The 72089-nt window shown below is 39.7% G+C and overlaps 1 protein-coding gene across 3 annotated transcripts; it reads left to right on the plus strand.

Moving 5' to 3' along the window:
* Positions 1 to 410: 410 nt before the first annotated feature.
* On the plus strand, positions 411 to 50565 carry LOC126636619 (chromodomain-helicase-DNA-binding protein 1-like). 3 transcript variants are annotated; one of them, XM_050308988.1, is made up of 34 exons: positions 421 to 646; positions 1928 to 1995; positions 4265 to 4414; positions 4714 to 4967; positions 11175 to 11400; positions 12328 to 12428; positions 12684 to 12862; positions 13409 to 13536; positions 13616 to 13832; positions 14431 to 14520; positions 15362 to 15552; positions 16826 to 17014; positions 17173 to 17335; positions 18860 to 19012; positions 19306 to 19377; positions 23661 to 23810; positions 24473 to 24621; positions 24893 to 24989; positions 25069 to 25164; positions 27219 to 27395; positions 27598 to 27758; positions 29280 to 29321; positions 29736 to 29866; positions 30300 to 30438; positions 31103 to 31253; positions 35384 to 35506; positions 35874 to 36005; positions 37409 to 37666; positions 38092 to 38232; positions 40958 to 41136; positions 44794 to 44890; positions 45097 to 45151; positions 46119 to 46326; positions 46501 to 50565. In XM_050308988.1, the coding sequence occupies exons 3-34, from the start codon at positions 4278 to 4280 to the stop codon at positions 46862 to 46864; spliced, it is 4950 nt and encodes a 1649-aa protein (XP_050164945.1). In that variant the 5' UTR covers positions 421 to 646; positions 1928 to 1995; positions 4265 to 4277; the 3' UTR covers positions 46865 to 50565. The 3 variants fall into 3 exon arrangements, 1 of the variants encoding a protein (XP_050164945.1); XR_007628094.1 differs by lacking the exons at positions 40958 to 41136; positions 44794 to 44890; positions 45097 to 45151; positions 46119 to 46326; positions 46501 to 50565 and adding an exon at positions 37743 to 37942 and having other exon boundaries at positions 411 to 646; positions 38092 to 38222; XR_007628095.1 differs by lacking the exons at positions 40958 to 41136; positions 44794 to 44890; positions 45097 to 45151; positions 46119 to 46326; positions 46501 to 50565 and adding an exon at positions 37768 to 37942 and having other exon boundaries at positions 412 to 646; positions 38092 to 38222.
* Positions 50566 to 72089: the final 21524 nt, after the last annotated feature.

Here is a 72089-nt window from a genome sequence, read left to right on the forward strand (position 1 = left end):
TTCTTCACTGAGAGGGTGGTTGATCACTGGAACAGGCTCCCTGGGGAAGTGATCATGGCACCAAATCTGTCAGAGTTCAAGGAGCATCTGGACAGCACTCTTAGTCATATGACTCCTGCGAGGAGGAGGGAGTTGGACTCAATGCTCCTTATGGGTCCCTTCCAACTTGAGATATTCTATGATTGTGTGTACTTCAGTATTCCCATATGAAGCAAAAATATATCAGCAAAGTGGCCTGGAAGGACTTATCTAGATCAGTTTTTACTTAAAAAAAACCCAAAACTGTTTTAATAATAGAGACCTGCACAACTATTGTTATATTTACTGTAAAAATTGTGCTGACAATTCTTATATAACATTCCTTTCTACAGAAGTCTTACTATAAAATACCAATATTGTTAATGCATGTGGTATTTTGTAGTGAGTTTTTTATTAATGATAAAATTGAGATTTATCTTAGTAGTGATGCTGTTCAGGTAAGTATGTGGCAAACTTTAAAGTTTCAATAGGTTTAAATGACTCTTGTATCTGAATTCCAATTCAGTTTTGGAAGTCCAGTCCAAGTATCCTTGCTGTGCAGAGATCAACAGTGCTCAAGAAGCAACAACAGCAGAAGGCAGCCTCATCAGACAGTGGTTCAGAAGAGGTGAATAACATATAAGTTAGTAAATAAAATGTAAAAACGCATTTCTCATTACTCCATAGGTTAGAATAAAATTATGTAGAGCTAAGTTCTGTTCTCTCTGTGTTTAACAAGTCTGGTTTTAGTCTATAAAAGTAATGTTCAAATAACTGACATATTTATAAGGAAACATGGGGGGAATATTTAGTTGCATGTTTTCAGGTGAGTTGTGCCAAAATGGTAGCAGTTTGGATTGATATCTTAAGCTAGATATTTTGTGATGTATGGGCAAATTTTTCAAGTCACATTGTATTAACTTTCATTGTATTTCTTCCTTCTGAGTTCTATAAAGACAGTTAAAAATACTAAAAGTTTTTTTTCTACTATTGTTTCTATATAAAGGTAGCTACTGGAGTTTTCAAAAACACTATACAGAGTAGAAAGCTACATTTTTGCAACTTTTGTAACAACTATAAAAGAATTCTTGTCTTTTAAGAACCATACTCCAATTTTAGAGATTTTTAAAACCTAAACCCTAGCCTAAAGAAAAGTTGACTTTGTGCTGTATGAATATCTTTTAAGGACACTAGTGACTGTGAATTAGAAATAGTAAGCATTGTAATCGCAAGTCATCATTACTCTGTGTGTCTTTTTTTTTTAGGCAGATCTAGCTGCTCATCATTAAAACCAAACAAAACAATTATAGATAGTTAAAATATTAATTTATAACTGTTGCTAAGTACTCTTTTCCTGAAGACTCTTTTTCAGTGTTAAAATTATCTGAATTTAATCTCTATGAGTTTGGTTTTAGGAAAATAATTTTAAGAGGGTTCATCAATTTATTTATTAATTTTTGTTTAGAAGTGGAGAGAGAAGAATAATACATGCTATTCTAAAAATTTTCTTAGTGGTGTTTAAATGTCAGAGGATATGAAAGGTGAGACAGCTCTCCAAGGGCAAGAGGTTTTATTAAGCTTTTGATAGAACCTTCATCTTGATTTATTAACTCACAGCAGTCTAAACTATGATTATATGTAGGCACAATGGTTTTATTTTAAGACAGTTTTTTTGTAGTGTTTCCTAGAGTTCTGCTGACATGGTATGTTTGTAAGTGGAGAAATATGAAATCAATAGCAATCCTGATCTTATCTGATATCAGTGGGTACACTGAGGTGGGTTAAGAGGATGAGACATGAAGAATATGATTTCAGTTTGAAAGTGGAAGCTGAATTATCTTTTTAATACTAAAAATACTTCATTCTTCTTGTGTCAATGAATTGTATATATTCTTTTCTTCATCTGCAGGATTCATCAAACAGTGAAGACTCTGCAGATGACTCTTTCAGAGAAACCAAGAAGAAAAAACATAGAGAGTAAGATATTTTTCATAAATAATATAATTTTTTGTTATGGTGACATAATGCTTATAATTACCCAGGCTTTATTTCTCTGCACTTGAAATACATAATCTTGGGCTTCTCAATTTTGATTAACGTTTTGAAATATTTTAAAATAAATACTCTCAAAGGAACATATATAAGATCTTAGAGGTCTTTTCCAACATAAATTATTCTATGATTCTATGATATCACTATTCATTTCTGAGCAAAAGAGACTGTATTACCTACAGTGTTATTGGAAAACATTCATCAGCACATTTTATTTTTAAAGTAGTCTTATTTGTGGCATATTTTTGAGCTGAAGGTCCTCTCTGAAAATTATTGAAGAAATAGGAAATAACTTAATTAGGTTGTCTTAGATAAAATTTGAGTTGGAATCCCATAGTTAATGCCAAATTTTTAAACACTTAGGCAACCTTTCCCCCAAAATTATTACAGGTTTGACAGTAATAAATCATCTCAGCTAGTCAATAAAGCCAAGTTGAAATTGAGCTGGTTTTACGCTGTAGATGAAATAGTTTGTGAAAAAGGTTATACCTTCTCATCGGTAGTGACTTGTGGGGGGAGGGGGTGGTTTTGTTTGTGATTTTGTGGGGTTTGTTTGGTTGTTGTTGTGTTGCTTTGGATTTTTTTAATGAACAGTATATAGAAATGGAATTGTTTTCTTATTCCTCTTCTCCAGTTAATTGAATCTTCTCAATATTCAAAGTTACCAATATAATATTTTCAAGAAATTGGATGGGGGGGAGGAGGCAAAAAAGCCTGCTATGCAAAATAGTACTTCTTTAGTGATGAATTGTCATTCACAGTCTTTTGTTACTTAAGAATGTGATTAAACCTAGTAACATACTCTGTTACAGGAAAGATAGTTTAGAAAGTAGTAACCAAATAACCTCATGTATCCAGTGCTTCAATTTTGATTTATGCCTATTTTGAACAAGTATGTTTGAAGTTGTTATCTGACATGCAGAGCTGATTTCTATATATATACACTTAGTACAGGATCCAAGCCCTATAGAGTATGGTGTTTTATATGTTGTCTATATCTCCAAATAAATACAGGTAGTGGATTTGCATAGAGATGGTGGAGTTGGTTGGTTTGGGGTGGGGTTTTTTTGTTTTTATTGGAGGGAGGGGTTGTTGTTTGGGTGTTTTTTAATTTACAGCTTACAGAAAAAAATCGTTTAAGGAGACAGATGATTCTATAGTATTTCTACAACACACAGATGTATTGACCACAATGAAAACATAATTTCTAGGACCACTGCATATTTAATTGAAAGAAATGTCAAAGCCCTGATTCTTAGGTTTCCTGATCTGAAATGTAATGAAAAGGTCTTTGAGTAATATTTCACTTTTGAAGGACATTAGTACTGTTTGAGCATCTTGGTCAAAGACCCCTAAACCTGGTAATAGATAGTGGTATAAAGATTTAGCAACCTTTCAAGAATGCATGCCAGTATTTTCTTCCACCCCTACCCAAGCTTCTAAGATTAAATTTCTCTGTACAAACAGAGTCTGAGGTAAGATACTGTTGATCAGTGGGTACATCTTTCCTGTTGCAAAGTAGATCTCAGCTAAGCAGGAGAACAGAGATACGGCCACTGGGAGTCACAAGTGGTTTACTCATAGTATCTTGCATAGGTGTGAAGCACTGATTTGGAAGCTCTGTGGGGGCTTTTGGGAGCCAGTGCCTCTCAGATTGCCATGGTTGAAGTCTTTCTGTGTGTTTCTCTATCTGATTCTGTATTATTTTTTGTTCCTGTGCTGAAGTTGCTAATTATTCACATGAAGCACAGGGAACATAACTATTAGAGAATTTTGGATTTTGCAAAATATAATGTTATGGGGTTTATTACTTGAGCATAGGTAAGTTCCAGTAAACATTTATCTTTCCATCTAAAGTCTTGTTAAGGACGTTGGGTTTATTCATATCAAAATAACTCCATTATTAAAGCTGCAATTTATACAGAAATCCAGATTTTTGGTTTGATTTGTTTATTTCATCTGTCTCTTGATAACAGAAAACTTAATTAAATTCCCTTTGAAACCACTGGATATTTTTACCTGTTATCCATCCATGATAATTTTCTGTCATTCCAGCTGAAATGAATATTATATCAATTTTATTTCTGTGAGGAATATTGAAATTAAAGCGACAAACCTGTGGTGAATGCTTGATTTAAAAAAAAAAAACAACCTCCCCCAAAAACTAATGTGAGTTACTGTTTTGTTTGTACAGTGAAGACTGGCAAATGTCTGGGTCAGGGTCAGTGTCAGGAACTAGTTCTGATTCTGAATCAGATGAAGATAGAGAGAAAAACAGTTGTGAAGATAGTGAATCTGACTATGAACCAAAAAACAAGGTCAAAAGCCGGAAACCTCCAAGCAGGTAAGAAGTCTTGCATTTTAGATACTCTGGTACTATTTCTAATTCGTAATCAAGTACTGTACTACTATACAGCCAAATGAAAACATTAATATTTATTACAGAACTTGAAGACTCTTTTTAATCTACAAAAGATGTTATCATACCGGTGGTTTGTGCTGAATGCCTTTTTCCTGTCTGCTCCAACTGAAAGTGGTGTAACTGAGCAGTCATGAAATACATGTATTCAGAAACAAATACAGAAGGCTTTTAGTTGTCCATGTTGAAACCCCACTGTTGTGTTGTATCTTATTGTCTTCAAGAATTGAGCCAAAAAGCAGCAAAAAAATTGCAGGACAGAAAAAGAGGCAGCCTGATTCATCAGATGATGATGACTACGACAAGAGAGTATCTCGTCGCCAGGCAACAGTCAATGTTAGTTACAAAGAAACTGAAGAAACCAAGACAGATTCTGATGAGTTGTTGGAAGTTTGTGGAGAAGATGTCCCACAGACTGAAGAAGATGAATTTGAAACTATAGAGAAGTTTATGAATAGTCGAATTGGCCGAAAAGGAGGTAATTTTTTTCAGTGTTCTTAAGATGCTGCACTGAATTGTGGTGCAATGTAAACAGTAATTGTTCTCAGCTGTAGGTAACCCACGATGTTTGTAAAGAACATTTAAAATACTGGAAAGTAATCTTATTTTATTTTTCATATTCATAAGGATATTTCTTTTGTAAACCTTATAAAATAAAACATAGATAAACATAAGTAACTTAAGTTCTTAAGTAATGCAAAAAGAAAAAATGAAGTGGAATATAGCTCCATATCACATAAATGCATAACATACTGTACATCACTATTTGTACAGTTTATTGATAAGTTTAAACTGTATACAGGAGGGTGAAGAAAAAGTGGAATGAATAGGAGAGCTAACCAGTAGTCTGAATGATGAAGGATGATGTTGGGAAGGCTGAACCATTGAGGTTGTGATTTCAGTTATTTATTTCCAAATAGTCCCAATACATTACAATGGATGGTGGAATATAAAATTTCAGTGGCATGCTTGCATGTGCACTTCTAAAAGTAATTTTATGAATGATGGTAGGAGTGTCATATTTCCAGCAACTGATGGGATGTAGTGTCCTGCTTGTGCGTTACTTTCTTTTTTCCAGTGTATTCTTACTCTAACCCCTTACTCTAAGGCACAGTGTCACTGCTGTGTTAAAAGCCTTTTGGACTATGCTTCTTATATTTTGCATGCCCTTTACTATTGCCACGCTCTGTTGCTATATCTGTCCCCTGCATCTGGTTAGGTCTACTTCCTTATTTGGCTGTTCTCACGGAAGTGAGCCTGTTTCTTGCTGCTAGTGTGCTTCAGCTGTAATACTGACTATTTAATTAAAAGTTACCCCACATAAGATTCCAAAGATGGAGGGGTAGTAGTAAAATGAGTTTAGGGAGAAATAGTTCAAGAACAGCCCGTCCCAAAGAGCAAGAAGTCAGGCAAAATTGCCTGTAGGCCTGCATAGATAAACAAGGAGCTCTTGGCAAAACTCAAAACCAAAAAGGAGATATATGGAAGGTGGAAGCAGGGACCGGTAACCTGGGAGGAATACAGAGACTCTCTCCAAGCATGCAGAGACACAGTTAGGAAAGCCAAAGTCCACTTGGAATTGAATCTGGCTAGGGTTGTCAAGGGCAGCAAGAAAGGCCTCTATATAGGTGACAAAAGGAAGACTAGGGAAAATATGGGCATACTGCTGAATGGGGCAGGGTCCTGATAACACAGGACATGAAAAAGAATGAGGTACTGAATGCCTTCTTCATCTCAGTCTTTACTATCAAGACCGGTCTTCAGGAATCCTTGGTCTTTGAGATTGAGGGGAAAGTTTGGAGCAAGGAATACGTACCCTTGGTGGAAGAGGATCATGTCAGGGAATACTTAGGCAAACTGGACATACATAACTCCATGGGCCCTAATGGAATGCACCCACAAGTACTGAGTGAGCTGGCAGATGTCTCTGCAAGGCCAGTCTCAATAATCTTTGATTGATCATGGCAACTGGGAGAATTGCCTGAGAACTGGAGGAAAGCAAAATCATAGAATGGTTTTGGTCGGAAGGGACCTTTAAAGGATATCTACTCCAATCCCCCTGCAATGAGCAGTGACATCTTCAAGCAAAGTAAAACAAACAATTCATTCACTACTTTCCATTGACAGGCAGGTATTCAGCCATCTCCAGGAGAGCAGGGCCACATCATGCATAACAGTTACTTGGGAAGACAAGCCTCCTCTCCCAACTTCTTGTGCACCCTCAACCTACTCGCTGGTGGGGTGGTGTGAGAAGCAGAAAAGGCCTTGACTCTGTGTAAGCACTGCTCAGCAATAACTAAAACATCCATGAATTATCAACACTGTTTCCAGCACAAATTCAAAACATAGCCCCATACTAGCTACTATAAATAAAATTAATTCTATTCTAGCCAAAACCAGAACACCCTAATAAAAAGTTTGTCTCCATCTTTTTTATAAGCCCCCTTTAAGTATTGAAAGACTACAATAAGGTGGAGTCCACACTGAACAACCCCAACTCTCTCAACCTTTCCTCATAGGATAGGTGCTCCAGCCCTCTGATAATTTTCATGGCTCTCTTCTGGACATGCTCCAACAGGTCCATGTATTTCTTATATTGAGGACTCCAGAGCTGGATGCATTAATCCAGGTGGGGTCTCACCAGCACGGAGTAGAGGGGCAGAATCACCTCCCTTGACCTGTTGTCCACACTGGTCTCAATATGGACCCCTGAGGGACACCACACATCACTGATCTCCATTGGGACATTGAGCCAATTCCTTATCCACGAAATAGTCCATCAATTTAGAGAGAAGGATATTGTAGGGGACCATGTTAAAGGCTTTACAGAAGTCCAGACAGATGACATCTGTAGCCCTTCCCTTGTCCACTGATGGAGTCACTCCATTATAGAAGGCCACTAGATTTGTCAGGCAGGACTTGCCCTTGGTGAATGTCATGGGTTTGCTCTGGACCAATTTTCTCTCACCCCCCACACAATTGCTATAAGTTGAGAGAAGGTTTATGCAGACAAAAGAGATCTGATTGGGGAGAATAATATTAGGATTTATTACTAGTAAGATAAAAACTAAAGAACTCTCTATATATATCAATTCTAACTAGGCAAAAGTGCTATGTATTTATAGAAGTATCCCTCTCCCCTTGTATCAGTTTAGGAAGAGAAGCAGTCTCTGTTCCATTTCCAGAGCTACAGGTCTTCTAAATAATTTTGCAGCACTTGAAGGTTCTTCTTCTATTATCTCTAGGATGACAACTCTGATTCGTCCCAGCTGGAACACACTCTCTCTCTCTCTCTCTCTCTCTCTCTCTCTCTCTTCTACGTCGTCAGGGCTGGGCCTACCCCCTCCTGGGCTAAGACCAGAGGCTGGCAGTTACCCAGGCCCTATGGGGTCTTCCATGGTGTGATAGTTTGGACCTGGTTCCCTGCCAAATGCTCGAAAGTCACGACAGCAGTCCCCTTCTCCCCTCCCTTCTTCTCTTAGGGCAAAGGAAAAAAAACTATAAAAAAATTAAAGAACCCAAAGTCAAGCTGCTTATATAAAAATATATATATATTTACATAAATTACAGTTATATACAGTTAAGATGCTATATACACAGTAAAAGGGGATCCACCCCCTGAAGGGATAGGGAAAGGGGAAAAAAGGGACAAAAGGGAACAAAAGGGACACTGAACAGGTATACCCAATCAAACTCAAGAACTATATTAATAACTAACAAAACAGATCTCACCACTTCCCTTAGAAAAGCAGGATTGGCAGACACAACCAGCACTCTCCGAACCCCCACGTGGCAGGACAGCGGTCGCTGCAGGCCTCAGCTTTAGATAAGCGAGACCAACGCAAGGACCCACTGTTCCCAAACCTCGCCGGAAGAGAGTGAGGTCTCTAATCTCTAACTTATTTATACCCTGGTTTACGTAAAAATCGTATGGAATACTGGGTACTTGGCCACTTCCTTGGTTACAAACTGGTCACTAGGAAGGCCTAGATCAAAACCATCACACATGGACTGCAAGGGGACGCTTGCCTTACCATGACCTTCACCACAGATACAAGGGGTAATGGCTTTTGAGTCCACCCCTGTTTCTTGTGGGGTCCCTCCTCATGAGAGACAGTTCTTAATGGACCTCTCTAGTGTGAGTCCGCCTTCGGGCAACAGTTCTTCCATTCTCTGCTGTCCCTTAGGGTCACAAATTCAGCTGCACCAGCATGGATCCCTCACTGGGATCATAAGATCCTACCCGGGACAACTCCAGTGTAGGTTTGTCTCTCCATAGGCCACAGGTCTCCAGCAAGACTCTGTTTCATCTTAGACCTCCCACAGAGTCACATCTTCTTCATGCACTCCTCTACTTTGGCATGGGCTCCTTCATGAGCTGCAGAGGAGGGTCTCTGCTCCCCAACAATCTTCTACAGACGGCAGGGGTTTTTTAGTTTTCAGTCTTTTCCCTGCTGAAGGGAGAGAAAGAGAGAGAGGGGGGGGAAAAGGAGCTCCCCCTTTGAGCTTCTCTTCTCTCTTCTCCAGCTACCAGCTTTGACCTTGGAGGCTGCACTATCTCTGCCTGAAATTCCTTCTGCACTATTTCTCATCCAGGCAGTCTTCCTTTAGAGTTTTTCCTCCACTCTCTTACATGTCTCGGTCAGGGGGGTTTCAGTGCCACACCTGTCCCCAACCCAGGGCCGGGGGAGGAGGGAGGCCTGGCCCACCTGGGGCCTGCTGCCTTCCCCTACATGGTTTTTAATTTCATCTGTGCAACAACCTTCTCTTCCGTTTTCTTAAATATGTAATTGACAGAGGCGTTACTAAAACTTTTGATTGGCTTTGCTCTGGAAATCCACCTGGAAAAAACTATTTTCAGCCCCATGGGGGCCTGGTCAGTAGACCCATGACAGTGAAACCCTTCTGACTGTCTTGAATCACCGCCCTGTCCTCCATGTGCCTTAGCATGGCTTCTAGGAGGATCTGTTCCATGATCTTCCCAGGCACAGAGGTGAGGCTGACAGGTCGGTAGTTCCCAGGGTCCTCCTTCCTACCCTTTATAAAGACGGGTACAATGTTTCCTTTTTTCCAGTCACCTGTGACTTCTGACTGCCGTGACTTTACAAATATCACTTAAAGGGTCTTGGCAACTACATCAGCCAATTGCCTCAGGACTCTGGGATGCATCTCATCAGGTCCCATAGACTTATGTATGTTCAGATTCCTCAGGTGGTCTTGAACCTGGTCTTCACTTACAATGGTAGGGACTTTGCTTCCCCAGTTCCTGCCTTGAATGAGGCAAAAAAGTTGAGTACCTCATCCTTCTAATCATTTGTTGTTACCAGTTTGTATGTTGGAGTTATTCAGAGAGGTGGTGGAGTTTCCCTCTTTGGAGATATTCAGAAACCATCTGGACATGGTCTTGGGCAACTGACTCTAGGTGACCTTGTTTGAGCATAGAGGTTGGACTAGATGACCTCCAGAAGTCCCATCCAATCTCAACCATTCTTTGATTCTGTGAACTGCATTTATGGCATCCATAGTAATTGAATAGTAGGCTATTGAAGTCTCGAGGCTGATTAAGCATAATTTCAAATATCTGTTATATTCTCAGAGGTGAGAAGGATATAACAAAGATGACAGCAAGGAGTGTTAGTGGGGCATTCTCTGGGGATCACTAGAAAAACTAGGAATGCTAAGAAAATTCTCATGAAATGAGATACTATATGTAGTGGTTTTGAGACTAGGCCTTCCTTGGTGACCAGGTTGTAACCAAGGAACCAAGGCCATGTTCCCAGTATTCCATACGATTTTTACCTAAGCAAGAGTATAAATAAGAAGAGAGAGGAAGTTCTCTCTCTCTTTCTTCCAGCAGACCGAAGGTGAAGGTAGCTTTGCTGTCTATCCCCAGGCAGATGGAGCTCGTTAGCCCCGTAGGCTATCCATCTATGTCCCGAGGACCTCACTGCCACCGTCCAAACTTGCTTGACCCCGGCAGATGAACCTTAGGATTAAAGGGTGGGCTCAGTTCCGCGCACACTGTGTCTCACCTAAAAAATCCAATGCGCAGGCTGGAAGGATCCTTCCCCGGATCTTCACTCGCGAAGACTGGCCATTATTTATTACCCAGGCGAGGGAGTGAGGCCTAGTGCATCTGGTTGGCCTTGAGAGGCAGACAGTGCCAGCGGTTGTTTGGTGCAGTTCACTGTGTCTCTTGAGGGAAGTGTTTGCGTTGTATCCCTTTTTATCCCTTTTTCCCTTTTCCCTTTCCCTTCCCTTTTCCCTTTTGGGGGGTTCCCTGTGGGTATAATAGTGTATATAATTTTCTTTATATATATATAAATCTTCCACTTGAAATTTAGTTTGGTTTGGATTCTTTTAATTTTCTTTTTCATGATCTTTTCGATCAATTACATGAGAGCGAGAGGGAAAGTTTTGTCCCTGGGGTCTGGGCACTTGGCTGGGAGCCAAGTCCAACCTGAGACACTATAGGTTAGATGCAGTGTTTTTTGGTTGCTTTTCTGAATCTTGGAATCATTATAATTCTTCAAATAAGAAGAGTTACATAAGCATTGCAGATATAATTAATCAAGTTGCATCCTCATACAAGAGCATCACAAATTGCTTTCTGCAGTGTTTTTTTGCTAGTTAATTTATAGCAGTGCAAGTTTAATTGAGCCTTACAGTGTGGTTTCTTTACTAGCTACTGGTGCTGCAACCACCATCTATGCAGTTGAGGCAGATGGTGACCCAAATATGGGATTTGAAAAGACAAAAGAGCTAGGAGAAATACAGTATCTTATTAAATGGAAAGGCTGGTCGCACATCCATAATACATGGGAAACTGAGGAAACACTGAAGCAACAAAATGTTAAAGGAATGAAGAAACTGGACAACTATAAGAAAAAGGTTCAGGAAACAAAACGCTGGTGAGTATTTTTATAACTATTTCCATGTTGCATATTTTTTGTAACAATATAGACATTTTTAAGTGTCTGTACAACAGGAAGACAAAGCTTTAAAGTTGAAGCTTCCCTAACACCTTATGGTCCTGTAAGATTCTGAGCACACCAACTTTACTTGAGCAAGTGACAATACTCACACATCTTGTAAAATCAGGCCTGTTAAGGAAGCAGCTTCTGCACCCAGATTTTAATATGTCTGTTATAAATGAAATTTTAAGAAGATGGGTGGTGGATTTTCTGGTTTTGTTCTAAATCTTAACTTTTACTAATTTTCTCATTGATTGATTATTATTTTGATTAGAGTTCTTTGGTAATTGCTGCAGAGATGAAAAAAAAATCAGGAATGGCTGAAGAACTCAAAATATTACAGCATTTAGTTTTCTTGGCTCAAACTTTTGTCAAAGCCTCAGAACCAAGAAATTAAAAAAATCCTTATATTTAGAACAAAGAAATTAAAAAAATCCTTATATTTTAGTGATTTTGGTATTCCAGTTAATGAGTATGTTTAATATAATCTATGAATAGTGCTGGAATTTTAGTGACTCCTACTCATAAGATAGATTCTTATAGTGAGACATCAGTGCTGTTCTGTGAAAATACCATGTGAAGTACACTACTGTGTTGAGAACAGATATTGTAAATTATCTGCATGACTAGTACAAGCTATAGCTGATAGTAATTTCTCGATAAGCTTCCTCAGTCATCAGGGATGAACAACCTAGGCCAGATGCAACGCTTTTATAGCAGGAATTCCAGAGCTGTAACTTCTTCAAATAAACTCTCTAAGCAGCATTCCTATGGTGCTTACATTCAGAGCTTTAAAATTGCCAGATTTTCTTAGTTTCAGAACTATACAATGTAGTAAGTGCTGCAAATAAATTCCCGTTTCAGGCTGAAAAATGCTTCTCCAGAAGACGTGGAATATTATAACTGCCAGCAGGAACTTACAGATGATCTACATAAACAGTATCAAATAGTGGAGAGGATAATTGGTATGTGACAAACTTCCACATGGAAAACAGTGTTGAGAATATTACAGGTTTATTACTTGCATGTTGAATTTATATTTAAGAAATTTAGGTTATTAATATCCCTAGCAACTTAAGGCAAAACAAAATCTTTGACGAAAAGTTGTCATATTGTCCTTGCTGTGAAACTAGTTCATGTTGTCTTATCCCCTAAAATGAGTGTTTTCTTAAAATACAGAAAGAAAATATTGATCTGGTATCTCTGGTGTGTTTCTGCAGCTCATTCAAATCAGAAATCAGCAGCTGGTTATCCAGATTATTATTGCAAATGGCAAGGTCTGCCTTACTCAGAATGTAGCTGGGAAGACGGTGCTCTCATTGCCAAAAAATTTCAGGCATGTATTGATGAGTATTTTAGCAGAAACCAATCCAAGACCACTCCATTTAAGGACTTCAAGGTGAGTGTGTAGTTTCAATGGATTTATACAGTTACAATAATTTTAAAAAAGCTGTTATATTTTATACATCCAAAATGCATATTATAAAATATTTTTGAATGCTGTCCAAAGCAGTAATATTGATAGCTATATTTATATATGTAGGAAGTATTACTATTAAGAATAGCCTTTGGTGTCCTTGCCCATGGCAGAGGGATTGGAACTAGATGATCTTTAAGGTCCCTTCCAACCCAAACCATTCTATGATTCTGTATTTGTTTTCTACTTATTTTATTGCCATTCAAAGATGGAATTGTTTATTACTTTAATTTGTTTTAAAAGTAACCTTTGTGAATGAGTTCATGTCACTTCTGTTGTGGAATTTAAATTAGCAAACTAATTTTAGCTTGCAAATGGGTGGATATTGTTATATGGTTGAGATGTCTGTGATGAATAAAGACTAGACTTGGTGACCAAACAGAATCCTACTGCTACTTTTTTTCTATAAGAAGACATTTTGGTAACTTCACTTAGTAGTAGGACTGATGCTCAATTTGCTTTTGACAGATTTTAAAACAGAGACCGAGGTTTGTTGCGCTAAAGAAGCAACCATCTTATATTGGAGGACATGAAGGTTTAGAGTTAAGAGATTATCAGTTAAATGGACTGAACTGGCTTGCTCACTCGTGGTGCAAGTAAGTAGTCTTAAATTAGTCTTCCTGTTTATAACTTGAAAACATTTATAAATTTTGTTTGTTTGTTTGTTTTTTTTAGAGGAAATAGTTGTATTCTTGCAGATGAAATGGGTCTGGGTAAAACAATACAAACAATTTCTTTTCTGAACTACCTGTTTCACGAACATCAACTGTATGGACCTTTCTTGCTAGTCGTGCCACTTTCTACCTTGACATCTTGGCAAAGAGAAATTCAAACTTGGGCTCCTCAGATGAATGCTGTGGTTTACTTAGGAGATATAACTAGCAGAAATACGGTGAGTATTTCTTTGTATCATTGTTAAAAATTAGCAGTAAAGAAGACTCACTTCATGTTCCTGTCTTATGCTAATCTCCAATATTTTGATTAGGAATGAGCAAATAATTAACTGAATAATTGCATGTGGTTAAAATGCAAATGAAAAGCATAAATTTTAATCTGATATGAATGAATGTGAAAAATTTCATTCCTGCTTAGTAATAAAAAGGATTAAAAATGCAACCTTGCATTTGAAAATAAATTGTCCTTTGTCATGCGATTATTTAGGTGAGTAAAATAAACATTTAAGACAGACATAATTTGTTTCCTGAAAGGAGGAATATAAGTAACATTATCCATTAAAGTTTAAAAAACAACAACAAAAAAAACCAAAACACACATACAAAGAAATCCACAAAAAACCCCAACCAAACAAAACCCAACAAACATCCCCCCCCATTTAATAACTTAAAAAAAAAGCTACATGTGTTATGTTCCTTTTTCATGATCAGATTCTTGTATGTCACTTAACATCTATATTGCTATAGTACCTGAAGTCATCCTGATCAATAAGACCATTTTTCTCTAGCTTATAGTTTGCTTGATTCTTCTTGTAGATAAGAACTCATGAATGGATGCATCCACAGACCAAGCGATTAAAATTTAATATACTTCTAACAACTTATGAAATTTTGCTGAAGGATAAGGTAATCACACTTACTTCTTCAGGGAGATAATTATAATTTGTAGAATGTAAAATTCCTTTAGAGTTGACAGATATATTTGGGTTCTGGGTCGTTAAGTGGATGGGGAATATGACAACTTTCCTCTTGGAAGTATGAAGGTCAAGTTTTCTTTAAGCACTCTTTGATTTTATGTATGTGTGGTGAGACTTTCTGCCCCCTCCCTTCCCCCCCATATCAAGTGGGTAAAACTTGGTTTTCTTCAGTTTGTTTGTGCTTCACATTGCTGTAGTAATTTCTTTGCATCTCAAAATCTCTACTTTCCTGTTAGACAGTCATCCAGGAACTGAAGAAACAAACCAGTCCCTAGCCCCAAACACCTGTGATTCAGAACTCTGAAATCCCATGTTTTTTCTTTGTATTTGTGTGTGCATTATTACATATATCTATATTACTACTCTCTTTGTTATGGTAGTACATAGAGTTATTGTTAATCCTAACAGCATATGATAATTATAATAAAGTTCTGCTTGTTAACTTTCATTTGTTTGTACATGCTGAAGAGAGTCAATAGTGGATTTTTGTGGATTGGGGTTTTTTTTGTCAATTGAAAATTTATAGATCAGTTTTTTGCCTTCCTCCTCCTAAGTATAAACTTGGTTTATACTTTCTTTTTAGTCTTGGGATGTCTGCATAGCCTTTTGTTGAATCTAGCAAACATAAACCCCATAATTAATGCCAAGAACATGTAGGTGTCCTTTTTTATTAAAAGGAGTGATGTCATATATATAACCTCATGTAAAATATCAGAAATTGCATAACATATTAATTTGTATAATATCTTCCCCCCCCCAATTTCTTGAAGTCATTCCTTGGTGGTCTGAATTGGATATTTATAGGAGTTGACGAAGCTCATCGTTTAAAAAATGACGATTCCCTTCTGTACAAGACTTTAATAGACTTTAAGTCTAATCATCGTCTTCTTATTACCGGAACCCCTCTGCAAAACTCCCTTAAAGAGCTTTGGTCTTTGCTGCACTTCATCATGCCAGAAAAGTAAGGAATGTGATAGGGGTTTTTTTGTTGATGTTGGGTTTGGGTTTTTTTTTTTTTTTGTTGTTTGGTTTTGGTTGCTTGGTTGGTTGGGTTTTTTTTGGGTTTTTTTGTGGTCAAGTCTCTTATGGTCAAATATTATAGTGATTGGAGAATCAGTAGAGATATAAAGAATTGCATTGTGAAATAGTTTAAATATTTTTTATAAAATAGATGCACATATTTTTCATGCTGCTCTTGATAAACTGTTTTGGTAGCAACTGTCACTTTTTCTGTTTTAGCAGTCCAGAAAAAAGATGGATTGATGTATGGCTCAGAACCCTGAAAACATGTTTCATCTTAATTTAAAGAGAAAATCACATGGATTTACTGTAGGGAAATAGAATGGGGCTGAGAATGTAATCTTTTCTGTGTTAGTACTATGAATGAAAACAAGATTATACCACAATGCCCAATATCCAGTAGTTCATTCAAGCACGTGGTGTGATTCTTGGGGTGGTCCTGTTCAGGGCCGGGAGTTGGACTTCGATGATCTTTGTGGGTCTCTTCCAACTCAGGATATTCCGTGATTCTATGATTCAGGAAGCCAATTTGCCCTTATGATTTGCATAGAATAGGTTTACTGTATTGACATTATACTGACCTCTGTTTATATCTGGAATAAATAAGAGCACATGTTCCTTTCAGATATCTTGTAAATACAAAGCACTGTAACTCCAATTAGTTTCAGAGCTATGCATTGCATTGACTTCTTTAGAACCTTACAAACAAAACCACTAAGTTTGTTGCCTGGCACCTATTCTTCATTTGATCACAAAGTGCATTCTCTTAGTCTGTTAGAACATACCAGAGGATAATCACATTTCAGCTAGTCCATACAAGCTGTAAAAGGTATGTGGTCTGTTCTCTTGCACTTTCTCCAACTATACAACTATTTTTTCATGCTGCTCTTGAGAAATATAATGGAATTCTGCAATGTTCTACCTATGTTCCCATGCAGAAAAGCAAAATGTTGGGTTTTCACTGGAGAAATTAAAATTCAGTAGTTTGTTTTGAATTTTCATTCTGCAAAAGTTAGTTAATTTCCATTCTTCTATTTGCAGACAAAATTTTTGGAATTTCTTGTGAGATGCAAATTCAGAAACTTATTTAATAAAACAGAGGGGAGTGGTGAAGAAGTCCATATGTGTTTGTGCATGTCTGGTATATTTATGGTCTTTGTGTGTCTGTGTTCATGGTATGTCATTATTTTACCTTTATTCTTTCTGTGTTGAAGGTTTTCTTCCTGGGAAGTTTTTGAAGAGGAGCACGGCAAAGGGAGAGAGTTTGGTTATGCAAGTCTTCACAAAGAACTTGAACCATTTTTACTCAGAAGAGTTAAAAAAGATGTAGAAAAGTCTTTACCTGCTAAGGTTGAACAAATTTTGAGGATGGAAATGAGTGCATTGCAGAAACAATATTACAAGTAATGACACTTTTTAATTCCCGCTCTTTTAATGGCATATCTATATGAAAATTACTGGTGTAATAGTTCTCATAATGCAATTTTAACTGATATTTTGAGAGCTTACATCCTTCATATTTCCACAAATGGTTATAAATTGTGCACATTCTATATCATAGGTGGATTTTAACCAGGAATTATAAAGCCCTGAGTAAAGGTTCAAAAGGTAGTACCTCAGGCTTTTTGAACATTATGATGGAACTCAAGAAGTGTTGTAACCATTGCTACCTCATTAAACCACCGGATGATAATGAATTCTATAATAGACAGGAGGCCTTACAGGTAATACCTTTTTTTAAAAAAAAATTTTTAAGTGATTTTACATCTCTTATATGAATGCAATAATTTTATAGTTTTCTGGCAATTTATTTGTTCTTTATAAATTATGTTAAGAAAGACCAAGTTCTCTATCAAATGTGCATCCTGGGTTTTACAGGTAAGTGAAATGATTACCTTTTTGTTTGTTTCTTAACTGTAACTGAATAATAGAGAGATCAATACTAAATAAAATATCCTTGGCTTGAATTATGATAAAAATAAAAAGTACACCAACAATCCATGTGATAGCAGAAAGTAATCTGCAGAATCTCTTTAAGCTTTTTTGTAATCAAATACTGTTTTCTGCATGCCTTCAAACAACCAATTTGAAAGGAAATAAAAGTAATAAACATCCAAAGCTTTGCCTGGTTGTTTTGTTGTTATAAATGAAAGCAATTATAGCATCACTACTAAAGATGGTCTGTGATTGTGTTGTGGGTTTATAGTTTGAGTTTCTTTGGAAAGGTTAACTAATCGTTGTACTAAAGCTGTTGAGACCCACACCAACAAATAAAAGCACTGTTATAATTTATACAGTTTATAACACCATAAATGTTTCTAAAGATCAGGGTTTTTTTTCTGTAAACTTTAGGTTCATAATTTAAATACTTTCCCAAAACTACTAAATCATAAGCTGTCACTGCACAAACTGTTTTATATTATAAAATGCTTATCTAAGCTTGTTTCATTTGCAATTTAGCACACTCTACTTAAATTTATAATAATCTCATCAGAACTGTTCAGCCATTATTACTAATAATTGCATACTTGTAGCAATGATTTCCTTGGCTCATCTGAATAATCTTTGTTAGCTCTATTTATGAATGATACATCCTTCTCATTTCTGGCATAAAGAATGAAAGCACCTAATTCCTGGTTTTTTATTCTGAACCTCTTCAGCTAAAGAAACCTAATGTTTTCAACATTAAATTCAGTATGCACCTTAGTTTCTGTTCTAGTTGTTTCCACTGGAGCTGAGAAGGCTGAACATTGTAACCTAGCTAAAGCATGTTGACTTCTACTAACAGGATTCCTCTCACTTTTATATTGCCGGAAAAACTTGACTGATTAGGCATTGTTTAAAAATACTTAGAGGATCAAGTAGCAATGTTTAGGTCTGTTCAAAAGACAGAAAGTGAGGAGCAAGTAGTACTCAGGTACTCTCGTTGTTTATTTGGTAGAAGAGAATTTGAGTCTACACTGTAACTGCTATAACTCATAGCACAGTATATTTGCTTAACATTTTAATGAAATGTTAAGATGCTGTTTTATAAGCCAGAGCTGGGAAATGCATTTATTTGAAAAACATGCTAGTCCTGTTGATTTCAGTTAGAGAGCTTAATGCTTTTATAATGAGTTTTTACAAGATCAGGATTGACTAAATCCTTATAAAACTTTCATGTTCAGGTAATGAGTGTCTAACCATCTGCAGTGTATGTTAGGGTTGAGGTGAACTTATTTTGTGGTACACGTTTTCTTGTCTTGTAGCATTTAATACGTAGCAGTGGGAAACTAATCCTTCTTGACAAGCTACTAATTCGCCTACGAGAACGTGGCAACAGAGTACTGATTTTCTCTCAGATGGTGAGGATGCTAGACATCCTAGCAGAGTATTTGAAGTATCGTCAGTTTCCCTTTCAGGTAAGACTTTTGCTGGTAGTAGCCAAGAAGCCTTTATCTTTACCATTTTATCTTTTTAAAAGTGTCCTTTTTGTAGAAAGACTTATGGAAGTTTAATTTTTTTGTACAGTTAAAGACTAGCAATTACTATATGCTTAATAGTATTTTGAAATTAAACTGACTAGTTGGAAGTGTTACATTACTTTTATTCCCCTCCCCAATTATTTTGGCAATTGAAAATTCAAGTTGCTCTGAATAGAATATGGTAGGAGTTCTGTTTTAACTGTATTATTAACTGTATTATTACTCTTTAGAGACTTGATGGATCAATAAAAGGGGAATTGAGGAAACAAGCATTGGATCATTTTAATGCAGAAGGCTCAGAGGTATGGTATTAGTGGGTGGTTGTTTTTTTTTAATCTACTCAGCTTTATTTTTTTTCCCACAGGAAATATAACAAATATTGCACAAAAACTAAAGATAAAGTGAGGGATGTATTCTGTTGAAATTCCATTGCTTTTGCAGAGACTATAAGGTTTACAACTCTTAACAAACAAACAAAAAAAAGGCAACCAAAAAAATCCCTCGAAACAAGCAAAAAAAACTTAAAAGCTAAGAGCAGGTTCAACAAGAAACACAGAATTTATGAAAATGGTGTTTATAACTAACTACATAGTTATATTTTTAGATTTTTGTCAGTGCTCTTTATCAAAGTAATTTTAAGTGCTGTTTAGAAACTGAAAAATTTCTTTTTTTTTTGTTGTGTAGGACTTAATCCTTCAATTTTTACAGGAGCACTGAACTTTAACACAAGCTTTTAACTTCAAAAACCTACTTAGAAAATGGGCAGAATTGAGTTGTGTATATCCTTGCATAAAGAAAAACTATCTTGAATTGCTTTAAATCTGGCTTCTGTTATCTTCATTTTTTGCCTCTGATTTCCTTGCCCTGGAAGAAACTGAAGAACTGATTTCGAGCCATTGTTTGTGTACCACTTAAGCTTCCTAGTTTATTTAGGTTTCCTATTATGGAAGCCATACCATACTTTTAATAATCTTAGATCTTTTGTCCTACACTGACAGGGTTCTTCAGTAATAGAAGCATAGCATTTGTCAGTTGCTGCCGAGCTTATGTTTCTGCTATGGTTGAGGAGGAAGGACTTCATTTCATAACATAAACTTCAGATATTTCTTAAATACATAAGTTAGTTCTGTTTTAAATTTCTAGTACAGACATAATTGCCTTTTTATGGAATCCTTGTAGTTGTACTGTAAAGTTTTTAAGATGAAGGGGGATCCAAATTTCACATGGCATTCAAGAATGAAGGCAAACTATGAAGTTGTGCAGCAAAAAAATTGTTACCTGCTAAACTGAGCTAAGATATTCATGGAAATATCTACAACCCCAAAGACTCATTCCTGAGTAGTAATGGCTTCTATTACCTTTGACTGTACTTGAAACTCAAATTTATTTCCTATTTCACTTTAGTTTCATGTGCTTTTTTATTGCCTGTCTCATAAGATCCTTCTGTAGTCCCTTGCAGTTGTCCCTGAATAACTCCATATCATCTGCAAACTTTGTCACCTCATTACTCATCTCATCTTCCCATTGTTTACGAATATGTTGAAGAGCACTGACCCATGCAAAACACTTTAGTTTCCTTTACAAAAAAACAGAGGGACTTGGGCACACATGAGGCTTTAACAACAAGGGGGTTTGTATTTTTAGCCAGTGTTTTGCTTGTTTTTTTTCTCCCCAAGTGGCTTTTTTTCATCTTCCAGGATGCTGCTTCCTTTAAACCATGGAGAAGCCAATAACTTTGCAAGAGAAGTTGATATCACTTTGCTTTTGACTTATACAAGGTCTGGCTGGACTGGAGTTAATTGTCTGCATAGCAGCTCATATGGTGCTGTGTTTTAGATTTGTGATGAAACAATGCTAACAGTGTTAGCTGTTGCTGAACAGTGTTTACATAGTATCAAGGCCTTCTCTGTTTCTCACTCTGCCCCTCCAGTGAATAGATGGGATGGTGCACAAGAGGTTGGGAAGGGTCATAACCAGGCAGATGACCTGAACTAACTAAAGAGATATTCCATGCCGTATAACATCCTGCTCAGCAATAAAAAAGTAGAGAATGGGGTTTAGGGAGGTTAGCCATCTTTTGCTTGGGAATTGGCTGGGCATCAGTCCTGCCCATGGTAAGGTGGTGAGAGATTGTATTTGCATCACTTGTTCCATTTTCTTTCTCTTTTTCCACTTCTCCTTTACTTACTAAATGACGAACGTTGAGGGTAGATAGGGAGGGGAAACCCCAGGCAAGAGGCTTTTCTTTTTACCCCTTGCTCCGGGGGGGAGCGTGCCCTCCCCCTCCTTCACCCCACGAGGTCTCCAGGGCCCCCAGAGAGACCAGGAGACAAGCAGCTGGCAGGGTGAGCAGGTAGAGAGAGAGTTTATTGTTCTGGTAATTGCTTAAATACCTCTTGGGGGGATTACAGAGGGACCACTGGGAGTTCAGGAGGTCTTACAAACAATCAATGATAACAAAGGGTTAACAACCAATAGGGAGACTTTCAGGTATCTCTCAGGACATTCCAAAGTACAGTGAGGGATCTTGGGAAGGAGAAAGGTTTACACAAAGAGCCACAACACCATTTTGGAAGCATGTTCACTTTAACAACATTAAAACTTCTGCATTCTTTTATATACTGCAACAACTAAATAATTTTTATCTTGACCCCCAAGTTTCCCTGCTATTAGTCTTCCTTTCTCCTTCCTCTGTCCCACTGGGGTTGTGGGCGAGAAGTGATTGTGTGGCTGCATGGTGCTTAGCTACCTAAAGAAAATACTAGCTGGTCTAAAGAAAACATTGGACCAATACTTGTTGAAGATGAAGGTGATCACCTGACTAATAGGAATGAAGTAAAAGCAGAAGCATTCAATGTGTTTTTAGCCTCAGTCTTTAATAATAGTGATAGACCTTGGGCTGCCTGATCCAGTGTCAGAGAATCATGAGTGTGGGAACAGTGACTTTCCATTTGTGGACACTGAAATTGTAAGGGACCAGCTGTATCAGCTGAATGTTCATCAGTCCATGAGTCCTGGCAAGGTTCATCCCAGAGTATTGAAGGAGCTAGCAGCTGTTACAGCAAGACCTCTCTCGATCATTTACCAAAGGTCTTGGGAGTCTGGGGAAGTCCCTGCTGACTGTAAGTTAGCCAGTGTTATTCCAACCTACAAAAGGGCATGAGGGAAGACCCAGAGAACTACAGACCTGTTAGTTTAACCTCAGTTCCTGGAAAAATTATGAAGAAGATTATACTGAAAGGCATTTAAAGAGAAATGCAATCATCAGGCACAGTCAACATGGGTTTATAAAGTTTCCTGTCTAACTAATTTGATCTTCTACGATAATGTCACCCACCTAGTAGATGGAGGGGAGGCAGTAGATGTAGTTTTTCTAGATTTTAGTAAGGACTTTCATACTGTCCCTCACAGCATCTGCAGAAGTTGTCCAACTATGGGATGAGCAGGTTCACAGTGTGTTGGGTGAAGAAGTGACTGAAGGGCAGAGCTCAAAGGGTTGTAGTTTAATGGAGCTACATCTGGCTGGTGACTCTTGAAGGACAAGAGGCCTTGCAGAGGGAGGGTTCTAGATAGGTTGGAGCATTGGGCAATCATTAATGGCACGATATCTAACAAGAAGAAATACCAGATTCTGCACCCAGGACATTGTAATGCTAGACACAAATATAAATTGGGAGAGGAGTGGTTGGAGAGTAGCCCTGCAGAAAGGGATCCGGGGGTCCTGGTTGACAGCAGGCTCCGTATGAGTCAGCAGTGGAACCTGACAGCCAATAGGCCAAACTGCATTCTGGAGTGCAGCAAATGCAGCATATCCAGGCAGTCAAAAGAGGTGATTATCCTGCTGTATTCAGTGTTGGTGTGGCTTTACCTTGAGTACTGTGTGCAGTTCTGGGCCCCACAATTTAAGAAGGATGTGAAGTTCCTTGAATGCATCCAGAGGAGGGCAACAAAACTGGTGAAAGGGCTGGAAGGCATGTCCTGTGAGGAGCAGCTGAGGACTCCGGCTCTGTCTAGTTTGGGGAAAAGGAGGCTGAGGGGTGACCTCATTGCTCTCTGCAGCTTCCTGAGGAGGGGAAGTGGAGAGAGAGGTGCTGAACTCTTCTCCCTAGTATCCAGTGGCAGGACGCATGGGAATGATGCATGGGAATGGTTCAAAGCTGTCCCAGAGGAGGTCCAGACTTTACATTAGGAACAATTTTTTTATGGAGAGTGTGGTCAACCCTGAAACAGGCCTCCTAGAGAGGTTGTTGATGCTCCAAGCCTGTCAGTGTTTAAGAGGCATTTGGACAATGCCCTGAATTACATGCTTTAACTTTTGGTCAGTCCTGAAGGGGTCAGGCCATTGGACTAGACGATTGTTGTAGTTCCCTTCCAACTGAAATAGTTTATTCTATTCTAATAACAATCTACTCGCTCTAGCCATGACAAACAACTTTTTGTATTACAAGTCTAATATGTATTTATGATAAAGAAGTATATGAGTTCACAGTCTGCTCCACAGAGCATATAAAGAAGTGTCATATTGGTTCTTTGAGGGATATTATAGGTAATATTTATAAAGCTATTTATTTTTTTATCATTTCAGGACTTCTGCTTTTTGCTGTCTACCAGAGCTGGAGGATTAGGTATAAATTTGGCATCTGCTGACACTGTAGTTATATTTGATTCTGATTGGAATCCACAGAATGATCTGCAGGCACAGGCTAGAGCTCATAGGATTGGACAGAAGAAACAGGTGTGCACACTTGTCTTTTAAGCTTCAAACCTGAAGGAGGGTTTCATTATGTTAGCCATAAGCTGTCTGTTTGGGCCATCGCAGTCCTCATATATTTTGAGAATAACTAATACTTGCCAAAAATGTCTAAAAATGTTAATATTCCTGTTTTACCTTTTAATTTTTTTTTAAGTCTCCCTATACAGAGAGATTGCACAGTAGCTGTAGTATATGGGTAGGGAGAGGATTTGTGGACTTGTCCCATGTTGATTGGCATTGTGTCATTCTAGAAAGTAACTGCTGTACTTCAGGCCCATCCATTTTACTTCGTTTAATACTTTGTAGTTCTCTTTGGGTTTCTTTCTTGCAGAAGACTTCAAGTAGTGTTCAGTCATAACACATTTCCTTGTGGCCCTGCTTGTGCTTAATCATAGAAGTTTAAAGAGGAGAGGTCTAAGAATTTCTTTCTTTTATTTTTTAAAATGATTTCTGTAGAGACTGTGATAACATGATTGACTGGTTTCATATATGCAATACTAGTTCAATAAGATTTAGAAAATTTGTAATCATGGCTAATATTTCTCCCTGTTGTTGCTCAAGGTTTTTTTGTTAACTTCATCTGAATATTTTTTCATGTGTAATTTGGGAGCAGGTAAATAAACCCTTTTTTATAATATGCATAGGTTAATATTTATCGGCTAGTCACAAAAGGATCAGTAGAAGAAGATATTCTTGAAAGAGCCAAGAAAAAGATGGTGTTAGATCACTTAGTAATTCAGAGAATGGATACTACAGGGAAAACCATACTACATACAGGCTCTACTCCCTCCAGGTATATTTGTTTATTCTTTCATATTACCTTATGCTTAAGTATACCTGACTATTTGAATAAAAATACAAGTCATTTCACTTGGTTAATAAAAGGCAAAAAATATGTGGTAAGCAGTTATGTAAGTAAAGACTGAAAGTATATTGTCTTTGTAAATTTTTTTTTTACATATTAAATATAGGTTTTAAAACAAAAGGAAGTTTGACTCATGGTTATAGTAATTTGAAACAAATCACTAAGATAAAGTGTTTACCTGAAACTTTCTGTATTTCAGCTCAACACCTTTTAATAAGGAAGAGCTGTCAGCAATTTTGAAGTTCGGTGCTGAGGAACTTTTTAAAGAACCTGTAGGGGAAGAAGAGGAGCCTCAGGTAAGTGGAACAGTGCATCTACTCTTCATGGACAGAGAAACATGAATTCTTTTGTTGTAAAGAGAAACTTCTGTTTCAGGAAATGGATATAGATGAAATCCTGAAGAGGGCTGAAACTCGAGAAAATGAACCAGGCCCGCTGACTGTAGGAGATGAGTTGCTTTCACAGTTCAAGGTATTGCTCCGTTCCCTCTCTCTTTCCTTAATTATACTTTCCTTTATAAATGCTATTGTCTTTGTTCTTCTTTACCTATTCATCCTTTCTTCATTCTTATATCATTCACACATCATGCAATGGGTAACTGGCTCACTGGTCAGGTGCAAAGGGTTATAGTAAATGGGGTTACCATCAGGCTGGCGACTGGTCACTAGTGGGGTTCCTCAGGGCTCCATCTTAGGCCCAGTGCTCTTAACATGTTCATAAATTACTTGGATGCAGAACTTGAAGGGATACTAAGTAAGTTTGCAGACAATACAAAACTGGGAGGAGCTGTTGACTCCCTTGAGGGCAGAGAGACCTCGACAAATTAGAGGGCTGGGCAAGTATGAAGTTCAACAAGGGAAAGTGCTGGATTCTGCACCTGGGGCAACCTTGGATGTACAGACAGACTGGGGAGCAAGAGGATGGAGAACAGCACTACGGAAAGGGACCTGGGGGTCCTGGCTGATGGCAAGTTGAATATGAGTCAGCAGGGTGCCCTGGCAGCCAGGAGGGCCAACTGTGTCCTGGAGTGCATCAGGCAAAGCATCGCCAACTGGTCAAGAGAGGTGATTGTCTCACTCTGCAGCGGTGTGGCCTCACCTTGAATATTGTGTGCAGTTTTGGGCACCACAATATAAGAAAGATATAGCTATTAGAAAGCATCCAAAGGAGAGCTACGAAGATGATGAAGGGCCTTGAGGGGAAGCCATATGAGGAGCGGCTGAGGTCACTTGGTCTGTTCAGCCTGGAACAGAGGAGACTGAGGGGAGACCTCATCACAGTCTGCAACTTCCTCACAAGGGGAAGTGGAGGGGCAGGCACTGATCTCTTCTCTGTGGTGACCAGTGACAGGACCTGAGGGAATGGCATGAAGCTGTGTCAGGGGAGGGAGATTTACATTAGATATTAGGAAAAGGTTCTTCACCCAGAGGGTGGTTGGGTACTAAAACAGGCTCCCCAGGGAAGTGGTCACAGCACCAAGCCTGACAGAGTTCAAGAAGCATTTGGACAATGCTCTCAGGCACACAGTGTGATTCATGGGGATGTCCTATGCAGGGCTAGGAGTTGGACTTTGATGGTCCTTGTGGGTCCCTTCCAACTCAGCATATTCTGTGATTCTGTGAAATGGGTGAAACAATATCTATTCACCTATACAGGGTAATTAATGTCGGTGGAAACATGTAACAATACATAATATATTTTGCTAACAAAATAAGAAAGATATTTACAAATACATTAGTCCTCAATTTAATTGTTAGAATACTGAGGAGGGCTGTTTTTCATTAAATGCTTTATGCTGTTAAGCACCTGTGGTATTTCTGAAAACAAAGATTGAAATTTGATTTCTTAGTTGATGACTTTTAGAAATTCCTTTCAGCCCCCATGTAAACATGAATGCCAGATATGCTTAACTGGATAATACTTAAAATATTGAGTGAGTCCAATTGTGGGTGGTGAGGGTTTTTTATTTGGGGGGGGGGTTGTTTGTTTTTGTGGATCTTTTTGTGGTTGTTTAGGTTTGGTGTGGTTTTGCTTGGTTTTAAGTCAGGGCAGGACTTCTTTAGATCAATAGAGTACTAAATCATTTTCATGCTAATCATTCATTTACAGTAGATTGTGATTGCTACAGTTTATTATTGTTTGGTTAGTTCTACATTATTATACTTCCATATTAACTCCAACATATAGTTAGATTTGCTTTCTGCTTTGAAGGAAATTAAACAACAATCACAGCTATTGGGGATGCATTTCATAGTGTTTTTATATTACTCAACTTGTAAAAAAAGAAAAATATTCTCATTTTTATATTCAACCATGTTGCATGAGATGTGTGTGTTTCATATATGAAAATACTTTCATTAGAGACAGTGCTTCATGAAGCATTTTATATGTGTACATTTTGTGTATACACAAATAAATAAAATTTGCCATTCTGAACTAAGTTTTCCTATTATGTTAATTACTGACTCTGTTTAAATAAAATCATGTATTGACTTGGTGAAAATACTTATGTTCCAATATATAAGGTGGCTAATTTTTCCAATATGGATGAAGATGACATTGAGTTGGAACCAGAACAAAATTTAAGAAACTGGGAAGAAATCATTCCAGAAGTCCAGCGTCGACGAATAGAAGAGGAGGAAAGACAAAAAGAGCTTGAAGAAATATATATGCTCCCAAGGATGAGAAACTGTGCAAAACAGGTATCTCTGAGTTTTGATCAACTAACTTTGATTTTGTTGTTGTTGTTTTAGTGCTGTTGTTTTGGCTTGTACTTCTGAGTTGGGTGGTTTTCACAAGTGGCACCCACACACACATTCCTCCCCTCATTTTTGACAGGCTAGATAATATATTAATAAAATGTTTTAGTCATGTAACTTTGAACTACTTAATCTGAAATTCCAGATCAGCTTTAATGGAAGTGAAGGGAAACGCAGTAGGAGGAGAAGATATTCTGGATCTGATAGTGACTCAGTCTCAGAAAGAAAACGACCAAAAAAACGTGGAAGACCTCGAACTATTCCTCGAGAAAATATTAAAGGATTTAGTGATGCAGAGATTAGGCGGTAAGATGTGGGGGGACATGCAAAGGGACAAAACATATTTTTTTATCATTTTAGAGTTTGAAAATATGGAAAACAGTCTATTTTTCATGAATTTAGTTGAAAATTTTTATTCTAGGCATTTAAGGCTTTCCTCTGTGTAGTTTTGGTTGCTGACATAAGGAACTGTTATGTCCAGAATTTGAACCTATTTTGGTGAGGAATAATATGGGGTTCAATGTTTTGTTTTGTTAAATGTCTTGACATTGTAATTGTATTAATGTTATATGATACTTTTTAAAACTAAAAAGAAAAAATCCATTTTGATAAGTTTTTGTGGTTTAACCTCTTTAGGCAGCTAAGCACCACACAGCTGCTTGCTCAGTCTCCCCCCGAGACATCGGGTAGAGAATCAGAAGGATAAAAATGAGAAAACTTGTGGGTTGAGATAAAGACAGTTTAATAGGGAAAGCAAAAGCCACATGCACAAGCAAAGCAAAACAAGGAATTCATTTACCACTTCCCACTAGCAAGCATTTACCCATTTCCTGGAAAGCATGGCTTCATCATGTATGACAGTTACTTGGGAAGACAGATACCATAACACCGAACATCCCTTCTCCCTCCTTCTTCCACACATTTTTTATTGCTAAGCATGACATCATATGGTATGGAATATCCCTTTGGTCAGTTGGGGTCAGCTGTCCCAGCTGTGCCTCCTCCCAACTTCTTGTGCACCCCCAGCCTACTCACAGGCAGGGTGGTGTGAGAAGCAGAAAAGGCCTGTTTTGCTCACAAATCCAAAACGGACTAGCAGGTATGGTGCTCTGAAGAAAATTAACTTTTATCTCAGCGAAAACCAGTACATAAGTGAATCTGTACAGCTGGTCCCAGAATATTTGGTGCTAAAAATACTTTGGTGGTAGAAGGAGTAGAAATTGTTTTGCTTTACTTCGATTGGCTTGGGAAATGCTACATTGCTTCTGTATTCATGTTTCTCTAAAATACTGTAAAGCTTATAAAATATTTTTGATTATATAAATAGCCTTAAAGAGCCTTGTTTCCTTTTCATTTTATCTAATATATAATGGTTTACTGCTTTTGTCAGGGGTATTCTTGTGTTTGCATTCCTTTATCTTTCATGTTATGTTTTCCTGTCTTAAAATCACCATAAAATTGCAGCTAGATTCTCTTTATTGTGAGAGGCCTAACATATCTGAATTCTTGATTTACTATAAATCCACATTTAATTTCTATTAGACACATCACATTGCTGAATTCTTTGTCTTGTGAAACTAATTAGCAAAGAAATTTTTGAAATTAATTGCATCTTCTATTGTTTTATTTCTATCAGTTATTAAACCAAATAGAACTCTGGCTTTAAATGTGGGTTGTCTTCATATACTAAGCCGTCCTAGTCTCTCTAGTTCTTATTTTCTTTGCATTATCCACATAGCCTTGTACTGAGACTTTACAAATACATTTTTAACACCACCGTAGTTAAGCATACATTTTTTTAACTGCAAAATTATTTTACGTTACTAGGTTTATCAAGAGTTACAAGAAATTTGGTGGTCCACTTGAAAGGTAAACTAATTTGCTTATATTTGTATAACAACTTGGTACCTTCTTTCCATTAAAATTAGAACAGAACATCAAGAAACCTTAGGTTGAAGAGAAAATAATGTGCCTAATCTTTTGCCTGCACTATAACATGAATTTAAATTATTTTATTTTCCTTTCATCATATATGGTATGTGTGTAAACAACCAGTTTGACAAATCTTTAAATTTTGCAAGACTGCTTGTTTTTTCTTTACCTACTGTCCTGTTTAATCTGCATTAGTGACGATTATTTAGGTTTTTTGTTTGATAATTGTACACAGCATAGCAAGTGTGGGTGAATGATAACTTACATGATCACTTCTCTAGTTTCAAAATCTGAAGAAGTCATTCATAATACTAAAGTTTTATAGCTGTAAAAACATTTGTTTTCTTCCAGGTTAGATGCTATAGCTAGAGATGCTGAGCTAGTTGATAAATCTGAGATGGACCTTAGACGTCTGGGAGAACTTGTACATAATGGATGCATTAAGTCTTTAAAGGACAATTCCTTCGGACAAGAAAGAGCAGGTAAAGTGTGTTTGGGGGTGAGGGAGAGGAACAAAAAGTATCAAGAGATCTGAAAGATTCTTGCACTCTGATTATAACAAAACAATTGTGTTAGGGGAAAACATTAACAAAATGTTAGCATGCTAGGTGATTTAGGAAAAATGATTTTAGTAAGAAGACTTTTTGGTTTTGTTTTTCTTCCCCCTTCCCCTGAGTGAGTTGTCACAGTAGAATGCAGTATGTTTTTGCTTTGCCATGAAATTTAAAATTAATCTGCTACTATTAACTGGAAGACCTTAAGATTCTGGTTTAATTAAAGCATTTAGTTGAGAAAAATTCAATTTTATAATTGAATGTCTACTGCTATAGCATCAAACTTTCTTTTTTCTCTATGTTTGTCTATAAGATACACGTGAAGGCTAAATATTTTAATAATTTGGTCCTTTATTTTAAGGAGGTAGATTTGGGAAAGTTAAAGGCCCAACATTTCGAATATCAGGAGTGCAGGTGAATGCAAAGCTAGTCATTTCTCATGAAGAAGAGTTGGCACCATTGCACAAATCCATTCCTGCAGATCCAGAAGAAAGGAAAAGGTATTTTTTTTCTGCCTAAAGGAACCCATAATGTAGAAAGTTATTTAAGGCTTTTTTGCGTATATTTAAGCAATCTAGACTCAAAGTACACTGGGACACCCATGTTGCTCCATTACCTCTAAGAACTGGCAGCAGAAATCTGCTCCACATCCTTTCTTTATTCTTTCTTTCCTCTCCTTAGAAGCCAGTATTTGCTTTGGCTTCTGAACTGTATTCGTTGGGGACTGGGTTCAATTACTCTTAATTATTCCAGACTAGAAATTAGGCTTGTTGAGGTATGTCACCTCTACCTGAGAGAAAGCAATATTTGTCAAAATGGAGCAGATGGTAATTGTTGGTAGTTGTTTAACCTTGAGAACTTTTTAGCTTGCTACCTTGTGTATCGTATTCCCTAGACTATCTGCTTATTCATTTAGCAGTTAAGCTTATCTTCATGATTAGCCAGTTCTGAATCAGTCCATGGCCACAGATAGATGTCTGGTTTTTATATCTTGATCTGATTTAAAACATGTTTTTATAGAAATTTTTTATAGAAATTGTATGAAAGCCTGATAGTTATCTGGATTACCTACTAAATATACCAGGATCTTAGTGCTGTGTGGCATGTTCTCCTATCTAAGTATTAGAAGTTTGCTTATCTATATTTCTAATTTATTTCTACTAGATATGTCATCCCATGCCACACCAAGGCAGCTCATTTTGATATAGATTGGGGTAAGGAAGATGATTCCAATCTGTTAATAGGTATCTATGAATATGGCTATGGCAGCTGGGAAATGATAAAAATGGATCCTGATCTCAGTTTGACACAGAAGGTATGTCATCTACAAAATTTCATCAAGGACTTTTTTTGTTTAGGTGATAATGCTAATAAGAACAGTTACTGAAAGAGCTTATTTTATGATAATGGAAATTGCACAGAAGTTAGGTCAGCTGTACTCCTTTGTATACTTTTGGTAAATTATTAGATTTTAAGATTTTGTGTATTCAGTTGAAGTATACCTTCTTAGAGTCTGCTATGTTTCTGTATTTCTATGTATTTGTATCTCTGTCACTTGAATTCTCTCTTCCATCCTTTGCTTCCCTAGTTTAGATGCTCTAGTTGTATTAATTTTAATTAATTACAGAGCTTTGGAAAAAGAGGCAGGCAGCTCAGGAAGAGTACAAGGATGTTGTTAGGTCACGTAGAAAGAAAATTACAAAGGCTAAAACTTAACTAGAATTCGATCCAATCACTGCTGTGAAATATAATAAAAAATGTTTTTGTAAATAATAATGGCCAGTCTTCGCGAGCGAAGATCCGGGGAAGGTCTTTCCACCTTCCAGCCTGCGCACTGGATTTTTTAGGTGAGACACAGTGTGCGCGGAACTGAGCCCACCCTTTAATCCTAAGGTTCATCTGCCGGGACCAAGCGAGCTTGGACGGTGGCAGCGAGGTCCTCAGGATGTAGATGGTGTCCCAGTTTAAATGAGACAAGGGTCTTTTGCTGAGGATGAATTAGGAGGAAAAGACCCAAACTTCTCTTTCCAAGCAATTATAAATCCAAAATTAAGAGGCTCCGATTGAAGGAAAACAAATTATGGAAAAGGGAAAATAACAGCCCTTTATTAAAACGTATGTGTGTATTAACAGGAACACGAAAAAAACCCAAGTAAAATAACTAAGTAATACTCCTATACCCACCAATAATCCCCTTCAAGAACAAAACTGATAAACCGGCAAAAGGAAAATAGTTCAATTTCTTGCACCCTTTGGTGCAGTTCCAACCACAGTCATCAGGGGGCGCCGTCGGGTCACTGGAGATGCAAAATTTGTAATGTCCTGTACCATTCACCAGGTGGCGCTGTTGGGTCACTGAAGGTGTAAAAAACTTGTAGTGTCCTATTGTAGTCACCAGGTGGCGCTGTTGGATCACTGAAGGAGTAGAACTTGTAATATCCAGTGCCTGTCACCAGGCAGCGCTGTGAGATCCTTGGCTGCCGCCAGGTGGGGGGGGGGAGGGGGGAAAGAAGGGGAAGGAAAACAACAGCAATAAAACAGAAAGTTCTCCCAATGGAAGAAAACTCACAAACTTCAGCTGATTAGGGTCTGTTGTAAGCAGGGCTGCAGCCAGCCAGAGTTGAGCCAAGAGTAGCAACCAGAGTTCCCCTCCGACAGGAAAGAGACAAAGGAACCCGGCAGTGTCTGCAGCCCGCAGCAGCCTCTCACCCCGGCAGCGAGAGAGACTCTCCTCCCCCCCAGCCTCCACCCCCTTCCAGTCACACACCAGCCACCTCCCCCCTTTGTTTTCAAGGAAACAAATCTCGACCATTAGGGCTCGGGCCGATTCCTTTGTTCAACTAAATGGGCAATATACAGAGCGCACACACACGGCAGGAGGAAAGGAAAGAAAAATTCCTTGCTAAAAATACGAACTATGACAGATGGGTTGCCTTTTTACAGGGCTAATGAGCTCCATCTGCCCGGGGAGTGTCCCTGACCGGGAAATACATTAACAAAAAATGGAGGGCCAAGGAAAATCTCCATTCTTTATTGGACCCAGAGGGGAACATTGTCACCAAAGACAGGAAAAGGCTGAGGTACTTAACACCTTCTCTGCCTCAGTCTTTAACAGTAAGATCAATTATCCCCAGGGCAACCAACCCCCTCAGCTGGTAGACAGAGACAGGGAGCAGAATAGAATCCCTGCAATCCAAGAGGAAACAGTGCCACCTGCTGTGCCACTTAGACACTCACAAGTCTATGGGTCTGGATGGGATTCATCCAAGGGTACTGAGGGAGCTGGAAGAAGAATTCATCAGTCCTGACTAACCAGGGAGGTCCCATATGACTGGAGGTTGGTCAATGTGATGCTCATCCACAAGAAGAGCTAGAAGGAGCATCCAGGGAACTACAGGCCTGTCAACCTGACCTCAGTGCCCTGCAAGGTGATGGAGCAGATTATCTTGAGTGCAATCACACACCATCTATAGGACACATGGGGGATCAGACCCAGCCAGCAGGGATTTAGGAGGGGCAAGTCCTGCCTGACCAACTCGATCTCCTTTTAAGACCAGGTAACCCACCTAGTGGATGAGAGGAAGGCTGCGGATGTAGTCTATCTGGACTTCAGCAAAGCCTTTGACACTGTCTCCCATGACATACTCCTGGAAAAGCTGTCGACCCATGGCTTGGACAGGTGCAATCTTCACTGGGTTAAGAACTGGCTGGATGGCCAGGTCCAGAGAGTGGTGGTGAACGGTTCTGCATCCAGTTGGTGGATGGTCACTAGTGCTGTTCCCCAGGGATCAGTGTTGGGCCTGATCCTGTTTAATATCTTTATTGATGATGTGGACAAGGGAATCAAGCATATCCTCAGTAAATATGCTAATGACACTAAGTTGGGTGGGAGTTTTAATCTGCTGGAGGGTAGGAATGCTCTGCAGAGGGATCTGAACAGGCTGAATCAATGGGCCAAGACCAATTGTATGAGGTTCAACAAGGCCAGGTGCTGGGTTCTACACTTGAGTTACAACAACCCCATGCAACACTTCAAGCCTGATGAAGAGTGTCTGGAAAGAGGCCCAGCAGAAAAGGACCTGAGGGTCCTGGTCGATAGCCAACTAAACATGAGCCAGCAGTGTGCCCAGGTGGCCAAGAAGGCCAATGGCATCCTGGCTTGTATCAGAAATAGTGTGACCAGCAGGACCAGGGGAGTGATTGTCCCTCTGTACTCAGCACTGGTGAGGTCACACCTTGAGTACTGTGTCCAGTTCTGGGCCCCTCACTACAAGAAAGACATTGAGGGGCTGGAACATGTCCAGAGAAGGGCAATGAAGCTTGTGAAGTGTCAAGAGAGTAAGTCATATCAGGAGCAACTGAGAGAGTTGGGGTTGTTTAACCTGGAGAAAAGGAGTCTCAGGGGAAACCTCATTGCTCTCTACAACTACTTGAAAGGAGGTTGTAGCACAGTGGGCATCGACCTCTTTTCCCAGGCAACTAGAAACAGACCAAGCACCTCAAGCTGTGCCAGGGGAGGTTCAGGTTGGACATCAGGAGAAATTTCTTCATAGAAAGGATTGTTAAGCATTGGAATGTACTGCCCAGGAAGGTGGTGGAGTCACTATCCCTGGCAGTGTTCAAGAAATGACTGGACATGGCACTTAGTGTCATGGTCTAGTTGACAAGGTGATGATCGCTCAGTGGTTGAACTCGATGATCTCAGAGGTCTTTTCCAATCTAAATGATTCTGTGATTTTGTGATTTTATTCTTGGTCTTTTGGAGGGAAATTGGTTTGGTTTTCCTATCCCTGTTTCCTTTGCTTGAAACTGTCTTTCATTTACAACATGGGAATTGCTGTATTTATCAGATTAGAAGTAGTGCAATGGCTGCTTAGAATTAGTGAGAAACATTTAGGAAAAGACTGGAGTGAAGTAAACTCAGTGATACTGCCAACAACCTGTAGCTTTGAGATTTGAGTAGCCAGGGTTGTATATAAATCTGTTTAAGGATATCCTGCCCCTGCCTTCCATTAATTTGCTTGTTTTATGAAACCACTCATTTATATTTTTGGCTTCTGGTATATTCTGTGGTAATGAATTAATACATTTAGAATCACAAGGCAGAACTAGGAGATCTGTGTATGACAGTGGTACAGGAGCTCTGAATTTTTCAGATAAACTATGAGAGTGGAAACAGAAATCTGAGGCTAGTTTCTTGAGTTTACTGTAAACTTTGTGAGACTATTTTCAAGACTACATTAATTGTGTGTTTGAAGAAAAATTAAATGTTGAAGTTCTCCATTCCTTGAAGCATGCCTACATATTGGTCAGATATAGTTGGAGTGGATTTGTTTTTTTACCTATTTTTTTCATTCAGCTTTTTTTGTTCCCAGTGTTCCAGACTAGCAGCTTTCTAATTTGATAATGTGTACTTATAGTTGATGCTACCATTGCTCTCCTCAGATTTTACCTGATGATCCAGATAAGAAACCCCAGGCCAAGCAGTTGCAGACTCGTGCAGATTACCTCATTAAATTATTGAATAAAGACCTTGCAAGAAAAGAAGTGCAAAGACTTACTGGTGCAGTAAGTTAAGCTTAATATTCAGTAGTGAGATAACATAATATGCCTATGGGAATGTCAGCAAATACTTGTTTTATTCTTAGTTCCACTCTTCTTTGCTTTGTGTAATTTTTCTCTGTATTGGTAATAGTGTTATATGAGACTAACTCAAGGAATGTATTGCAAGTTTAATATTGCTTTTTTCTCCCTTATTTGTATATATTCTCTACTGTTGCATTAGGCTTGGTCTCTAGTCCTGAGAAAAGTGGTGGTCATTAGTGGTAATAAATAAAATGAACAATTTCTTTAACATAAAAACCAAAATCTTTTTCTGCAACTGTGATGCAGACACTTGTCAGTTGACATAATAAAAGTACTAATTTGCATTCAGGGCAATTCAAAGAGGAAGAAAACAAGAAGTAAGAATAGAGCATCAAAGGCTGCAAAAATTAAAGAAGAAATAAAAAGTGACTCCTCATCACCACCCTCAGAAAACTCTGATGAAGATGATGAGCATAATGAGGTAAACATCATTCATATAAAGATGAGCACTGTATCTTTTAGAAATGCAATTCTAATTTTAATATTTTAATATAACATCTGAATATAAAACTAGTGTTTCTAATTAACCCATTATTACTACTGATAATGATTCTTCAGATAACAACTTTTGTTCATGCTCCGGAAAAAATTAAGCTTGATTAGAAAGTACAGCATGAATAAACAATGTTTTGAGACATGCAAGTGAATGCTTCTGCTACTGATCACAACCCTCTGGGATCTGCCATTCAACCAGTTCTTTATCTACCTTACCATCCACTTGTCCAGTCCCCACTTTCTGAGTTTTCCTATGAGGATATCATAGGATACAGTGTTGAAAACCTTGCTGAAGTCAAGGTAGACAATATCCACTGCTCTCCCCTCATCTATCTAACCAGTTGTCCCATTGTAGAAGGCAATCAGGTTGGTCAAGTATGATTTCCCTTTGGTAAATCCATGCTGACTACTCCTGATCATCTTCTTGTCTTCCATGTGCATAGAAATGACCTCCAGGATGAGCTGTTCCATCACCTTTTCAAGGATGAAGGTGAGGCTGACTGGTCTTTACTTCCCTGGGTCCTCCTTTAAAGATGATTGAGGATGACCTAACATTGATGTCTGCCAGTTCCCTCAGCACTCATGGGTTCATCCCATCAGGGCCCATGGACTTGTGGATGTTGAGTTTGACTATTATTCAATAGATACTGTTCTAACAGGCTACTCAATTTTGTTGTGCTTTTATTACTTCTGATGTATTCCTTTAGGACTCTATTTTTGTTGGGTCATTTATTTAAATTTATCACACAGCAGAAACCACTAGAGAGAAGAAAAAAAAACAAACCAACATTAAGTTTAGGGACCATGTTACACCTAATTTTGTGACTTTGAAGGTAACTGAAAGAACACTAGATTCTTCGGAACATCTCTGAAAAAGAGAAAGTTGTTCCCTTCTCCTGTGACTGTTTAATTTGTGATCAGTCAAAAGTTACTGGAACAAAACTAACCAGAACAGAGGTCTTCTATCATCACAATGCCCTGAAAAATCAGCTCAGTCTTGTGATGCCTATTTCCTTATTGTTTTTAGCTCTTTGCAGCTTAACTACCTTTTACAGGGCAGATTTCTTTGGTAATACAAAAGTTAAATGGATTTAATCTCTCACACCCCCACATTACCCCTGCCCAATCAAGACGTTTTGTGACACATCAAGGAAATAAGTGAGTAGTCCTCATTTTGTTTTGCAACTGCATTCAGCTCCATTTGATAGGTGTTAAACCTATGTCTAAAGTAATCACACGCAGAAAAAAAGTGCATTTTAATCTGATGGTTACAAAATTTGTATAGTTAGGAACTCAATTTGATGTGACATATATGCTTGTGTATTGCAGGATAAGATTGTTTCAGTGAAACGTCCACATAAAAAAATAAAAGCAAAAGAAGAAATTGAAGAAAAACCTGAGTCAGATATTGGTATAAAGAAGGAAGATGAAGAAAAAAGAGAGACAAGAGAAAAAGAAAACAAGAGGAATCTGAAAAGGGAGAAAAAAGAAAAAGAGGATAAGAAAGAATTAAAAAATATTAAAGAAAAGAGAGAAAACAAAGTAAAAGAATCCATGCAGAAAGAAAAAGAAGTAAAGGAAGAAAAGGTAACTACGTTTATTTTTTCTTATATAACACTAGAAAAAGCCACCAGGATTTTGTGAATGACTTTGAGTTGAAAAGATATTTTGGATCATTCACTTTACAGTTGTCACTTCATTGAATTTTTTTGCATCATGAAGTTTTATTTTTACCACTTGTAACTACAAGGACAGGCAAATGAAATCTTTAAAGATCCATAGCTTAATGGGACTGAGAGTGCAAATGGTGCAAAGAAACTTGTCCATTCTCCTTCTCCATCCCTCAGAGAGAGAAAATAAAAGGTACTGTCACTGAATGTCAGATTTTTTTCTTTTTTTTTTTGTTCTTATTGAATAGAATGCAGTAAATACAGTGATTGCCTAATTACAGTATAATTCCAGGCCAAAAATAAGGTTTGCTTATCAGATAAATTTTCATCTTTTGTTCTTAGGCAAATGAAATCAAATCTGAAAATAAAGAAAAAAATAAAAAAGTTTCATTGTTGGATATTCCAGTTCATATTACTGCAACTAGTGAACCAGTTCCAATATCAGATGAATCTGAAGAACTGGATCAGAAAACATTCAGTGTGGTAAGTCCCTTGTTGATAACTTGCTGTTTACACGATATTCTAAATGAACACGATTTCTGATGTTTTTGATGCTATTAGGCATTATAATACAGATATCTATTGCCAGTAAAATCTACTAAATTCAGTTTTGTTTTCAGGTCAGCAGTTTTATTTTATTGCATTTATGCAGTATAGTGAAGAGTATTTGTCTAGTTGTCTGTGTGCTGGACAGTTTTAAAATACAGACTGTGAAGATCCATCCTCAAGAATAATTTGTGGATACTGCTTCTTAAAGGACAAAACTGAATGAGGAAGGAACAAATCCTAAAATCCTTAGAAATATCTTACCTGACTAATATATCTGATACCAAAACAATTTCAGTTATATTACTACTTTTGACCGCAACCGAATCAATATTGGAAGAAAAAAAGGGAGGTATGTAACATTTTATAGGTCGATTGGGGCCTTTGGAAAGATGCTAAGGAGTTATTTTGAGCAGCTAGTTTTCTGCTGTGAAAGTTCTATCATTCAGCTCTCAACAGTTGTTACTACTAGACAGGTTTACTGGGTCTACTGTGGTGCTCACTATGAGAAGTTATCTTGTTTTCTCATTGGTATGGTACTGACCAGTTTATCTTTGTGGGGGTTGTTGTTTTGTGTTTTTTTTATCTAAGTAACTCATCCATAATTTCCAGGATATCTTGTGAGTGGCTAGGTGACTGAAAATCACGCAACTCCCATGAACAATTCTGCTTCTCTGTTCATATCTACACTTAACTTAAGCAGTGTAGTTTGTAAACTGTCTTTTTAAAGCTTGCTTTAAGCTGTGGTTAGTGCAATAGGTAATGTAGCTGCTTAATTACTTAATGGCATGAACTGGTAATGGAACAGCTTAAATGATTTTTGAGTTGTCCCTAGATGTTGCCACAGTGATGGTGATGTTCTCCAAAATCCCTCACATTTTTGATTCTGGATAAACAGACTTGCCTCTCTTCCTAAGTGGGAGCAATTCTAGGTTGGGTTTGCATGTAGAACATTTTTTTAGCCAGGCCCTCTGTTCTGGAAGGTATATTCATCATTATGCCATAATCAGATGAAATCTAATTAGCATATTTATATTTTAAGATGGAAATTACTGCTATGGGTTGTTGAGGCTAACTCATTTGACTTCTTGTCTACCTTGTGACAGGTAAAAATATGCATTTCATCTGTCTACCAAGCAAGCATCTATAATTTAAAACATGCTAACTGGTTTATCTGTATTTACTATTAACACATTTGAATTAGTGTGAAAATTCAAGAATACACATAGGAAATATATCTATCAGTACATATGTGTTGTCATCACTGTTACTAATTTAGGCACACCTAAACTAGATTTATCCTAGTATCTGCATAGAACTCAGGCTTAAAAACTGTTCAAAGGAATGCTGATCCTCTGTTGAATGCCAAGTTTATTGTTGCAGAAAGTATCTATTTAAAATATACTCTCTTTCTTGACACTGAATTTGTATAGCTTTCAAGACTCTAAAAAATAAAATAAGTCTTATCCTTGTCTTCTTAGTTTAAAGACAAATATTGGGAGGTCGGAACTCCAATAAGATGAACTCTCCCTTTTTATAGTGGAACCCCCAAAAAAATGTGAGGAGGTTATAATTGAAAAAATAACAGTTTACTAAAAGGAAAAAGCAGTAACTACAAAGATACAGGGGAAACAGTTTACCCACAAAGAGGGGAATGCACCACCCATGTGGTCCCCTGGGAACAAAGGGGAAACAAAATGATGGAGGGTTTTTTCCCCCCCAACCCCCTCCTTCAGGTTAACTGCAGCAGTGGTACCAGTTCCCTGGTGGACGGGTTGTTGTCTCTTGTTCTGAGCAGCAAGGGGTGCAACTGTCCCACACTGGGTGAGCAGTGAGCAAAGTGGAGCGGCAATGGGGGTGAGGGTGGGGGTGCAGCCATCCCATGCCAGGTGAGCAGCAACAGCAGCAAGCGAAGCAGAGTGACTCCCAGCTGGCTCAGTCATACCTCGGAGCTGTCCACTTAAGCACCGAAACTTTGTACTAGCACTCTGGAGGAGAAATGGGAGGAGAATTGGCGGGTGGCAGAAGGGATCAAATTTCTCCATGGGTTTTTTGATGACAGTCCACACTGTTTCAGTGACCAAGGCAAGATGGCGTACTTCTGGTTCCCAGAGTGGTTTTTCTGTTGTCCCCGCCAGGCAGGGATGACTTCCAACCACAGCTGATGCCCTGGAAACAACTTTTACCCTCATTGAAAACTGCCCCCTTCCCTCCAACTCCCTGCATTGGGAGGGCAGGGTGGCCTCCTTCAGATGATGTAATGATATGAATATTGATTACTATAATTCTCTTCCCTGGCTTGTAACCATAACAGTCCTATATACTTGTGCTGAAAGTTAAACCCATAATTGGAAAACCTAGTTATAATAATTCCTTTCTCTCAGAAAATCTTTTATATTAACTTAATGCTTTCTTAAATCTTTAATATTTTTTACATACAATTTAATACTTTCATATAGGAGTAAATTTTCAACTGTATTTAAAAAACTACTTTTTCCAAATGAAACCTTGTAGTAAAACTAAAAGAACTGTGAGCAAAGATTTGTTTTTTCATTTGGCTTACAACAGTACTGTCTTTGCATATGTAAGGGTGAGTTATGTTTTACAATTTTTATTATGTTTTTATTTTTGAATTAATGTATTCCCTTTTTACATTTTATAGTGCAAAGAAAGAATGAGGCCTGTCAAAGCAGCATTGAAACAATTGGATAGACCAGAGAAAGGCCTTTCTGAAAGGGAACAGTTGGAGCATACTAGACAGTGCCTAATCAAAATTGGGGACCACATTACTGAATGTCTAAAGGAGTACACAAATCCTGAACAAATTAAACAGTGGAGAAAGTAAGTTATTATGCATGGTATTTCTTGAAAATGGGAAATCCATAATAGCTTCTATTAATCAGAATATTTTTTAATTATTTGTCTTGTTTCTTATTCTCCCTTTCTTTTATTTTTCTGCTGTATTAAATAAGGACTTTGTCTCAGTTTACCGAGACAGAAGTGTTTGCTAAGAAGGGTGAGATGAGGAAAACCAAGCTACTCCCTCTAAGCAATAGTAACTCTGAAATTAAGAGGGTCCAGTCAAGGAAATGTGGAGAAAGGAAAAGTAACAGCTCTTTATTAAAGAATATATGTGTATAGGTAAACACAACAAAAGAAAAAAGCCCCAACAATCTTGCACCCAAATTCCCACCAAAAAAAAACCCCAGTTAAGTACTTTTTGCCTTTTAGAGCAGTTCTAACCACGACCAGCAGGGGGCACTGTTGGATCTCTGGTGGAGCAAAGGCTGCAGTTGCCCTCTAGTGGTCAGCAGGGGACACTGTTGAGCTCTGGCTGCCTCCGGCCCCGCCGCGTGGGGCCCAGCGCACAGGAGGTGGCCAGATGGGACCCCCCACCGAAGGGGGGAAGGAAGAAGGGGGGAGGGTGATCCTCCCGTGGACTCATGCTGTCAAAAAGCTCTGTCTGGAACTTCCCTTCTCTCATAAATGGATGCAAGCTTCCACCAGAATGGAAAGAGGAGGAGAAGGAGGAGGGAAAAAAGAGCAGCCTTTTCCCTCAGAAACTCCTCTGCAGATTGGCACCAGCCTCTCAAATGAAATCCGAGGCAGGTCCAGGCGGTAGGCAGAACAGGGTGTGAGGGAATGGGGGCAAGCCGGGGCCAAAAGCAGCCAGGTGACTTGGCCAAAAGCAAGATGACCCCCGGAGCTCTCTCTCCTCACACACCCCCTCCCTGAGTCCAGTAAAGAAGTGAAGTCCCGTCCCCAGAGGGAGTGTGTGCTCACTTCAGCCATCTCCTCCCACGGGGCCGGCATGGCAGCCTCTCAAGCAGCCCCCTTGCTCTCACCTTTCTTTCACAGTCCTAAAGGGAAAAAAATTTCCAAGCAGGGTTCCCCTCCTTTTTTTTCTTTAAAACAAGAAAACCTATGACAGACATAAAAAGATGATTATAGATGGTTCAAACTTTTATTGGATTCACTTTTTTATGCTTGCATAGCAATGCATTTTGTCCCGTAGGTGGAGCGTACTTTTTAAAACCAAAAACAAACAAAATAACTGTATTTAGAGTATATTTATTATTTAGGGGAAAACAGTTCTTATCATTAAAGAATCTGTCCTTTTCAACTTTGTAGTTTGTTTTGGTTTTTTTATTCATGCTAAAAATAGGTCATTATAAATTTGTGTATTTAACTTTGATTTTGAGTTGCAGAATCCTTTATTCTTTTAAAAAATATACTCTAAATCAAATATGAACTGACTTGATAGAAAATATTTATCATAACATACTCAGAAATGTATTTCAAAATGAAAGAAGAGTTTTAAGTGTTCTTATGCATCTGTGAGGTGATAACATTGGAATAAATAAGAAAAATGTTGGTTTATAAAATTGCTATATTTTGTTGTTAAGTTCTTAATACAATTTGAGTTAGTTTTATCATAATGTATACTTAATTCCTTCATGGTTGTAAATATGGTTGCACTTCCATATACGACACTCCTCAGTCAAGTGTTTAATTTTCTTGCAGACTGTTGTTAACATAGAATATTTCTGCTGTTTGTACTTACTTTATTTTAAAATATTGGGCTGAACTGAAATACAAAAACAATCCATGTCTTAAAGACACTTTGATAAATGTTATGTTTCTTTAAGTGGAAATTCATCATAGGATCATAGAATCATAAAATCATTAGGTTAGAAAAAACCTCTAAAATCATCAACCATTAACCTAACACTGTTATGTTCACCACTAAACCATGTCACCAAGTACCACATCCACACATTTTTCGAACACTTCCAGGGATAGTGATTCCACCACTTTCCTGAGTAACCCATTCCAATTCATGAACACCCTTTCAGTGAAGAATGAGTATAGTAGAGATACTATAATGTTAATTCTTAATAACGCTACAGTACCATACATAGATTATTAAAATATGTATTTCATCAGTCTTTAATAAGACAGAATTTAGTAAAGGTATTCATGCTATATTTCTTATACAGATGTCATTGGGCACACCATTGGTTGTGTCTACTTTTGCAAACCTCTAGGCCAAAACTATAATGTTTAAATCATCACAGTGAAAGAGCAGATAGATGCTTCTTGAATGTACACACTTGAGATGTTTCTGAACTAAACACTAGTTTTCATGCACTTTGCATTCTGCAGTCATTGTGATAAATATTACAAAACAACAAATTCTTAAAGTAATTCATTTCTGTGAAGTTTGAAATAGAGCTAAGTAATTATTGCTGTGCATCTAGGTAATATTCTGTGTAACGGACTTTACTATGATTTCAGTTTACTGAAGTACTGTTGAAATAATTTCATTTAAGTCCATGTTCTGTTGTATGACTGTAGTTGGTTGACCCTGGCTAGATGCTAGGTATCCACCAAAGCCACTCTATCACTCCCCTTACCAGCTGGACAGGGGAGAGGGAATAATGAAGGGTTCATTAATTGAGATAAGGACTGGGAGAGATCACTCACTGATTACTGTCACAGGTAAAACAGACTCAAGGTGGGGATATTAATTAAATTTATTACTGACAAAATCAGAGCAGGATAATAAGAAGTAAATCTTAAAAACACCATCCCCTCCACCCCTCCCGTCTTACCAAGTTCTACTTCCTCCTCCCCCAGTGGCACAGGGAGATGGGGAATGGGGGTTATGGTCAGTCCATCACAAGTTGTTTTTGTCACTGCTCAGAGAGAGGAGTCTTTCCACTCCACTGTGGGGTTCCTCCCACGGGAGACAGTTCTTCATGAACTTCTCCAACTTGGGTCCATCCCAAGGGCAAGAATTCTTCGCAAACTGCTGCAACATGGGTCACTTTTCCATGAGGTGCAGTACTTCAGGCACAGGCTACACCACAGCATCACAAGTCCTACCAGGAAAACCTGCTCCAGCATGGGCTCCTCTCTCCATGGGTCAGCAGGTCCCTGCCAGGACCCTGCTCCAGCATGGGCCTCCCATGGGATCACAGCTTCCTTCAGGCATCCACCTGCTCTGGCATGGGTGTCCTCCACAGGCTGCAGGTGGATCTCTGCACCCCTGTGGTCCTCCATGGGCTGCAGGGAGACAGCTGCCTCACCATGGTCTGCACCACGGGCTGCAGGGGAACCTCAGCTCCGTCACCTGGAACACCTCCTCCCCTTCCTTCTCCACTGACCTTGGTGTCTGCAGAGTTGTTCACATTCTCACTCCGCTCTTCTCTGGCTACCATTTCATTTGTGCAACAACTTTTTCTCCTTCTTAAATATGTTATCACAGAGACATTACTATCATTCTTAATTGGCTCGGTCTTGGCCAGTGGCAGGTCTGTCCTGGAGCTGGCTGTCATTGGCTCTGTCAGACATGGGAGAAGCTTCTAGCAACTTCTCACAGAAGCCACCCCTGTAGCCCCTCTGTTCCCAAAACCTGACCATGCAAACCCAATGCAATGACACAATTAAAAAATTATATATGGAAAATTATAGCCTCTCTTTCTTTTTCCTCAGAAACTTGTGGATTTTTGTCTCTAAGTTTACAGAATTTGATGCCAGAAAGCTGCACAAGCTGTATAAACATGCAATCAAAAAACGCCAAGAATCTCAGGTAATACTTTCAGACTCTAAATATACAAATATATATTCTAAGTTTTATAATTGTTATTATTATGTATCAATTGTCTACACTCAATATACTTTAAATGTATTTTACTGTTCATAGTAAACTAGTCTGTTTTCTTAGGATATTTTCTGAAGAATTCAGATGCAACTCTGGGATTTATCAATGATTATTTTTATACTTGTCTCTTTTAGCACAGTGACCAGAATATTAGCAACAATGTGAATACACATGTAATTAGAAATCCAGGTAAGAAATCTAGAGCATATTATTGTGCTGTATATCTTAAATGATGGTATGTAAAGTGAAATAAATTTAAAACTGTCTCCTAGAACTCCCATACTGATGTATATCATAGGAATAGGATGACTTAGTATAACTTCACTAGTTTGCTGATGAAATTCAACTGAGCATGGACCAAATTTGGCACTTACTGATTTTAGTAGCAAGTTATTTAGCCATTATTTTAAAGGAAATAAATTAATTTTTAAAACCCACACTTTTTTGTATTTAATTTTGAGAAGGGACAGAGGCCAACTCAACACTTGTAAACTTCTTGGAAGCTCTATACTTGTTTGTAGCAGTTGTAATGTCACCATATCATAAGAAAGATATTCCCTGAAGTCATGGTTAGCAATCAGTTATATGGGATGTCTTTTATTATTGGCAATAATACTGGTTTTCTGTGCTCCCACTGTTACCTTCTTGTAATACTTGGTTTTATACTATGTTATATAAAACCTAGAGTATGTTATCATGGGTTTAAAATGAGTGTAATGTATTTTAGGAATACCACTAATAACCTATCATTAAGGTGTACCTCTAAAGCTGGTGTTCACACTAGGGCTGTCTCTCCTTTGAGAGGAACTTCCTACCATTTTGTTTCAAACTGCTCTGCTAAAGGTACCTGATCTCTACTCACTGCTCATTTGGACCACACTGATCTTCTCCATTCAGTCTGTAAGGCTGAAAAATTTTGTTTCTCAACCCTACATATTTACATTTCTATCTTGCTTGCTTCCTTACTTCTGAGGTTTCTCTCAGTTCACTCACATTACTGCATTTGTCTTTCAATTATTTAGATATTGTTTCTGGCAAACTATAAAGCCACTTTCACATCACTTTAAATCCTACAGATAGAAGTGCTGTTTGTATTGGTGAAGAAAAAAAATTATACTATATGAGACTTCCTTATAACCTCTGCTTTAATTAACAGATGTTGAAAGACTGAAGGAGAATACAAACCATGATGACAGTAGCAGGGACAGTTCTTCTGATAGATATTTGTCACAGTACCATGATCATCATAAGGACAGGTATCAGGGAGATGCTTATAAGAAAAGCGACTCAAGGAAAAGGTCCTATTCAGGCTTCAGCAATGGAAAAGACCACAGAGACTGGGATCACTATAAACAAGACAGCAGGTAAATTGCTCTGTTAAGAATTCCCTTCCTGGTTTTGCAGTATGCTTGTAGTAAGCACCAACGAATCTTTTCTAAGCAATGCAGAATTGCAAAGACATTTCTCTTATGCAGTTCTATTGAATTGACATAATTGTAGCTCTTACTATGTGTTCAGTAATAAGTAAATTTTTTCAGATACTATAGTGATAGTAAACATAGAAAGCTGGATGACCACAGGAGCAGAGATCACAGGTCAAATCTGGAAGGAAGTTTAAAAGACAGTCGGCCTCATTCAGATCACCGTTCCCATTCAGACCACAGGATACATTCAGATCACCGTTTCACTTCAGAGTACAGCCATCATAAATCTTCCAGAGATTATAGGTACCACTCAGACTGGCAAATGGACCACAGAGCTTCTGGTAGTGGCCCAAGGTCACCATTAGATCAGAGGTCTCCTTATGGTTCAAGATCTCCTATAGGACACAGATCTCCATTTGAACACTCATCAGATCACAAAAGTACACCTGAACATACATGGAGTAGCTGGAAAACATAACAAAGACTATTTTCCGGACCTTCTTTTAGCCATATACAGTAAACTAACACAGTAATTGCCTTATGTGACTTGAAAGATATGGACTGGATGTTCTGTCGCTAGCAGTATTGTTACTTCTTTCCAGGATGCAAGGTCTATTATCCCAACAATAGAAAAATATTTTTGTATTTAAAATTTATGCTGCACTGTGCTACAAATGTTGTGGCAGGTGGGGGGTTTTTTCCCCTCTTTAAGAAATGGAAAATGTTTACTTTTACAGGGACCTCAACACTGCCCCATTCAGACCGGATCTCATAAAACTGTTTTTAGGGTGAACACAGTTTAAATTATGTTTGCAAATGAATTTTTAAACACTGACTGATCATGTTTCAGGGAGAAATAAGGAGTTTGTTTTGTTTTCTTAATAAAGAATTCTCAAGGACATTTGTTCACTTTTCAAAGCTATTTATTTACATTGTACACTGCAACCACCTTGCTGCTTTTCATCACAAGTTTGAATATTTAAGTTCTGTACCTATAACTGTAAAATAGCCAGGATTTCTCCTGTTTGTGATCAGTTATAATAATGCCTTTTTTCAAAATAAAATAAATGGCTGAAAATTTTTGCAAACCAATTACATGAGATTTATTTTTTTTTTTGCTTGTTCCTTTCCCCACCTACTCAGTTCTTATCACAGAGTCAGTATACTAACACTTTTTAATAAAATATCTTTATGAAATCACTGTTCAGAATGCAAAAATGGGGACAGGAACTTTTTTATTCCATTCAGTGCCCCTTTTTTATCGGGTGCTTCAGATACATGTTTTGGATATGTTTTTCTATTAAACTGTCAATATTGTGATTTGTTGTAATGAAATGTTGGGAAATATTAAGTTAAACTGTGATCTGAAAAGGGTTTTTTTTCAGTCCATAGGTTTTAAAGAAGGAGTGTTCAATATATGAACACTTTTGAATCCAAATCAGACAAAATTTATTGGAAATTAATTGTTTTCCCTCATGAAATGGGCAATAATGTCAAATGCGCTATGCAACCAGTTAATATTTTAGATTTTAATGACTTTCTATTACTAGAATTATTACAGTACACACTGATTGTACTTCTGTCTGACAAATTAAATTTAAAATTAAATGTGAGTTCATGTTTTCTGCTGGTGTTTTTCTACAGTATACATCTTTCTCATTTAACCATAAAAATATTAAACTCTAAGTACTAAATACACAACATAATTAGGGAAGATAAATGTCTAATATCATGTGGTTGGAGCTAATATGTTACTCCAATTTTAATTCATCTTGTAATGTGTTGATCATTTTTTTCCAATTAGCCAGGGTTACATGAAAGCATTAAAATTGAACCAAAACCTGTTCAGAATACTTATCTGTTATGATCTCACTATGATACATTTAAGCTAATTTAATGTAGGTTGCAACTCAGATAATGAATGCTTCTTCATTTCTTAGCTGTCACCTTCCCAGGGTTGGGAGGTTTTTGAACTCTGCTTTTGAGCTTAATTACTGAAGCAATGTTTAGCTAGTGGTGGCTAGTAAGGTCGTGTGTTTGTGCTATGCATCTTCTTCTCGTGGTGAAAATCTAGAAGTTGGAGCATCCACATCCACTGCCTAGATCTTATAGTTTGGATAGTTAGCTGGAATCTTGGATCCACTATAATACATCAGTAGAGCAGTCCCACTAAGTCTGCTTTACTATCAGTATAGATAGACAGAACATAGTTGGTGGCTTTGGTTAGAATCTTTGCTAATTAGTATATTTAGGTTGTGTTAACTTTAATCATGTTATAACTGTTTAAAACTTTACTGAATGCAGAGGGGAATGAAGTTTGATGGTAGAGGTGTTCTTCGTGGCTTATGAGACTGACTGTTATGGGATTCTACTTAATAGTAGGATATGCACCATATCCTCTGCAAATAAACCATTTATAATTCATTTTTCTTGCAGATGTGGTGGTTAGACCTTGTCTGGATACCAGGTGCCCACCAAAGCTAGTCTATTGCTCCCCCTCCTCAACTGGACAGGGGAGAGAAAATACAACAAAAGACTCATGGGTTGAGATAAGGACAGGGAGAGATCAGTCACCAATTGCCATCATAGGCAAAACAGACTCGACTTGGGGAAATTAATTGAATTTATTACCAATCAAATCAGAATAGGATAATGAGTGTAAAGTAAGATATGCAGGTATCCCCAGAAATGCCAAGGTAGTGGAAAGAATTCAAAAGTTTATTTAGAAGACCAGAACACAGGAAACCTACAAATACCTGACAGTCCTGTTTAAGCACCAGGTCCCAGGGAGAAAAAGACAAACATCCTGTTCACTCATCATTGCTGACCCCCCGACTCTCCCCAGGCCACCATGGCCCTGTAGCATTTCTGCAAGCATTATCTCGCTCCTCTCACATATCAGAGAGGTAGGCTGAGAACTTCTCTTGCTATGCGGCAGGGGGGAAAAGCATTGAAACTGCCTTTGAGAAAGAGTTACCTTTTGAGCAGAAAGCCTTCCTAAGTGAAAACAGTTTCTAGCTTTCCTGTTACAAATTCTTCTGAAAGCACTACTCCTACATGAGAAGTAAAACCAAACCTTAAAAACACCTTCCTCCCACCCCTTAATTCTTCCTGGGCTTAGCTTTTGTCATGGTTTTGCCCACCAGCCCATGCCTGGGGCTGAGGATGGTTTTGTCCGGGTAATTTCCAGACAAAAAAACCAATCAAAAAGTTCAGTTCAGGCTAAACAACCCCAGCTCCCTCAACCAAGTGAAGAATTTTCTCCCTTCCCCCCTGGTTATCAAGATAAGCACTTCAGAATACAAAAGACCTAGCCTCATGGCTGATGGCCGGACATTAGTTTCCTAGGGAACAAGGCAGATAAGGACTTGCACTTTACTTTTTTCTCTTGTCTCCTGGGCAACGAGGTGGGAGGAGTTGGGGGGAGGCTACGGTGTGGCTGTGGTTGGGACGAAACACTTCATCGTCGGAGAAGCTCGCGGCTGTCTCTTTTTGCCCTGAACCCTTGCCAGTTGCAGGGTTTTTTTGCCTGAGGTGGATTCTAATTAGTCGGAGATTGTGAGTTTTCTTCCATTGGGAGAACTTTCTGTTTTATTACTGGGGTTTTTTTTCCTTCCCCCTTCCCCCCCCCCCCATTCCCTCTCTCCCAGTGTGAGAAGGGAAGGGGAACCGAGGGTTTTTTTGGGGTTTGGTTTGGTTTTTTTTTTTCCCTCCCTCTGACATACCTGGAGAGTATTGTTTGGTTTTTTTTCCCCCATCCCACGGGGCGGTGACTAGGGATCCCACAGCGCCACCTGGTGACGGGCACTGGACATTACAAGTTCTACTCCTCCAGTGATCCAACAGCGCCACCTGGTGACTACAATAGGACACTACAAGTCATGCACCTCCAGTGACCCAACAGCGCCACCTGGTGAATGATACAGGACATTACAAATTTTGCATCTCCAGTGACCCGACGGCGTCCCCTGTTGACTGTGGTTGGAACTGCATCAAAGGGTGAAAAAATTGAACTGTTTAATTTTCCTTTTGCCAGTTTATCAGTTTTGTTCTTGAAGGGGATTATTGGTGGGTATAGGAGTATTGCTTGGTTGTTTTATTTGTTTTTTCGTGTTCCTGCTAATACATACCTTTTAATAAAGGGTTGTTTTTTTCCCTTTTCCATAATTTGTTTTCCTTCAATCGGAGCCTCTTAATTTTGGATTTATAATTGCTTAGAAAGAGAAGTCTGGGTCTTTTCCTCCTAATCCATCCTCAGCAAAGGACCTTTGTCTCATTTAAACTGGGACACAGGACCAATCCATTCACCTGTTATAACATCTTTATAAATAACCCTGACATCGTTACTGACTTGAGTTCGGTATGCTTTAAAGTGTCTTTCTATGGGAGATGTGTCTTGTTCTAATCTATTCAAGAAATTGATAACATATTGTCATTTTAGAGGACGACCATAAAAATAAAAACTGGGCACCCTATGATGATGATTCCATATACAACATTTATTGCTCCTCTATACACCTTAAAAACTACTGTTTCTCACACACACGCATACACACTGAACACAGAGCCTTGCATGCCTTTCTATCTTTAGTTTCTTATCTCTAAGTTGTTAGCACTTCTCACATACAATTGGTTGTTTCCTTATTGTTTACATTCCTTCTCCCATGGTCAGGACTGGCACCTTTTTCCAAGATCTCCATGGCCCCTGCTTTTCTTCAGGGGAAAGGCCTTAGGGTGTCTAAATCAAAATCCTCTTCCTCTACATCCCTTAACAGGGGTACGGTAGACCCACCGCCTACCCTGACAATTCCCCCTTTTTGTATTTGTGCTAGGAAAATCGCCTGGGTCGTCCTTTGTAGGGCCCTTTGCAAACACAACACCAAACATGGCAACATTAGTAGCACAACTACAATAATAAACAACACAAGCAACCCTGTTTTGATAATAGACAAAAGCCATCCTGATAGTCCCCACCTAGTAAACAGATTATGCAGCCAGTCCCAACCATCATCAACCTGTAATTTTTTGATGCCTGCTTTTAATTTTTGAATGTTAGCATGAATTGACTCACTATGGTAGGACAAATTCATACAACACATTCCATCGAAATTTTGGCATCCGTGTCCTTGTGCTAACAATAGAAAGTCTATTGCGGCCCTGTTCTGCAGTGTGGCATGTCTAATACTATCAACATCATTTAATAAACCACTCAAAGAGATAGAAGTAGCGTTGGTTTGCTTGCTCAACCAACATCCTAAATCCGTCAGCTTTTTCAAAGCTACCACTGCAGCAACACCAGGTGCCAATGCTGATGTTGCAATGATTTCTCCAGGTCCCCAATAGGTTACCCGGTCATCACACTGGTTCCTAAATTGATGAATATTGCGTTTTTCTCTCCTTTTATTGTAAATCATGGTCAGATTAGGAATTAGCAGAGTAAGTTTCCCCAAGCTACATGGTCCACCATTAAGCTTCGATGGAAGGCCACCCCAAGCTCTGTCCCCACAAATAAAAAAAACCCCAGAAGGTAAAGCGACAGACACATTAAAAGATTGTGAAATATGACTAGAAGTGTAATTACACCAAGCAGTGGCATTTCTATATACAGGCAATGTGGCATTAACGTTCTGTCCTTTTCTAGTCATATTATAAGTATAATTAAACATATTGCAAGCATCCATCACTACTGATCCTAACAATTCTAGTTCTTGAGGTTCTTGTGTAACTTGTGTAAAGTGTGCATAGATTCTATCCCAGTGATCAACATTTTTCTTTGGTGCAGAACTGTTACAGGGTCCTGTGCCTCTCAGGCAAGGCCAGGTATCTAAAGGAAGTCCCACCAGGCAGGTAGAAAAAGGATTCTCAGGGTTTGCCACAGAAAGGTAGAGGGTGTCCTGGTGCATCATGTTCTCCAGCATCACCCACACGTTCTGTTTTGTCTGGGGGACAGTCCACCTAGTTACATTTAACAGTATCCAAGATAGGACATACACACCCCGCAGGAATCCATCGAGGGTCATGATCTGTAGAAACACAAGCATAACCCCTCCCCCAAGTTATTAACTCATGTGGACCAGACCACTGACCAGAAACAAGATCCCAAATCTGTACGGGGGCCTTACCAGTCACCGACTGCACTGAAAAAAGAGAGGAGAAATGCAAAAAGGCAGGTGAAGAAGAAGAGGAACCAGGGAAGGTTAAGAAGTTCAACACATACGTGGTTTTGTCTAAGCGTACCTGAGGGGGTTGACCCTGCATTACTCCTTTTTGTTTTTAAAGTAACTGCTTCAGAGTGCCATGCATGCATTCAACAATAGCTTGTCCTGTAGAGGAATGGGGTATTCCTGTTACGAGTGACACCCCATAGTATGAAAAAGGTGTGCACCGCTTTGCTCACATAAGAGGGGCAAGTCAGTCTTTACCTGGTTCGGCACCCCAAATGTAGCAAAGGCACGTTGGAAGTGTTTTACAACATCTCAACTTTTTTCACCAGTATGCACAGTAGCGACAACCACGTGAGAAAAGGTGTCAACTGAAACATGAACATATTTCAAATTACCAAATTCAGCCACATGTTTAACATCAGTTCACCAAATTTGCAGGACTTTAAGACCTCGGGGGTTAGTTCCGAAATACACAGGAGTATGAGCATGGTGACAATCTGGACAAGCGGAAACAATTGAGTGAGCTGCAGAATGGGTCAGTCCAAACTGACGGTGGAGTGTTTCTGCTCCTTGATGGAAAAACTGATGTGATAACACCGCTTGTTGATGAGTGTTAGGAAACGGTCCCAAGGCAACAGTAGAAACTAGGGCGTCCACCCTGGCATTACCTTCAGTGAAAAACCCAGGTAATGAGGTATGACTACATACATGCAAAATAAAGTAAGGAACAGTTCTTTGCAACAGAGTTCTCCAAAGTTCCAGTAACACCTGAAAAACTAAAGTAAAAGATTGAGAATACAACACAGTATGATCAAATTGTTGTAGCAAATTAACTATGTAAACAGAATCAGTAACAACATTCAACGGTTGGTCAGGAAACAATTGGAAAGTCAAGGTTACCGTTCAAAGTTCCACCACTTGAGGAGATCCCTCCTGAGAAGTAACCTTTTGTTGCCATCCATCTGTGGATTGCCACACGACTGCAACTTTCCCTGTTTTCCCAGAGCCATCAGTAAAGACAATAAGTCCATCTAAGGGTACAGAACTGCGCAGTAATTTGCGGCCCACTGGCACTTCTCTAAAAAATTTGAACAATGGATGGGAAGGTAAATGATAAGAAACTTGACCAGTTCATATTTGTTTGCCAGACACCATTCGAAATAATAGGATTGCACCGGAACAACCACACGAGCAGGTTCCGTACCCATACACTCTACACAGAGTTTTCTAGCTTTGATGACTAGGTCAGCTAACAACTCAAACAGTCCAGGGGAAGTCTTACGAGACTTATAGGGCAAAAACAGCCATTCCAAGATGTGCAAAGGATCAGACCATTCGTTACACCACTGGACTAAAACTCCAAAAGGAACAAGGTGGTCTATCAGAATAAAAAGTTGAACTTCTTGTCCGGGATCAATTTGAGAAATGAATTTAGAGTGTAGGGTTTGTTCTACCTGCTGGAGAGTTTGAGTTGCTGCTTTTGTCAAATGTCTAGGTTCGTGAGGATTAGTGGAATGCCTAAGCAACTCAAATAAAGGTGCCAATTGAGTGTTCGTTAACCCCAGATAGGGTCTGATCCAATTTATAGACCCCACTAATTTTTGTACATCCGTGAGAGTCTTAATTTCAACAGTCAATTGAATTGGTTGGGGAACCACAGTGTCCTGGGTAACTTGCGTCCCAAGATACTTCCAAGGGTGTTCGTGTTGTACCTTTTCAGGAGTAATTTGTAGGTCAAATGTCTGTAGCTGTTTCTTTGTCTCTTTTTCAAGCTCACTCAGTTGCTCAGTTGCTGCTGCAAGCAAAATGTCATCCATGTAATGATAACAATAACAGTTTAAAAATTTTTCACGAATTGGAGACAGTGCCAAAGCAACAAATCACTGACAAATGGTGGGGGAATTTTTCATTCCTTGGGGAAGAACTTTCCACTGGAATCGTTTGGTGGGTTCTGCATGGTTCACTGAGGGGACAGCAAATGCAAATTTTTCTTTATCTTTGGGATCTAATGAGATGGTAAAAAAACAATCTTTTAGATCAATAACAATAATGGACCAACCAACAGGCAACATCGAAGGAGATGGTAGACCTGGTTGCAACGTTTCCATAGGAGCCATGACCGCATTGACCTGTCTAAGGTCATGGAGTAGGGGCCATTTCCCTGACTTCTTTTTGATGACAAAGACAGGGGTATTCCACGGGCTTAAAGAGGGTTCAATGTGGTCAGCATCCAGTTGTTCTTTTACAAGGTGCTACAGGGTTAGCAACTTTTCTTTGGGAAGGGACCACTGGTCAACCCACGCAGGAGTGTCTGTGAGCCAAGATAAGGTAACAGTGGGTTGTGTAACACCCTGAAATGCAGTGGCCCCTGTTAAAAATCCATTGTGATTTTTACCCTCCATTGCGAAAGACAGTCCCGTCCCTATAGTGTCAAGGGAACCACAGTTATATATGGTCTAACGGTGGCTGATTGACCCTCAGGGTTCACAATAAGTATGGGATCACTTGAAATGTAACTCTGAGTAGTTCCACCCAATCCCACAACTCCAGTGGTTACCGGAGCTACCGACCATGAAGCAGGCCAGGCAGCGCATGCAGTGATGGTTACATCAGCCCTGGTGTCCAGCAGTCCAGTCAAGGAAATGCTGTGAGGTGATCCTTGAGTGTAATGAAGATGGCAGGTCATTTGTGGTCAGTGCGTGGAGATCGGTTGAGACCAAAAAACCTGCGGTGTACCAGTAGAACCGAAACTTCTTTCTCGTTGCTCACGTAGTTCTGTATTTGGAACACAACTCACAAAAGGTACAAGTTGAGCTATTCGAGTCCCTTTAAGTATTTGGACTGGAGGATACATAGTAGAAACCATGGTAGAAATCTGTCCTGTATAGTCAGCATCAATCACTCCCACGTTAACAATAAGTCCCATTAGAGTACTGCTTGAACGTCCCACTAATAAGGCACTCAACCCATTACCTATGGGTCCCCAAGCATCTAAGGGGACCTTAGTAACATCTTTGGTTATGATTGTGACTGTGTCAACTGTGGAAACATCCATGCCAGCAGACCCGGAAGTTTTACCTGTGATTTGGTCACACAAGGGAATCTTGCCAGTCTCCGAGGCAGGGACTGAGCTGGAGGCATTTGTATCTCCGCGCGCCTCATCGCACTCCACTTCCCGACAAGGGGTAACCTCCAGCATGGTACTGAGAGTGACACTGTTTTGCAAAATGGCCTTGTTTGCCACAGCGACCACATGTACATGTAATTTTGACTTTCCGCTGAGGGCAATGGGCTTTCACATGTCCCTCCTGATGACACAGGTGACATGTTTGTGGGGGACGTAAGATGGCTGCCAACACAGACATGGAATAGTCAATAGATCCATTTTTTGAACAAGCCTCTACCATGTCAGTTATATCAGGTGAACCAGGCAAGGAATCAATGATCTTCCGGCAATCAGTGTTAGTTTGATCTCTAGCTAACTGAACACAAAGCTGTTGCCCGTAACAAGAACACAAACCAACAGAGTGTCAGTTTATGTGGTGCTTTATTAAGGGCCCGGGAAACCTGAGGACTAACGTCCCAAGTCAGGATTCCAAAGACCCTCATGTCGACTACATCTTTTATACTCTTTAACAAACAAGGCTACGTGATTGGCTCATACATCAAAGTAAACACACCAGTTATACATAAACTTACATATATCACCCGATTACAATCAACCGTTAACCCCCTATCATAAATCTACCTCAACGGTCTAACTCTAAACTTTGTGTAACTGCCTCCCACCACCAGACCACATCCTATCTCTAGTTACAAATCATCTTGTACCGGTTCTGCATGCTTGACTTAATCCTTTGATTATTGTTTCTTCTCGATCAACACATTCTTAACTCTAACAAGTCCTAACTTGTGCCTGGCAGGGCCTCTTTCAGGCCTGCCCTACAAGGCAAGCCTTGACCACAGTACTACTAATGCTATAGTTACTGCAACAAAGCTTTTGCCGCAAGGTGTCATCCTCCACTTGTTTTTCTAGTGGTTGCACTAACCTTTCAACAAACTTTAAGAAAGTCTCTCTGTGTTCTTGTTTTATAGCTGTGTAGCGCTGTCGTGGAGCTGACATTTCCATAACTTGTAACAGGGCAGCCATTCCCAACTTTTGGGCTTCTTGTAACACAGTTGGGTGCCAGGTAGCCTGCAAGTCAGGACTGCTGAAAGGTCCTTGACCCATTAATGTTTGTGCCCCCATGGTTTTTAGAGGGTCACCATCTATTCGATTGAGATTTTCTCTCTCTGCCCGTGCTGCCATATGAACTCACTTTCACTCAAACAACTGAGTTTGTACAGGTTCAAGCAATATTTGAGCGAGATGTGTAATGTCATAGGGGGTTAATAAGTCAGCATTAATGACACGTATCAACCTCATCACTTGAGGGGAATTGAGACCATATTTTCCAACATTAAACTGCAAATCCTGTACAACCTTCCAGGCAAAAACATTGTGTTCATCAACTTTTCCTGATCCTACAACTGCTTTCATAACTGGAAATACCTGGGGACCCTCTTCCAATGTAGAACATTCACCTTGGTCTCGAAAAGAGGGATATCCAATATTTTCACAAAGGTCCCAATCACCTGTTCTTGCTGCTTCTCTGCTCAACCCCTCCCAAAATGAAGCAGGATCTCTGAGTAGTACGATAACCTTTGCTGGAGGTAAGCAAATAGGCTTGGATTTAGGGGTTTGTGAGGACTTCTTGTAGCGGGAAACTTTTTGGAAAAGCAGTTTGACCTCCTTAAGGGACTGTTCCCCATCAGAATTGTCAGAATCCTCTAAAGAAGAGGAGTTGCTATTGTGTGCCTTGGCAGTAGCAGGCAAAGCAGCAGTGGGAACGGAGTCAGCAGTGGGAACAGAGCCAGCAGCAGTGGGAATGGGGCCAGTAGACTCAGCAGAGGAAGGGGCGATGTGCCATTTCTCTTTTACTCATACTGTGCTGCAGGGGAAGGATAGTCCCGGGGTGGTGGAGGGACGGTAGTAGAGGTGTACGTGCGAACAGGGGGAGGCTTAACAGGAGAGATATTCTTCGCAGAAGAAGAAGAAGGGGGGAGAGGTACTGGGAACTGATTCTGTTAGTGTTAGTTCAACCATAGATTGAACCAGACTCTCCTCCCCAACAGCTCCCTGTTCCTTTTGTAGATCGTCATACCAGACCTTCAGGGTGGTTAGTACAAGCTTCCACGTAGGGGTTAGGCCCTCTAGCCCCTCAGTACCATTCTATATAGCATCCCACAATTTCTTTCCTATGTCCTCCGAAGCAGATATGCTAAAAACCAAATGTAGGGTAGCTTCAGACCCCTCCTTCCAGCAGCATTGCAATAAACCTCGCAAGCAAGCATCATCATATTTAATTCCACGCCGTCGAAGCAACATTTTCCAAGCGCTATGTGTTTCTCATCTGGACTCATAATTTGTCCCATTATGCCCCCAAAGTTCCCCATGGCTCACCTCCCTCAGGTGTCAAGAAAACTCAGGTCCGGACCCCTTTTTCGCAGTGCCCTGCTACTCTCCACTTCACCGGGCTTCGTCCTCACTGCACCTCGACCTGCGGTTGCAATCCCTCTCAGGGAATTATCTCCGATCCCTTGACGGGGATCAAGTCCACTCTGACTCCAGATCAGGGTAGGAGTCTCGTCTGTACAAGTCGTGATCCCTCCTGGCTCGTAACACTCGAGGTCACCAGTTGTCGTTGTAGACGACGACCATAAAAATAAAAACTGGGCACCCTATGATGATGATTCAATATGCAACATTTATTGTTCCTCTATACACCTTAAAAACTACTGTTTCTCACACACACACACACACACACACACACACACACACACACACACACGCATACACACTGAGCACAGAGCCTTGCATGCCTTTCTATCTTTAGCTTCTTATCTCTAAGTTGTTAGCACTTCTCACATACAATTGGTTGTTTCCTTATTGTTTACATTCCTTCTCCCATGGTCAGGACTGGCACATTTTTCCAAGATCTCCATGGCCCCTGCTTTTCTTCAGGGGAAAGGCTTTAGGATGTCTAAATCAAAATCCTCTTCCTCTACATCCCTCAACAGGGGCACAGTGGACCTGCTGCCTACCCCAACAACATATAATGCCTTATTTAATTTTTCTTGTGGTGTAAGTCCAATTGTGATGTTTTGCTATTTGGTTAGCATATTCTTGATTGTCTGGTGGGCACGGTCTACTACTGTTTGACCAGTGGGGTAGTGGGGGATCCCTGTGACATGGGAGATGCCTCACTCATTGAAAAACTCTTTTAAGGGAACTAGAAGTGTAAGCTGGTCCATTACCTGTTTTTATGGTCTTGGGGATGCCAAGGACTGATATTGTAGATATAAAGTGTTTTTTAACATCTCAGGTCTTCTCTCCTGCATGGACTGTTGCTGCAATGGCACCAGAGCATGTGCCAATAGACACATGGATATATTTTAATTTTCCAAATGGTGGATAACGTGTTATATCTGACTGCCAGATGTCCAGTGGGTTAATTCCATGAGGGTTTACCCCTCAGGTGGTATCGGGGTGAGTCTCTGGCAGTCAGGGCATGCAGAAATAATTGTTCTGGCTTGAGGCAGGGTAATGTTGAATGTGGTTTTTTGAGGGATTTTGCATTTTGGTGAAAAAAACTGTGGGACAACTTTTCTTTTTCAAAATTGTTTGGTACCACTGCAGTTTGTGCAAGGTGTTCTGTATTTGCAATTTGGTCTGCAATATGATTTCCTGCTGTGATGGGCCCTGGGAGAGAAGTATGAGAGCGAATATGGATGATATGGAATTTATGTTTATGACGCCCAATCTCATAAAGTAATGATTTGAACATATAAGCCAATTGTAATTGGGACATATCTTTTATGTATGAATTTTCAATTCACTGGACTACTCCGATGACATAGGTCGAATCAGAAACAATATTCAAGGGTTCTGGAAATAGCTGAAATGCACGTATGACTGGGGAGAGCTCCGCTATCTGGGAGGAACCTCTTACCTTGTGCATGTAAAATACACACTTTCCTGCTTTAAACCAGGTGACTACTGTGTTAAACTTTTTTCCCGAGCCATCTGTGAAAACAGTCCTAGCACTTGTTAGTGGAACAGGTGAATAATTATGTGTTAGTTCTGGTTGTGTAAGGGTTAACAGTTGCAAAAAAGGAATAGACAGAAGGTGAACTGAAAATTGACCCTTGTAATCAGCAATGGCTGACTAAAAGTCAGAACTATGAATCAACAATTGGCAAATAAAAGGACTGTTTCTCATACCTTGAGGAAGAACAGTCCAATTGTAACAGTGAGACGGTTCTGCTGCATTGATGGAAGGCACCGTAAACGCAAGCCTACGAGAGTCTTTAGGGTTTAATAGGATGTAATAGACCAATTAAAGGGTATCATTGCTGGTGATGGAAGTCCTGGTTGGAGAGCTTCCCATAGGTTCTATTATTTTATTAAGTTCTCTTAAGTCCTGTAGCAGTCTCCACTTTCCACTGGACTTCTGTATGGTGAAAATGAGGAAATTCCAGGGGCTATCAGTTGGCACAGTATGTCCTTTTGCTAGTTGTTCATCTACCAACAAGTTGATTTGCTGCAGTTTTTCTCCCTTTAGGGACCACTGGGATACCCAGATGGGCTCGTCAGAGAGTCATGTGAGGGTGGGAGACTGCGGTTCTCCAATGGACCTTTAAACTAAATTTGACGTAGTTAGCTGGACTCCCCGTTGTCCTATAATATCCCTTCCCCAGAGGGTCATTGGAATATTAAGGACATATGACTTTGTTGAGGTCGTTTTACCTTCTGGTCCTTCAATTAGTAAAGTGTAGATACTTTGGAGAGGTGTCTGGGTTCCTCCTACCCCTGTGATGTCGATGCAGGGCTTTCGTGGTAGATTCACTCCTTCGGTCAGTCGCTCTCTGCGAAGATCGTGATGTCTGCTCCTGTATCTATTAGACCTTTAACTCTAACACATTGGTTAGTGTTGGGAAAAAATACAGAACAGGTCAGCATTGGCCTATCTAGTCAGATGGATTGTGATCACTGGACCAAAGGCATAAAGTGTTTTCCCCTACCTCAATGGGGGTTAAATTGGCAATAGACATGTTTGTGTTTAACTCCACAGGTGGAAACAGAGCTTTTACAGTCACTTCCAATGCCTTAGGGTTGTCTACAGTCACTGACTGTGGGAGAACTGTTAACCCTGTATCATTAGATGTAGCAGTCGCTAGTTAAAATGTATTTTCCAGCAGGCACTGGGAGGTTAGTTGTTGGTCTCATGAGAACTGTTTGGTAGTTGTCACTGCTTATTGTGAGTTGGTGTGGAGATGCCAACTCCACCCTAGAGACACTTGTTCTGGGTCTCTGTCTGGGAGTGAGGGGAGCAGCTGGGTATGGTTGACTTGTGGGACATTTTGTATCATCATGCTGCCCTTCGCACTCGGTTCCCCATTTCCTGTAATTGAGACCAACCTTTGTGCAACTTTCAGCAAAAGCAGACTCCCCTCTCTGTCAAAGAGTGATCTACAGTCACTGACCCAGTGACCCTTTTTACATCGGGGACACAAGCTAGGTGGTACTGTAGGTGCTCTTCATCTGAGGGCAATCTCTTTTAAAATGTCCTATTTGTTTGCAGTAGTGACAAGTAGCCTCCTTCTGTTGTTGCACTACCATGGCTTCAGTTTGTAGGGACTTGTTGTATGTGTTGGATCCTACGTTGCGACACGCCTTAACCATGTCCATTGGGTTGGAATCTCTGAGGGACCTTAATATTTGTTGACAATCATCATTAACTTGTTCTATTGCCAGTTTAAGGAACAGTGCATCCTGAGCATCTGTATGTTTAATTTCTTTTGAAATAGCCTTTTTTAATCTTTCTGCAAAGTCTATAAATGGTTCTTTTGGCCTTTGCAGGACTTGAGTGTATGATGACGTTGCCTCTGACGCCTCAGCAATAATTTGAATTGTTTGGAAAGCCAAATTTTTTGATATATCCAATTCATTCATTGGAATTGTGGTTTGGGATTGGTTGTAGATGTATGGTCCAGACCCCAAATAATCTTTTAAAGGAATCCAGGACCACCCATGGTGGAAAGGGTGCGCTCTGTGTGCAGTCGGATGAGGGTTTACCACTCGTCTAGGAAAAGTGACACTTACATATTTGTGAAAAAAGAGTTTTCCATTGTTTTTATATCATTCGGTGTAAAAGTGTATGCTGAAAATAATGAATTTAATACTCCAGTTACATAAGGAGAATTGAGTCCATATTCAACAATGGTTTTCTTTGTGTCTTTAAGAACCAGGAGTGGAACCGGTTCCCAGACGGGAGGATTGTCGGGATGGTAGAACACTGGGAATGATTTTATTAAATCCAAGTCATCCACTGTTGCCACTTGTTGTTTAGTGTAAGCCCATCGAGTTTTTTTGAGTATCGACTCTAAAGCGACCGAGCCCATGGGCTCAGCTATGTTGACAGGTTCTCACTTCTGGAAGGCTGGAAGTGGGTGGGGCATGTGGTCTGCCTTCTGGAGGACTTGATGGTATGGGAGGAGAGGTAGCGTCACCTTGCAGAGAGGCGGACTCACCTGCGCCACTCAGTATTACAAAAGGGGCAGTGCCACCTAGCAGGGCAGTAGAATAAACTGGTACTGTGAGAGAGGCAGTGCCACCTGGCAGTGCGGCAGGATAAGCAGTACAACCCTGTGGGGTAACATTTTGATGGCCAGTGTTCGCTTGTGTTGGGGGGGGAGGAGGTGAACTGGCCATGCAGCAGGGACCATTTTGGGTTTGGGGGGGTTAGCTGGGCACTCCGTGCTGTGGGTGTAATGGCGGTATAGGGGCTGAATTTTCTTACCCTACAACTGTTCCTGATGCTAAACCCGCACATCGACCCTGTTCTGTTCCCTCCTCCCCAACCACAGATATTTTTATTTTCATTTTTATCTAACATGCCTAAAATCAATCGCCACGCGATAATGTCTTGGGATGCCAAAGAGTCATTTGTCTGTGTTGCTTTCCACAATTTAAGTCCCAACTTGTCCCATTCCTCATAGGTGATGGTATAGGGAAAGGCATGATTATTCTTGAAAATCCATTTAATCAGCGCTTTTAGGGAAGTTTTATCTATTGGGTGTCTGTGGAGGTAGATAAAGTTTTTTAAGCGCTTGTAACTTTCCCGTTCTCATTTAGAGGGAAGAGTTCTTATGATTTTAAAATGTGGTTGCAGGGAAAAGGTTTAGGGGGCTGTACAACCGCTGGCCTACCTAGTTTGGTAGGTCGAAATCCAACACTGAGTTGTAGATTCTGTATGGGCGGGAAACCAAAATCACTTCATCACCTGAGCCTGGAGACATCTGGAGAAGTCTCTACACAGTAGAAAAATTGCCGGGGTCCATGCCATTGGGCACCAATTGACAGGGTTTGATCGAGGGACGTTCTCCCCCAACAGTTCCTCAAGGACGGGGTTGGGTGATGAAAGCCCCAGTGCCGAGTATCATAGAGACCAAGCATCAAAGAGAGTTTATTCAAAACTCCCATGGCTTATGAAGCTACTGGGGGGAAGGGAGGGCTAACCAATGGGAGGAGACAGGAGGGTAACATCCATTGAGAACCCCAGGATTGGGAAGGGACAGGTGCTACAACCAATGGGGCTAGGACAGAGGCAGGGTTGACTCAGTGGGCAGGACAAACATGGCGCTGCCCAGGGACACCTCATGAGCATGGGGAGGGTTACACAGTCAAAGGAGTCCTGTACAATAAATTCGTGATTCCTGAGTTTAAACTGTGTTTTCTGTGTTGCTTGACTTCGGAGGGCTGCATCTGCGGTGTTTCTGCCTCTAAAGATGTTCCTTCCAAGATTTTTAATCCGTACTGTCTCCCACAGTTGTGGACTCCCCATCCTTGGAAGTGTTCAAGACCAGGCTGGATGGGACTTTGAATAAACTGGTCTGGTGGAAGGTGTCCCTGCCCCTGGCAAGGGGGATGGAACTAGATGATCTTTAAGGTTCCTTCCAACCCAAATCATTCTATGACTCTAAAAAGGATGTAGATGAGGTACTCCAGGCACCAGAGTAGAGATTCCTGTGCAGACCATGGTGAGGTAGGTTGTCCCCCTGCAGACCATAGTGGACTGTGGTGGAGCAGGTATTCACCTACAGAACATAGAAGACCCCATGCTGGAGCAGTCCCTTCCTGAAAGGCCCCACTCACCATGCTTTGGTTCACATCTTGGACTACATAAAATGGTTCCTTTCAGATAAAACTAAATCAGAAGAGCATATAATACACTCCAACGGCTGATGAATGTTTGGTCTATTTGAACTTATCCAAAGCAAAATCCTTCAAAATATGCAGAGGTAGGCACTAGATCTTCAGAACCAAAGATTTCACTCTACATTTCTGCTTCCATTGGGTTGCATAGAACTTTTTTGAACATAAGTCCATTATTTGTTTCATAATTGTGAAATTAGACATTTTACCATGGAATCTAAACCCAGAAGTAGAAAGCGTTTCCATTTGCAAGGCTACATTTTTTTCTTCTTTTGGTAAACAGTCACATCACAATTACCAGGTTTTCTAAATAGATCATCAATAATAAAAATAAAGTAAGTAGAGGAAGCTAAACAATAATCCACAAACTTACAAGGGTTAGATGAATCTCTGCTGACAAAGAAGAAACTCTTCTCTTGTTTGTCAGTGAACATGTATGTCTACTTGTAAAAAACTTTCAAGGATTCAAAACATGGAGTGTCATCACTGAAGGATTTCATATGTATTGATTGAGGAGTTTAAAATAGTTGGGGAGGGGGGAATGATTGTCATTGAAGTAGATGTACTTGAAAGTATTTTTTGCCTGAGGCATATCTACATTTGATTTCCCATTGAGAATATTTATTCCTCCCTTTACTGTACATAAAGGCAAACTTATTTGTAAGATGAAGCAAAACTTGTGACTTTTTGATAAGTACATAAAACCCCCACACCTTCAAAATAGTGGCCTTTCAAAGACTCACAAGCATGAGTTGTGCAAGTCACAGTTTAATTATCTAGGGTCTTTATATAGGATTTGTTATTCATAAATGTACATTACATAATTTTTTAACTTGCCTTAGCCACCAGAAGGGTTGACCACTACTGAGCTAGCTCACATGTTCTTAAAACAGACTGGTATGAAAAAGTTGGTTGGTACTTCTGGGAAAGAATAGTTCCCAAATCAAGCCTATGGGACTCTGTTGTGGTTTAACCCCAGTCAGTAGCCAAGCCCCATGCAGCTGCTTGCTCAATCCCCACCAGCAGGATTGGAGAGACAATCGGAAGGCTAAAAGCTAGACAGTTTAATAGGGAAAGCAAAAACTGTGCACAGCCAGCATGATTTCATGAGAGGAAAGTCCTGATTATTAAACCTGATCTCCTATGACAAGGTAAACCACCTAGTTGATTAAGGGAAACCAGTTTATGACATCTTTTTGGATTTCAGTAAAGCTTTCAATACTGTCTCTCACAGGATCCTTCTGGACAAAATGTCCTGCATGCAGCTGGATAAACACATCATGCGGTGGGTGAACAATTGGCACATGGGTCAGGTGCAAAGGGTTATAATGAATGAGGTTACATCAGACTGGCAACCTGTCACTAGTGGAGTTCTGCAGGGCTTCATCTTAGGACCTGTGCTCTTCAACATCTTCATAAATGACTTGGATGCAGGACTGGAAAGGATGCTAAGCAAGTTTGCAGATGACACAAACCTGGGAGGAGCTGTTGACTCCCTCAAAGGCAAGGAGGCCCTGCAGAGGGACCTTGACAAATTAGAGGACTCGGCAATCACCAACCATATGAAGTTCTACAAGGGAAAGTGTCAGATTCTGCACCTGGGATGGGACAACCTTGGATGTTTGTATAGACTGGGGAATGAGATGCTAGGAAGCAGTGTTATGGAAAGGGATCTGGAGGTCCTGGTCAATGGCAAGTTGAATATGTCAGCAGTGCCCCGGTAGCCAGGAGGGCCAACCGTGTCCTGGGGCCATCAGGCACAGCATCGCCAGTTGGTCAAGGGAGGTGATTGTCCCGCTCTACTCTGCACTGGTGCGACCTCACCTTGAATATTGTGTGCAGTTTTGGTCACTGCCAGTATAAGAAAGATACTAAGCTATGTTATAGGTTTAAAATTGTCTCTTATAATTTTACCATACCACCAGTAGGTGGCACGTGCCTGGACCTGCTGCAGAGGGGCAGGGAGGGGAGCCATGCTTTAAAGTGTTTACCACCGTGGGATCGGGGGAGCAGGGGAGATGAAATTGCGGGAAGCCTTGCGGGAATTGGAGGGATATAAAGACCACTGCTGTCAGGGGGGCTACTCAGCACTGGGCAAAGAGTTGCCTCCTCCCCTTCCCTGCCAGCCACACTGCTGGAGCAAGTTCCAGTCCCCAAGAGGTGGGGATCATTGCTGCAGCAGCTGTACCAGATCGAGGGCTTGTCCCATCGCAGCCCTACTCTGCGGGTCGCTGGTGCTTGCAGGGGAGCCCCCCACCTGCATCTGCCACCTTGTACCACAGCTGCCATTTTGTCACCACTATTGTGTAGTGACCACCATTAATGTCACTGCCACGGAGAAAGCCTGCCATTACCTCCTTCTGGTTGCAGCTGTAACTGCACTGAAGGAAAGCGCAGTTACTGGTTCAGCAACACAGCAGTGGACAGAAACTTTTCTGGGTGATATTCTCTCTCTCTGTTATTGTGTGTTTGTAGTTTAGTTTTGGTTTTACCTTCTGGTTCTTCAGTAAACTTGTTCTGTTTCTACACTTTTCCTCGTGAGTATCATTTGGTTTTTTTTTTTCAAATTTATAATAAGTCCAGGAAAGTTTGGGTCTCTTTTCCATCTAAAGTCCCTCTTACTTGGCAACATTGTCTTAAAACCAAGACAAACTATCAGAGAGTGTCCAAAGGAGGGCAAAGAAGATGGTAAAGGGCCTTGAGGGAAGCCATACGAGGAGCACCTGAGGTCACTTGATCTGTTCAGCCTGGAGAAGAGAAGACTGAGAGAAGACCTCATTGCAGTCTACAACTTCCTTGTGAGGGGAAGATAAGGGGCAGGCACTGATGTCTTCTCTGTGGTGACCAGTGACAAGACCCAAGGGAATGGCCCGAAGTTGTGTCAGGGGAGGTTTAGGTTGTATATTAGGAAAAGGTTCTTCACCCAGAAGGTGGTTGGGCACTGGAACAGGCTCCCCAGGGAAATGGTCAAAACACCAAGCCTACCAGAGTTCAAGAATCATTTGGACAATACTCTCAGGCACATGGTGTGACTCTTGGGGGTGGTCCTGTGCATTAATTCACTGTGAATTAATTCACTGTTTCCCATGGTCAGACAGGTTTTCTGCCATCTCCAGAAGAGTAGGTCCCCATCACATGTAACAGTTACTTCAGAAGACAAACACCATCACTCCAAACGTCCCCTCTTTCCTCCTTCTTCCCCCCACTTTATATACTGAACATGATGCCATATGGTATGGAATATCCCTTTGGTCATTTTGGGTCACCTCTCCCAACTGTGTCTCCTCCCAGTTTCCCATGCATCCCCAGCCCCCTTGCCAGCGTGGCAGTATGAGAAGCAGAAAAGGCCTTGTCTGTGTGTAAGCCTTGCTCAGCAATAAAAAAACATGCCTGTGTTATCAACTCTGTGTTCAGCACAAATCCCTCAACATACCCCCCACACTAGTCACTGTGAAGAAAATTAACTCTACCCTAGCCAATACCATCACAGTCATTAAAGGAGGAAAAACTAAATTATTTTTATCAGATATAGGTGTAACGTAGGTAGTGAGTTATTTATAATGAAGATGTTATAGGCATCTGCAATTATTTCATTGACAAGTTGGTTTTAAAAAACCACTTAAATCATATGTTTGACCTACTGTTTAGGAACTGCAGTGCTATGAAGCATAGCATGAAGACATTTGGGCTTTCCTGCTGTCCTTTCAACCTGACTTTTGAACCCTGAGATAAACTGAAGGAAATAAAAACACAAAGAGACAGAAAAGGACTTTGTAGTCTTATAGAATAGAATAGAATAAAAATGTTTACAGGTAACAAGGAATATAATATACCCACTCAATGCCATTTTTCTTAACCCAGGAGTCTATGAGGTTATTTCGGAAATGAGACACATTGTTTGACTCAATTCCTGTTGGGGTACTGTGTTACCAAAGAAGTAGCCTTTCAAGACTCAGGATGCTATTCTGGGTGGTGGCATGGTTTACATAGTATGTTTCCAGCTTCCCAGTAATCACTTCCACCATGGTAAGTACATAGTGTTTGACTTGGCAGGTTTGTGACAGTGGTCCAGTCTGGTATATCTGCCATATATCCCCACCACTGGCCTCTATTCTAAGGAACACTTGTGTGGCTCACATGATTGCAGCACATGTTTCACATTCCTGGGTGAACCTAGATGACGGTGTCAGTGGTCACGTCCACCCCTCAACTGTTGGAGGTGACTGCATGGAGGATGAATCGTACCTGCTGTGGAAGAAAGAGTTTCTTGAGGAGAAGAGCAGTGACCTTGCCTTTGTCGAATGGATGTTTGCAGGGACTGTTTGGCTAAAACCTATAGTTAAGTTGATGTTATTGTTTCAGGACATGTTCAGGCATGTTCCCCTGTGTTGCTGTAAAGTTTTCTCCTTTGGATTGTTTCCTACTCTCCTATTGGACAACTTACTGCGATGTATGTGTCCTACCCAAAAATTTGGTGTCATTTTTGGCGAGCCAGGCAGGATAATGATAAAATGATACCAAATTTGCCCCAAAGAAGCATGGAGAGACTGCTTTAGAGACAAAGTTTCATGCTCAAAGCAGGAGGTATTTTATTAGCAACACGTTGGGGAGCTCTCCAGGTCGCCCTGGGCAAAGAGCTCTGTCGTTAACAATTAGTGCAGCTCTTTTATACAATTTCTGAGTCTGGATTACATCATTATTCATGTATATTCATTACATTGCAACATCTACTCGTAATATTCATATATAGGTGGAGTCTGGGCGGAGTCTTCAATTTGGGGAGGTTTGGAGGTGGGAGATCCGGAACCTTCATCGGAGGAGGTGGTCGTCTGGTTGGTCTTCCTCGGTGTAAACTTTTGAACTCTTCTCAAATCTTTCTTAATTTGGGTAGTTTCCTTGTGATGTTGGCAGGGTCTTGGTAACCTTGGCCCATCTTAAATCTGCTGATGCTACTATCTCCTTGTTTTGTGTTATTTTATGGTTTTAGTATCCTTTTTGTCAACATGTTCTGTTCCCTCAGACAATTTATTACCTCCGTGGTTTCCTAATGCTAAGCTTTCCTGTAGTGCTTTACATTTTTGTGTTTTAACTTCTTGTTTCTCGAAGACTGCTTCCTTTTGAGTGGCTTCATTTCCCCCCTTTTCTTATAACTTACAAATTCTTTCGTCAAGTTCTAATCCTAGGGGACGTTGGTACGCTTGTACCATTGCCCAAATCGTTTGGGTCCTTTTCATCATGGATTTTAATTTCCGCCATAGGTATATGTTTGTGAGAGTTAGTAAAAACATTGTTATGGTTATGATTAGTATTGGGTGTATTAGGTAGTGAAATACCTGTGTTGCCGTTGGGGAATACCCTGTAAAGATATCCCACCAATGGTTCTGGCCTACTTGTTCAACCTTGGTTAGGACACTTTTTATTCCTTCTGAATTATGTTCCATTTGCCATACCATGCGTTTAGTTGTTTGATTTACCTTCTGAATTAATTTCTCTACCTCCGGATGTACGAGCATTGCTTTGAGAATCTCAGTGTCCATACCTATTTGTAATTTTGGTATTTCTTGATATAGATTGTATTCTGCAATGATTAATTGTTGAGTGGTTACTGGAGCAGTGTAGTTAAAATCACAGCCTACAATCCTAGCGAAGTTACAGACACAAAAGTTAGTATTGTTAGTTACTTCCTGACAGTCATCTATAGTAACATTATTGCAAGCTGTCCTAATACATGCGCACCCATTTCCTATATAATAAGCTTGTGATCGGGTTCTATTGTGTGGAAACATTTCAAAAGTGCATACACTGTCTTCAGTATCTAAGCATAAATCTTCAGCTTCTACTATGGTGTTTTCTCAGATATAACCCAATTGTCCTTTAGGAATACATGCTTCTGTGCTAATGGATTGTCACTTATTCTTGGTATTGTCATAATTTGCCCAGACATTATGGTCCACGGGCTTGACAATGACATTCTGATGTATCGCCCCTAAGGTAAGAATAGGAAAGATAGTTCTTTCCTCTGCAGCGCTGATAGTGAGGACATAAGCCTCAACGTGTTCATGCTGCGGCTCATAAGTAAAGTTTACTAATTACCACCAGGCTTGATGGTCCTTTTCAAATTGTGTAGTATGGCTATCTTTTAGTATTGTATTCCTTATTTCTTGAGGTAATATACCTGACATTCCTTCTCTCATTTTTCCTGCTGCCACTGACTGTACCCACTGTTGTGTCTGAGTGCACTGAATAGCGAGTGCAATTTCTTTGCTAATGTCTCCGGTATAGTCAGCGATCTTAGTAAAATCATCAGCAGTATGGTTGGCTATTAAGGTCAGTAATTTGACTACTAATAATTGTGTGTCTGCTAAGGTAAGTATGGATGAACTTAAGGGTACTTTCAGCTTTCCTAAGTTGGAAGTGACGGTACTTAACTTGTTCACTAACACTTCTTGATCCACAGTGTTTAGTATACTAAATCCTGTGCCAACCCATCCACTTAAATATCTTTGTGTTCGCTTATGATATGACCTAGTTGTTAACCATGCATTCCAACCTTTAAGGCTTTGTTGTATGAATGGTTGACAATCCTTCTGCAAGTGTGTAATGTTTGTCTGAATGTTCATTTGCACCTTTTTTAGAGAATAAGTGGGATCTAGCAGTAGTTTTAATTCGTTTGATTTTCTTATTACCTGAGTCCCTATAAAAGTCAAATTGTGTATTTTTCTGCATTCTGAAGGTGGAATGATTTCGTGAGGATTCTTTAATGAGGCTGCATCTGTTGGCAGTAAGACTTGTGCAGCAAGCTCATTTTCTAGTGCAGTAAATTCACTTTCAGGAATGAGGTCTTGTTCTGGAATAGGTTCAAGAATCTTAATTTCTCTTTTGCATTCATTGATTGGTCTAGCTTGAATATGATTTCACACTGTGCTCTGCCTCTTTGGTAACTACCCCACCGACACGAGACTGAATTTCGCTGAATCCAAACGGGTGAACCCATGTAGGTGGGTATAGGTACCTGGTTATAGGTAATTAAGTCTTGCCTAGAGGCTTCCTTTGAGGATTTAATGGTTACTATTAACTGTTTTGTTCTTCCTTCTATGGGGTCAAGTTCTCGACACCCAACTTGGATCTGGTCTCCTTTGTGTGCTATTAGGAATCTATTCCATTCCTCCCTTGTATATGGTTGGTTATTATGTAAAGCGTACATCTCAAATTTTGGTCTGTGTTGTTTCAGGTCAGGCTCACTCAATTCATCGCTCGAGAGTGCACTAGACCATGGGTCTACTGGGGTAGGGTGTTGGGATAAAACTATACTTATCAGAAGTCCAATGGTCAAGGTTGAAAGGGCCTGAGATGGAGTCGGGCTCATGATGTTAACTCTTCTTGCTTATTTTCTGGAGCTTTCTTGACTCGCGAGTAATGAATCCATGTAGGTCGCTCTTTGATTCGAACCGCGGTGAAGGTGGTCAGCAGCACTTGGAAAGGTCCCTCCCACTTTTCTTGTAGGGGTTTTCCTAAAAGATTCTTAACATATACCCAATCACCAGGGTTAAACGGATGCAGTTTACAATCAGGTTGTTTGGGTTGGTGTTCTATCACTACCGCAGCATTTTTATCGAAATGTTTCCCTATTGCAATTACATAATCATAAATGTACTGATTACCTATTTGGTCTACAGCATCCCCATTTACAATTTGCATAGCATAAGGTCTCCCATACAAAATTTCAAATGGGCTTAACTTTTCTTTTGATCTGGGTTTGACTCTCAGTCTAAGCAGAGCAATAGGCAAAGCTTGATACCACTGTAAGTTAGTTTCTTGGCATATTTTAGCAATTTGTTGTTTGATAAGATGATTCATCTTTTCTACTTGTCCACTAGCCTGGGGCCGATAAGGCGTATGTAATTGCCATTTGATTTGTAGTGCTTTGCTTATTGCTCTTACTACCTTTGCACAGAAATGTGAACCTCTGTCCGAAGAAATACTTCTCGGTACCCCAAACCGTGGTATAATCTCATTCAATAAGACTTTAATTACTTCTCTTTCCTTATTTGTTCTGCAAGAGAATGCTTCAGGCCACCCAGAAAATGTGTCAGTTAATACTAGTAAGTATCGAAACCCCCCTTTTCTTGGGAGTTCAGAGAAATCAATTTGCCATACTTCACCTGGGAATTTACCTCGATTTATGGCTCCTTGATGTACCTTGGTTCCTGTATTTGGGTTGT

Source organism: Myiozetetes cayanensis, unplaced genomic scaffold (genome assembly GCF_022539395.1).
Source record: "Myiozetetes cayanensis isolate MyiCay16 unplaced genomic scaffold, myiCay2020 scf139, whole genome shotgun sequence".
In the NCBI taxonomy this organism is placed as follows: domain Eukaryota; kingdom Metazoa; phylum Chordata; class Aves; order Passeriformes; family Tyrannidae; genus Myiozetetes; species Myiozetetes cayanensis.

Coding starts and splice junctions, on each gene's coding strand:
- LOC126636619 (XM_050308988.1), top strand. CDS start 4,278: ATGTCTGGGTCAGGGTCAGTGTCAGGAACTAGTTCTGATTCTGAATCA. Junction 30,439..31,102: donor GATCCAGAAGAAAGGAAAAG/GTATTTTTTTTC, acceptor TATTTCTACTAG/ATATGTCATCCCATGCCACA. Junction 37,667..38,091: donor AAGAAGTAAAGGAAGAAAAG/GTAACTACGTTT, acceptor TTTTGTTCTTAG/GCAAATGAAATCAAATCTGA.